Source organism: Panthera onca, chromosome E1, assembly GCF_046562875.1.
Source record: "Panthera onca isolate mPanOnc1 chromosome E1, mPanOnc1 haplotype 2, whole genome shotgun sequence".
NCBI classification, from domain to species: Eukaryota; Metazoa; Chordata; class Mammalia; order Carnivora; family Felidae; genus Panthera; species Panthera onca.
Genome location: NC_138352.1, coordinates 46,577,492 through 46,648,554, shown reverse-complemented (window position 1 = coordinate 46,648,554; position 71,063 = coordinate 46,577,492). Strand labels below are relative to the sequence as shown.

General features: G+C 44.9%; 2 protein-coding genes and 1 pseudogene across 3 annotated transcripts in view; 2 read left to right on the top strand and 1 right to left on the bottom strand.

Moving 5' to 3' along the window:
* COIL (coilin) overlaps positions 1–8,382 on the bottom strand; it is an 18,584-nt gene extending 10,202 nt beyond the window's left edge. For both annotated transcript variants that reach the window (XM_060646484.3, XM_060646485.3), the window contains exon 1: positions 8,102–8,382. In XM_060646484.3, coding sequence (XP_060502467.1) covers positions 8,102–8,346 — 245 coding nt within the window. In that variant the 5' untranslated portion in view covers positions 8,347–8,382. The remainder of the gene's footprint in view (positions 1–8,101) is intronic.
* Positions 8,383–18,025: 9,643 nt separating this feature from the next.
* Positions 18,026–50,181, top strand: SCPEP1 (serine carboxypeptidase 1). Its single transcript, XM_060646486.3, has 13 exons — positions 18,026–18,158; positions 21,452–21,600; positions 24,532–24,621; positions 28,274–28,429; positions 28,778–28,852; positions 33,784–33,856; positions 39,995–40,032; positions 40,792–40,920; positions 41,511–41,604; positions 42,320–42,433; positions 44,695–44,832; positions 45,766–45,929; positions 49,602–50,181. Exons 1-13 carry the CDS (start codon positions 18,092–18,094, stop codon positions 49,662–49,664), a joined length of 1,350 nt encoding a protein of 449 aa, XP_060502469.1. The 5' UTR covers positions 18,026–18,091; the 3' UTR covers positions 49,665–50,181.
* Positions 50,182–55,715: 5,534 nt separating this feature from the next.
* Positions 55,716–55,831, top strand: LOC132688690 (U2 spliceosomal RNA; annotated as a pseudogene).
* Positions 55,832–71,063: the final 15,232 nt, after the last annotated feature.

Sequence of the window (71,063 nt, the reverse complement as noted above, 5' to 3'; positions counted from 1 at the left end):
GTCGGACGTTTAACCAACTTAAATTGTATTAAAAATAAAAATTTTTATTTTTAAATGTGGGCTGCTTTTTCTTAAAATCAGACTTCATTTTCATTTTGTTGAAATTTAGGAAAACTTTCTAACAATTTATGTTCTCTGGGACAGTGACAGCCATCACAAAATTCCATGACATTCTGTGATTATTAATTTTATGTGTCACCTTGACTGGGCCATGACAGCCCAGATATTTGGTTAAACATCATTCTGGGTTTGTCTGTGAGGATATTTCTAGACGAGATTAATATTTGAATGGGTAGACTAATGCCTTGGTGGCTCAGTCAGTTAAGCACCTGACTTCCGCTCAGGTCATGATCTCACGGTTCATGGATTCAAGCCCCTCATTGGGCTCTGTGCTCTGGGCTCAGAGTCTGGAGCCTGCTGCGGATTCTGTGTGGCCCTCTCTGTCTGCCCCTCCCCCACTCATACTCCGTCTCTCTCTGTCTCAAAAATAAAAGAACATTAAAGAAAAAAATTTTTGAATGGGTACACTAAGTCCAGCAGATGGCCCACCCCAATGTGAGTGGGTCTGACCCAATCCATTGAAGGTCTGAACAGAATTCCTTCTCTCTGCCCAACTGTCTGAGCTGGGACCTCAGCCTGCTCCTGCCTTCAGACTCACACTAGAGCTGGAACTTACACCATCGGCTCCCCTGGATCTCAGGCCTTTGGACTTGGACTGGAACTTTATCATCGGTTCTCTTAGGTCTCTGGCTTGCCAATTGTGAATCTTGGGACCTCTCAGCCCCTCTAATCTCATGAGCCAATTCCTTATAACAGATTCATATCTCTATGTATTTATCATTTCCTATTGCTTCCAGTTCTCTGAAGAACCCTAACACACATTTCATCCAAAATGATTACAGTAAAGGAGCTCTGTTGCTCCATGGCCTGGCAACAGCTACCTCTAATATGTGCAGTCCAATGACAGAGAGCCCAGAGTGTCCCCAGTGTCAAGTTCATAGCGGGTGCTCAAAATCGTCTGCTAAAAACAGGCAATATACTTTTAATATGTTTATATCCAGCTATATATTTCATCAATTTTTTTTAGTAACCAGTGAAAGATGTATAATCATATTTGAAAATAAAGTATAATTGGTGAATAAGAATATATAAGCATTCTTTAAATTCTTTTAAGGGACTGTAATACCGGTGGATTTATCTCAATGTGGCAGGTGAAAAAATCCTCAATTATTCTTCAGAATACACAGATACACAGACACATAGAAAGCAAAGTCAAAGCTACTGATATCAGGATAAAGAGAGAAAAAAAAGTATGAACAATCAGAGATTTAGATTATAAAAATACATCATCCTGTATTCCCAGGATGGACTTCAGCATCTAGCAGCAAGGAAGTGATTCGTAAATGGGCAAAAACTAGCTGGAAATCCTGTGACTCTAAGAACAACTGGGGAACTTGTAAGAATAATGGATTGTCCCTTGACATTCTTGATTAATTTGTTTTACTTTGTAGCAATGCTATGATTCAAGTTTCAATTCTAAGGCAACCAATTAGGACTGAATTTTCCATCAAACTTTGAAAATGGTTGCAAGACTCTGTTCAGTCATTGCGGTTTATTAATTCACTGGAACCCGACACCTGCTGCCTTTCAGAGGAGCCTGCAAGACCCTCATGCTTACAAAAGCAGCCCTTGGCATCACCTTACCCATTCTGAAGACAGTGAATCTGTGGATTCTGATACGAAGGTATGACCTATGACTGCTGCCGCCTTATTCACTATCTGTGATTCCTGAGGAGAATCATTTCTGTTGGGAACATAATAAGATTGAAGAACAAAATACCATCCAGAGAGTAAGAAATGGTTCACCTGGGTCTGCCGAGTTACCAACCAATTCCTTTCAGGGTATGCACTTTCCCTGGCAATGTCCTTCATTTCTTTACTTGGATCACAGACAACAAACATAGCTGTCCTTGTACAAAGAGAAGTGAATTACCTATGTAATTAGCAGTGAAAGAGATTTAATTCCAAGAAATTTCTTTTTTTTTTTTTTTTTTTTTTTTTTTAAATTTTTGGGACAGAGAGAGACAGAGCATGAACGGGGGAGGGGCAGAGAGAGAGGGAGACACAGAATCGGAAACAGGCTCCAGGCTCCGAGCCATCAGCCCAGAGCCTGACGCCGGGCTCGAACTCACGGACCGCGAGATCGTGACCTGGCTGAAGTCGGACGCTTAACCGACTGCGCCACCCAGGCGCCCCAAGAAATTTCTAAAACAGACTCTCCAGTGTTCATGCAAACTCTGTAGGGCAAGCCAGGTGATATTATCAAAATGCAAGGTGATCCTTTTTTTTTTTTTTTAAAGATTTATTTATTTCAGTAATCGCTACACCCCCGGTGGGGCTTGAACTCAGACCCCGGGATCAAAAGTCACATGCTGTTTAGACTGAACCAGCCACGTGCCCACGTTAAAGGTGCTTCCTTTAAATGTGCAATTTATTGGGGCGCCTGGGTGGCTTGGTCGGTTAAGTGTCCGACTTCGGCTCAGGTCATGATCTCACAGTCTGTGAGTTCGAGCCCCACGTCGGGCTCTGTGCTGACAGCTCAGAGCCTGGAGCCTGTTGCAGATTCTGTGTCTCCCTCTCTCTCTGCCCCTCCCCTGTTCATGCTCTGTCTCTCTCTGTCTCAAAAATAAACGTTAAAAAAAAATTAAAAAAAAAATGTGCAATTTACTTTCTTTCTTTTAATGTTTTTTTATGTGGGGGGGGGGGGATGGACAGAGAGAGGGAGACAGAGTATCTGAAACTGGCTCTGTGCTGATAGCAGTGAGCCCGATGTGGTGCTCGAACTCACAAGCCACAAGATCATGACCTAAGCCGAAGTCGGACGCTCAATCGACTGAGCCACCCAGGCGCCCCTAAATGTGCAACTTCACTTCTAGGATTCGATCACACAGAAATACAGGCACGTCCAACTGCATAGCCTGACCCCCCCACCCACTGCGGGCCACCCACTTTTGGCCAAGGCCCAAGCGATTGGATTCAAATCCTTGTTCTGACACTTTAAATTTTTAAAATAGTAGCTCAACCTTTCTCATTTGTAAAAATGGGGATAGTGATAATAATTTTAATACTCAGATGAGCTATCATGTATATTTAGGGCAGTGCCAGACTCAGAGCAAGTACCATCCAAATGTTAACTCTAATTTTTGTTAATACAATAAATGTTGTTAGTCCTCCCAGGGCAGGAGTTAGTGGGCTTTAATGAATTTGTCCCATCAAACGGAGATGGAATTCAACAAGGAGAGTAAAAAGGTAGAGCTGGACTCTCTTTGGGTCCCCTCTGTTCCCTGCAGTCTCCCTCCCGTCTGGCTGTGGCATTATCACCTTCAGAGAGGTAAAGCTACTGGACCAAGGGAACACAACTGATGAGTCAAGATGCACACCCAGGGTTCTGACTCCCGACCTTGAATTCTTAATCACATTGCTGTCTTCCTTTTCACACAATACTGAAAAAAAAGTAACTCCTATATTGTTGGTATAAAGACAGACCTGTGCAACTTTTCTGGAGGCTAATTTGACAGTACTTACCAAATTTTAAAATTTGACCAACAAGTACCTCTTCTGGGAATGCATCCGGCTAAATCACTGCCCAAGCACATACAGACACGCAAGAATGCTCACTACAGCAATGTTTACCAGTGGAAACCAGAAAACAACTACCATGGGGAGTGCCTGGCTGACTCAATTGGTAGAACATGTGACTCTTGATCTCAGGGTTGTGAATTTGAGCCCCACGTAGAGATTACTTAAAAATAAAATCTTAAGAAACAAACAAAAACAAAACAAAAAAACTGCCATGGTCGAAATGTTGGTGTCCCCACAAAATCCATGTTGAAATCCTAACCACCAATGTGATGGAATTAGGAAGTGGGGACTTTGGAAGCTGCTTAGGCCATGAGCGTGGACCTCTCATGAATCAGATTAGTGCTCGTATCCAAGAGACCCTACGACACTCCCTAGTCCCGTCCACCACATGAGGACACAGTGAGAAGGTGCCATCTACGAACCAGAAAGCAAACCTCACTAGACACCAAATCTGCTGGCACCTTGATCTTGGACTCCCCAGTCTCTGAACTATAAGAAATTAATTTCCGTTGCTTTATTTTTCAATTTATTTTTAATTTTTTTTAACATTTATGATTTAGTTTTGAGACAGAGGGAGACAGAGTATGAACAGAGGAGGGTCCGAGAAAGAGGGAGACACAGAATCTGAAACAGGCTCCAGGCTCTGAGCTGTCAGCACAGAGCCCTACTCGGGGCTCAAACTCACAAACCTCAGGATCATGACCTGAGCTGAAGTCGGACATTTAGCTGACTGAGCCACCCGGGTGCCAATTTCTGTTGTTTATAAGCTACCCAGATTATGGTATTTTTATTATAACAGCCCAAATGAACTAAGATAACAACCTAAAATGTCCATTAGGAAGAAATTGGTTAAATAAATTTATGGCATGTAAAAGAATACTATGTGGCATTTAAGAAACATTGTTTTTACATTTATTTATTTTTGAGAGACAGAGTGTGAACAGGGGAGGGGCAGAAAGAGAAGGAGACACAGAATCCAAAGCAGGCTCCAGGCTCCGAGCTGTCAGCACAGAGCCCGACCCGGGGCTCAAACCCATGAACCGTGAGATCATGACCTGATCTGAAGTCAGACGCTCACCTGACTGAGCCACCCAGGCACCCCTACTATGTGGCATTTAAAAAGAAGCATGTAGGGGCACCTGAGTGGCTTATAGGGTTCAGCATCCAACTCTTGATTTTGGCTCAGGTCATGATCCCAGCGTCGTGGGACTGAGCCCTGCGTCAGGCTCCACACTGAGCATGGAACCTGCTTAATATTCTCTCTCTCTCTCTCTCTCTCTCTCTCTCTCTCTCTCTCTCTCTCCCCTTCTGCCCCTCTCCCCAGCTCATGCACTCTCTCTTTAAAACAAAAAAATAAAATAAATTTAAAAAAAGAATGATGTACATCACATACTATATACACTAAAATGAAAGATACCCAAGATATGTTAGGTAAAAAAGTGAGGTGCAGGGGTGCCTGGGTGGCTCAGTCAGTTGAGAGTCAGACTCTTAATTTTGGCTCAGGTCATGATCCTAGGGTCATGGGGTCAAGTCCTGCATCAAGATCTGCGCTCAGCACAGAACTTGCTTAAGATTCTCTCTCTCTCAGGGCGCCTGGGTGGCTCAGTCGGTTAAGCATCCAACTCTTGATTTCAGCTCAGGTCATGATCTCACGATTCATGAGTTCGAGCCCCTCAGGCTCCATGCTGGCAATGTGGAGCCTGCTCGGGATTCTCTCTCTCCCACTCTCTCTGCCTTTCCCCAGCTCTCTCTCTCTCTCTCTCTGCCCCTCTCCCCCAATGGCACTTGCTCTGTCTCTCTAAAAAAAAAAAAAAAAAAAAAGTCAGGTGCAGGACAATATGTATATTATAATGGCATGTGTATTTAAAAAGTATATGTTTGCGTGTGTATGAGAAAAAAAAATCTAGGAAGACAGACCCCAAACTTAACTGAGGATACTTCTAGAGAATGGGGTAATACCAGAAAGAGTATGTGAGAAGATAAATAAGGGACTCTTTACCTTGAGCCATTTTAAAGTATAAATCTTTTTTCGTCTGTCAAAGCAGAAAACGTCAGACTGTGGGCGCGTAAGAGGATGGGCCGTGAGGAAATGGCCGTGGCATACAAGTGAGGAGAAACCTCTCCAGCCTCACGGGATAGCCACCACCTGGCTCACCTTTCCCCATTAGACTTTTCAGTACTCCAGCAACCCCTACAGAATCCTTCTGTGGCCAGATGCATCTCTTCACCGAGTCAGGCTAGCTTTTGCCTCCACTAGTAATGGGCTACCCAACATTTCCATTTCCTACATGTCCTTCAAGGTGCTGCAAAATTCCCTGACCCCTTGTGTTTCACGAAGATCTCTCCCTTCTCCACTGTCTCCTGCGCTTAGCAACACAATCTAGTGTAATTATCCAGGCTGCCTGCCTGCATCACACAAGAAGGTAACATACAAAAACATGAAACTAGTTATCTTGGTCTACTCCAACAATATTAGGAACCTTTAAAAAAAAGAGACTAGGCTTTCTTCTGAAGCTCTGGAGAAAGGTGAATCTGTTGGGGGAAGACAGAAATGATGGAAAACAGGAAACCACAAAAACATACGAAATCTTTACAAATTGGGGCGCCTGGGTGGCTCAGTTGGTTGGGCGTCCGACTTCGGCTCAGGTCATGATCTCACAGTTCGTGGGTTCGAGCCCTGCGTCGGCCTCTGTGCTGATAGCTCAGAGCCTGGAGCCTGTTTAGGATTCTGTGTCTCCCTCTCTCTCTCTGCCCCTCCCCTGTTCACGCTCTGTCTCTGTCTCAAGAATAAATAAACATTAAAAAAAATTTTTTAAACAAAAATTTTTACAAATTCAATTTTTTTCCTAAGGTCTGCCCCATTAACCACCGAAGCCAGCTACAGAGATATTTCTTACCATACACAGTTATGCATTTTAAGTGTTTAGGAGGAATTCGGCCTGCCACCGTGCTATGTTTATTTCTTATAAAAGCCATCATCATTTGCTTTTGACATTGTTCACTTCATTATACAGAGTGCAATTCCCAGGTGATTCATTACTTGAGGTGTAACTGCACTGCAGTTAGTGAGCAGCAAGTTAGTAATTCATTAGGCAGGGGGTAGGTCAGAAAGTAAACTTCACAGGAGGGGATACAGTCCTTACAACCGTAACATTTAAGCAGTTCCTGAATTGCACAAATAATGGAAAGCTATTTCAGTGAATAAAAAGGAAAAAGAACTCTTTTTGAAATTTTAACTATTTCAAATTGTCTTTAGAAACGACTAAACATTAGTAAATCACAGCATTCCCATTTTTAAGAGAGACACACACACAAAGATGTAGTAATTGTTCCAAACTGAATTCCCTGATGTTCTGAAGAAATCTCATGAATCTGACATGCTCTGAGGAAAGAATATTCAACAAAGAGCAAGCAGAGGAAGCAGCCTGGTTCAAAACTCTAGAACTTTTTCATTGTACCTGAAGTTTTAAAAAGAAGCCCTGAATAAATTAGTCTAAGATAAGAATCCAAACTGAAATGATCCTGTCTTACCATTTTATTGAGACAAATCAACCACACATGGGCAATTCATACCACAATGGCTCCTCGATACCCACCTCTGTGTCATTTTTAAATTTTATTTATTTGTTTATTTGGAGAGAGAGAGAGCGAGCAGGGAAAGGGCAAAGACAGAGGGAGAGAGAGAATCCCAAGTAGACTTTGCACTCTCAGCCCAGAGCCCTACTCAGAGCTGGACCTCACGACTGTGAGATCATGACTTGAGCCAAGATCAAGAGTCTGAGCTCAACTGACTAAGCCGCCCAGGCGCCCCCTCTGTATCATTTTTTTTTTTTTTATTTCCAAAAGCATATTTAAAACTATTTTATTTTCCAATTCACAACCCAAAAGGTCCCAAACACCTACTTAAATGAACCATAAAATACCCAGGTGAGGCAAGAATGACACCGTAAGTCTCAGGAGATCTGGCAGGAGCTTACTAAGGCTGGACAAACTGCACGCTTGGAAGAGAACATGACTGTTCTATTTGCCTGGGCCCCCTGCACCTGACCTTGCCAGCCGCCAGGGGAAGGCCAGGTCTCATGCACATCCGCATCCGGCGCATGTAACACAGTGCCTGGGTAAGAACGCGCTTGCTAAATCAAGGTTGCAAGAAGCACGCGCCCGGCCCGGGCACCAGATCACAGTCTTCCCAGGCTTGTCCCAGTAACCACTTGCCCCCGGAGCACTCCGGGAAGGATGCTCCTCCCAGTGCAGATTCCTGAGCCCCATCCTGGCCTAGACCAATCAGCATCCCTCCGGTGCACGAATGAGCAGCTTGACAGCCCCACCCCACGCCCACCCCCACTCCACACCCCTCACCCACGCGCGGCCTCCAGAGGCCCGAGGCGCCCCGGGCGTGCGCAGGCGCGTCCCCGGCCCGCCGCCCACCCCGCCACCCCCAACCCCGCGCCTCGCCCACCTGAGGCAGTCGTTGTCTCGTACCAGGCGCGCGCTCTCGGCTGGGGGCAAAAGCCCCCCCTCCAAGTAGAGGCCCAGGATGGCCCCAGAACTGAAGCCGAAGCGCTGGCGGATGAGACTAATGAGATCCGTGACCACTCGGCATCTGTTCAAGTCGACGAGAAGCCAAAAGGCCGTGCAGTGAGGGGTAGCTGGAGGCGGATAATCAAATTGAAGCCGTAGCCTAACCGTCTCGGAGGCCGCCATCTTGCCCGTTGCTCAACGGAAGCCGAGAGACACCACAGGGCTACCGAGAGGCGTGCTCGGCGGCCCGCCCCCTGGGGCCTTTTAACGTGTGCCCTCTATTGGCTGCCAGTGGCTACTGCAGGCTCCCGTGACCCGCAAGAACGCGGAGCGGGGTTGATTCGATTCCATTTTGCTCATCGCTGGGCTAGGGAAGGGCATAAGTGAAATAAATGCCTTCATTCCTTTCCCGCTGAGCTCTATGCAGGGTCGAAATTTAGGCAACTTTCTGGATAAACAAGCACTTCTCAGTCGTTGTCTTCTAAGATATTTGCTTATATATGGAAAAGAATTTCAAAAAAGCAGTTACTCCCAATACATTTGACAATTTTTTCGTTGGTAAAGAGTTGGAAAAGATGCATTTCCCGGTATATTGTAAATATACGTTTAAAATAAAACCACTTGTCACTCCTTTACATGTGCCTAGTGGAATTGAAAGACCTTATCGGTGTAATACCTACCACCATCCATATTTTATTTTTATATTTTTAATGTTTATTTTTGAGAGACACAGAGCGCAAGTGGAGGAGGGGCAGAGAGAGAGGGAGACACAGAATCTGAAGCAGGCTTCAGGCTCTGAGCTGTCAGCACAGAGCCCAACTTGGGGCTCCAACTCATGAATCGCAAGATCATGACCTGAGCCTAAGTCAGATGCCCAACCGACTAAGCCACCCAGGTGCCCCATCCATATTTTAAAATATAAAAATAAGCCCCCTTATTAACCACTAGGTAAGTAAATCATAAAGTGTACATCATTCAAATTTCCATTCCATCCGTTCACATAGCATATTAATTCCTTTAGTTTTCATGACAAAGATATGAATTATGAACTATTACTATTCCCATTTTGAAGATTAAAAAAAAAAGGGTTTAGATTAAGTAACTAACCCAAGGTTACTGGACTAGTAAATGCGAATATTTTGTAGTCAGTGGACACATTGAAAGAAAATTTTTTGGGAAATTTTATTTTCCCGTAACCCTAATGCTATATATCTTCTGATTGAGTTATTATTACTGTTATGAATGGTACACAACTGATCAAAATAGCATAAAACATCACACATTTTGGTACAAAATTATTAAACAGGGAAAATAAAAGGGACATGGAAACATCTATTAACGAAATGGAGCTGCCTTTTTTTTTTTTTATTTATTAGGTCAAGTCTTTCTGGATGAATATTGCTAAATGAGACAGGGCTCCACATTGATTCTAGATCGATTTTTTTGTTTTTATAGATGTAAAGTCCTGAGAAAACTTGTTCATTTATATAAGTGGGTAAGACTAGAAGGGCTTGGCGCCTGGGTGGCTCAGTTGGCTGAACGTCTGACTTGGGCTCAGGTCATGATCTCACTGTTCTTGAGTTCAAGCCCTGCATAGGGCTCTCTGCTGTCAGCACAGAGCCTGCTTTGGATCCTCTCTCTGCCCCTCCCCGGCTCACACATGCATGCACTCTCTTTCCCCCCTCTCAGAAATAATAAATAAACATTAAAAAAAAAAAAAAGAATAGAAGGCCTTATGTCGTTGGCAATGTCAGCCAGTTGTTTAAACTCCTTCCACGTTACATGCTAAAGTTTCCTAGAGATCTTCCTTTAAAATTTTTTTTCATGGGTACCTGGGTGGCTCAAGCCATTAAATTAAGCATCCACCTTCGGCTCAGGTCATGATTTCGCGTTTGTGAGTTTCAGCCCCGCGTCAGGCTCTGTGCTGACAGCTTCTCAGAGCCTGGAGCCTGCTCCAGATTCTGTTGTCTCCCTCTCTCTTTGTCCTTCTCCCACTCAAAATCTCTCTCTCTCTCTCTTCCTGAAAAATAAAGAAAAACACTTAAAAAATTTATTTTCAGTACTCCATCAGCCAACAATTCAATTATGTTGCATAATGTTAAAAACAAAGAATTGGGAATCACCTGACATCCAAAAGGAGCGTTTGCCCAGTCGCTAGAGTCATTCACTTTCTCAATATTTGGGAAGCTCCATTGAGACTTAAGGGATGACTACACCACTTAATCTTACATTTAGAGGTGCTTGGTTTATGGAGCTAAATGAGATGAAATGGGCAAAAAATGAGAATTGTAATCAAAGACTTGAATATTCATGGGTAGAGACATAGTGGACGTTTGAACTGTTACAGATTTACTAGCAATTTAATTTGATAGTCGAAATCAATTAAGTTTATAAGCACTCATTTGACTGAATTGAAAGAGAGTATCAATATCTAAGAGAAAGGAGTTGATCCCAATAGAAAGAAGCCGTTTTCTCAAGGTCAGGGCATTACTAGATTTTATGTATCAGTGATTGCTGCCTTGTCCATTATTTACTGTAGAATGCACTACAGTTCTCCCTAAAGTTAATCTAAATTTAATAAACCTGGTACAAATAAATAACCAAGTATAGTAGGTGCCAGTAAGGCTACATAGATGGAGGCAGGAGAGAGAAAAAGATACTTTTACTTTGGAGAACAGAAACAGTGCCATCACATTCTCAGGCAATCAGCTTTAGGAAGAAGTTCAAGTGGGGGCGCCTGGGTGGCTCAGTCTGTTGAGTGTCCAACTCTTGATTTCAGCTCGGGTCATGACCTCACAGTTCTTGGGTTTGAGCCCCGTGTCAGGCTCTGTGGTGACAGTGCACAGCCAACTTGGGATCCTCTCTCTCTGTCCCTCCCTCTTTCTGTCTCCTACAAAATAAATAAATAAGTAAACATTAAAAAAAAAAAAAGATTCACAGATGAGAAAGAAAAGATTAGTGAACTTGAAGACACAGTAATAGGAGCTATCTTAAGTGAGACACAGAGGGGCACTTGTGGCTCAGGTCATGATCTCACAGCTTGTGGGTTCCATCCCCGTGTCAGGCTCTGTGCTGACAGCCCCAAGTTCAGAGCTTGTAACCTGGAGCCTGCTTTGCCTCTCCCCCGCTTTCACTCTGTCTCTCTCTCAAAAATAAATAAGCATCAACAACTTTTTTTTTTTTTTAATGCTGAAAGAAAAATACTGTGACCTTGAAACTCTTTACCCCGTGTAATTGTCTTTAAAAAATGAAAGTGAGTGGTGTCTGGGTGGTTCAGTGAGTTAAGCGTCTGACTTCAGCTCAGGTCAGGATCTCATGGTTCAGGAGCTTGAGCCCCACATCAAGCTGTCTGCTGGCACCACAGAGCCCACTTTGGTTGCTTTTTTTAAAAAAAATTTTTAATGTTTATTTATTTTTGAGAGAGACAGAGAGAGAGAAAGTGCAAGAGGTGGTGGGACAGACAGAGAGGGAGACACAGAATCCAAAGCAGGCTCCAGGCTCTGAGCTGTCAGCACAGAGCCCGACATGGGGCTCAAACTCACAAACTGTGAGATCATGACCTGAGCCAAAGTCGGACACTTAACCAGCTGAGCCACCCAGGTACCCCAGCACAGAGCCCACTTGGGATCCTCTGGCTCCCTCTTTCTCTGCCCCTCTCTGGCTTGTGCTCCCTCTCTCTCTCTCTCTTTCTCTCTCATAAATAAATAAATAAATAAATAAATAAATAAATAAATAAATATTTTAAAAAATGGAGAATCTCGGGGCGCCTGGGTGGCTCAGTTGGTTAATCGTCTGACTCTTGGTTTTGGCTCAGGCCATGATCTCACAGGTTACTGGAATCTAGCCCTGCATTAGGCTCTGCACTGACAGCCCAGAGTCTGCTTGGGATTCTCTCTTTCCCTTTCTCTCTGACCCTCCCCCTGTCTCATTCTCTCTCTCTCTCTCTCTCTCTCTCTCTCTCAAAAGAAATAAACTTAAAAAGAAAAAAAAAGGAAGAAGTTCAAGTGAAAAAAAGAGATGTATAATCTGATTCTCTTAAAACCACACAGTCCTGTTTCACCTTAGAAAGTGTTTGGGTAAAAAAAAAAAAGAAAAAAGAAAAAAAATCAGATATAAATCCAGAAGCCAGTTTTAAAAAAGAAAAGAAAGTGTTTGGGTACTCTTCAGCACTTACTTGCCCCCAGTCTGAAGACTGCTACTCCAAAAGTGAAAAGGTACTTAAGCAGCAGGTGGCTTTTAAGTCCTTGCATGACTATTCTTGTTTCCTTCCTGGAGATAGTCAAATGTCACCATTCCCTCTACTATGGGAACCAGGCGTGATGACAAAGGGTTGACACTACACTGTAATTCTAAGAGTCAGATCTAACCTTAGCTATAATCCAATTGAATCTAATGTAATCTAAGAGTCTGAAACAAAGTATTAAATTATTTTAATAAGGCTGGGTGGTAGGTAACCAATTCCGTGTGCTTATCTGTATTTTGCCATGTTCGTGACTACAAAAATTTATAGAAAGGACCTATTCTTTTTTCAAATTACCCTTTAGAAGTTTCTAAACACTTGTCTAAATTATAAATTCAGATACCCTTTGACCTGGCAATTCCACATCTAGGCATTTATCCTACAGATAGACTAACACTATGTGCAAAGGCTCCTGCGTCATGTTTGCTGAAACGTTGTAAAAACAAACAACAAGAAACAAATAGTCATCGACGGGGATTTAATTGAATAAAATTAGTGTACGTCCAATGGTTGTATAGAATTCCGCTGTATCAAAATGTATTCAGTTAAACCCCTATTGAGGTAGTTCCAAATACATTGCCATGGAAATGTGCCTAGGATATAATGAAAGGGCAAGGAGCAGAGAAGTATATATTTTATGTTTCTATTTGCTTTCCTTTTTCAAATTAAGTTTTTTTAGTATGAGATAATTATAGAGTCACATGCTGTTGTAGCAAATAGTACAGGGAGATCCATGTGACCTTTGCCTCAGTGATAACCAAGACATTGACATTGATACAATCAAAGTACAAAGCAATTCCATCATCACAATGATTTTTCCTGTTGCTCTGTTACAGCCACTGCAAGGCTTTCCATTTCCATGATTTTGTCATTTCAAGAATGCTAGGGGCCCCTGGGTGGCTCAGTTGGTTAAGCATCTGACTTCAGATCTCATGGTTCGTGAGTTCCAGCCCCGAGTCAGGCTCTGTGCTGACACCTTGAAGCCTGGAGCCTGCTTCAGATTCTGTGTCTCCCTCTCTCTGCACCTCCCCTGCTCGCATTCTGTCTCTCTTTCTCAAAAATAAATAAACATTGAAAAAGAAATTAAAGAATGTTATAGGAGAGGGGCGCCTGGGTGGCTCAGTAGGTTAAGTGTCTGACTTTGGCTCAGGTCACCATCTCAGGGCTTGGCTCCTGAGTCTCCCTCTCTCTCTGCCCTTCCCACACTAGCACATGGCATGTACTTTCTCTCTCTCTCTCTCAAAAATAAATAATACACATTTTTTGAAGAAGTATGTTATATGAGTGAAATCATAAAGTATGTAACCTTTTGGTGTTGGCTTCCATTCCCCCTCAGCAGAACTCTCTGGAGATTCATCCAGGTTGTTGTGTGTGTCCACAGTTTGTTCCCTATTATGGTTGAATAGCATTCCATGGCATGGACGAACCAGTTGGTTTAACCATTTGGGTTGAAGGCCTGTTGGCTCTGTTCAAGGTCATTTGGGTCGTTTCTAGTTTGGGGTTATTACAAATAAAGCTCCTATAAACATTTATTTACAGATTTTTTTTTTTTTTTTTTTTTTTTTTTTTTTTTTTTTAATGGGAGCATAAGTCTTTATTTCTCTGGGATAAATGCCCAGGACTACAATTGCTGGGTCATATGATAGTTGCATGGTTAGTTTTTTAAGAAATTGCCCAACTGTTTTTCAGAGTAGCTGAACTATTTTGTATTCCCACTTGCCATGTATGAAGTGATTCAATGTCTCCATACCCTGGCCACCCTTTGGCATTGTTGTGTTTTTCATTTCTACCTTTCTGATAGATATGTAGTGGTTTCTCATGGTTTTAATTTGCATTTCCCTAATGGCTAATCGTGTTAGACACATTTCCCTCTACTTATTTGCTATCTTCTTCTGTGAAATATCCCTTCAAGTCTCTTACCCATGTTCTGTGTGGATTGCTTGCTTTTTCTACTGTTGAATTTTGAGAGATCTTCATATATTCTAAATACTTCTACTACTATTCTGTTAGATGTGGTGTTTGCAAATATTTTCTCCCACTCTGTAGTTTGTCTCATCATTCTCTTAACAGGGCTTTCCATAAAGCAATAGTTTTCCAATTTAATGAGGTCCAGTTTCTCAGTTTTTCCTTTTGTGAGTCATGTTCTTGGTATCCTTTGATAACCTAGTAACTCTTTGCCTGGCACCATGTCCCAAATTTTCTCTTCTCCCCCGCCCCACAAACTCTTATATTGTGCATTGAAGTCTGTGGTCCATTTTGCGTTATTTTTTTGTATAAGATGTGAGACTTATATTGAGGTCCCTTTTCTTTGCCTCTGGATAGCCAATTGCTCTAACACCATTTGTTGAAAAGGCTACGTTTCCTCCATTGAATTGTTTTTGAACTGTTGACGCTGAGGACACAGGTCACCCCAAGATGGGCCACTTTGACATGAAGATTATTTTGAGTCAAAGGCAAATGAGACCCTATGGGGTCAAGAGAAAATTTGCCCCTCCCTTAACTACATAGAAGAATCTAAGTTGGGGGTGTTTTCCAGAATAAGGGTTATTAGCAGGGACCAACTTTATCTGAGGGACCCATCTGTATGGTGGGGCGCTGCCCCACCTAATTACCCCACCTAATTACCTTCTATCTGTTCTTCTTCTTATGGCTCTTATTCTTTCCTCTGAAGTGCCAGACCCTTACCCTTTTCTCCTCAGTTCAGGATGACATATGTACCTCATTTTGCTTGTCTCTGGAATTTCCATGTCTGTGTGGATTCCCCGTATGTGTGCTGTTACATTTGATTTTCTCCTGTTAATCTGCATGTATATCTAGCTGTATATCAGCTCGAAGGACCTTTGAAGGGGCAAGAATTCTCACTCCCCCAAAAAACCTTTGTCAAAAATCAGCTGGGGGGCAGCGCAGAGCCTCATGTGGGGCTTAAACCCACAAACCCATGAGACTGTGACCTAAGCCAAAATCAACAGTTGGACCTTTAACCAACTGAACCACCCAGGTGCCCCCTAAGGTTTTATTTTTAAGTATTCTCTACACCCTAGGTGGGACTCAAACCCACAACCCTGAGATGGAAGGTCACAAGCTCTACTGACTGAGCCAGCCAGGTACCCCAGGAATGTGATCTTTAATAGCCAAATTAGAATTTCCTGGTAAGCTCTAGTTAAGTAATCTATGTGATAACTCGCTTCCCCCACCCCAAGAAAAGCCTTGCCTGAAACAATCCTTTCTTTTCTTTTGTTCGTAGCTTCCTTGTCCAGAGGTTTCTGCCTACAAAAGCCTTCCATTTTGTATAGCTCCTTGGATCCCCTTTCTTTCTGCTAGACGGTATGCTACCAGATTCATGTATCATTGAATACAGCCAACAAGATCTTTAAAATTTCTTTCAGTTGAAGGATGCCTGGATGGCTCAGTTGGAGGAATGTGGGACCCTTGAACTTGGGGTCATGAGTTTGAGCTCCGTATGGGGTGTAGAGGTTACTTAAATAAATAAAACTTAAAAAAAAAAAAAAACTTACTCAGTTGAATTTTACTGGTTCAACACACCTATATACATTACCATTACTTCAGGAAATTACCTTATGTTCCTTCCCTGTCAATGTCTGAGGTTTTATCCCCCAGGGGGCAACCATAGTTTCTAGTTGATTTTACACCATTGTTTTATCAGGCAGTTGCCTGGCCCTTACCTGTATCTCCATACCATATAAGCCCATCCCGTGCTTAAAAGTTATATAATAATGTTTGTCGACTTTTATGCAATAGTTATCACTTCTATTTTATTTTAGAGAAATAATCCCAAATATGAAAAATACCATATGGAAAAATATATTTACTATAGCTTTATTTTTACAATGAAAACATGAAACCCTGTAATGGTTAAGAGTATTTAAAGCTCTGGTGACAGAGACCAACTTGGAAGCTTTATTATTTTTTTTAATGCTTTAAAAAATTTTTTTTCTTTAGAGAGAGAGAAAGCACCCATGAGCAGGGGAGAGGGGCAGAGAGAGAGAGAGAGAGAGAACCTTAAGCAGACCCCATGCTCAGTGAGGAGCCTGATATGGGGTTCAGTCTCATGAACCTCGAGATCATGACCTGAGCCAAAATCAAGAGTTGGATGCTCAACTGACTGAGCCACCCAAGCGTCCCCAATTTGGAAGCTTTAGATAAGGAAAAGCTTAAAATAATGTTTGTAACACAGTTATTTCTGTTTGACTAAGGGTGTAACTTGGATGTGTGTCTTTCTAACGTTCCTCTACGGGCTTATCCCCAATACCCTCATAATGGCATTTTACACATTCCCGGAGCACCCCTGAGAACCCAGTTGCCTAATTCTTTTCTCTGGCCCAAATCTCAGTGGACTTGCCCTTCACTGGCAGGACTGTCATTCCACAACGCTGCAGATAAAAACATCTGTCCACTTAAGACAGGCAGGGGGAGAGGGATGCAGAGGGGAGCAGGAAAAGGAGTTGTCACCTGGACTTTGTTTTTGTTTTGTTTTCTGTCAAGTGAACGTTTGAAATAGAATATATGGCAGCAGCCTTACTCTCATACTGTCCTTGTATTACCCTGTTTCCTAGCTCTACGAGGTGAGTTATTCAGTATACTCAGAGAAAAAAAACAAAAAAACAAAAAAACCTTTTCACACACACACACACACACACACACACACACACACACGAAACAATCCTACCATTCTTTTCCTCCTTTCCCCTTCCCAAACCTGTAATTCCCTCTCTTAAATGACTGTTGTGGGGTGCCCAGGGTTTCAGTCCACGAAGCAACCAACTTTTGATTTCCACTCAGGTCATGATGTCACAGTTTGTGAGTTCGAGCCCCACATCTGGCTCTGCACTGACCGCAGGGAGCCTGCTTGAGATTATCCCTCTCTCTCTGCCCCTCCTCCACTCTCACACTCTCTCTCTCAAAAATAAATAAACATTATAAATAAATAAACTTAAAAAAATAAAGTTGGCTTAAAAATTAGAAAAATAAAATGACTTGTGAAGACAATGTTAACACAGAATGATACTATTGACAAATTAGCAACACAGGAAAAAACAATAATTTTTTTTATTATTGCACTTAAAACGAAGACTAGAGAAAAATATATCCCAATGCCAACAATGGTTTGTTTCGTAGGATCTAATTTTTTTTTAATTTCCAAAATGTTCATAATATATGTAACTTTATAGTCAAAATAACTTTAAAGATAAGTCTATGAAAATGGAATCGCAGTTTTCAACGACCAGCGGGTTCAAGCATCATGTGTTCGGAGGTAGATGCACTAGCTTTTGAAATGTCAGCCCTGTTGCTGGGGAGGGAAGAGATGAGCGGGGCAGCAAGGACGGTTCTCGCCATTTCTTCGCAGCGTCTCAGTCCTGTCCCACGACCCAAGTCAAACAAATGTATTAAACGCCTCAACCCCTCTGATCCGTCCCCAAAACGGCAAAGGAGGTCGCGGTGGGGCAGACAGACAGAGCACCTAGACCGCCACTGCCTGGCTCGCGGTCGGGAGGCCCAGCAGAGTGCCGGCGGGACACTAGCAGCCGCGAGCCGCTCAGGCCCCGCCCACGTCCCGCCCACGCCTCAGGGCCCGCCCAGGCCCCGGTCGGAGCCAGGTCCCACCCACTGCCGTCACGTGGTGGGGCTCAGGGTTCAGCCTCGGGCTGGTGTCGCCGCGCCGTATTCGCCATGGAGCTGGTGCCGAGGACCTCTCCCGTGGTGCTGCTGCTGCTCTTGCTGCTGGGCCTGAGTACCGGTAGGTTCGGGAAGAAAGTGCACCAGAGGCCGGTGCATCCTTCTCCAGGGATGAGAGTCTGTTAGTGGGTTTGTGCTTTTTAGAGCAAATGCCTTTCCCCGTTTCTACCTTCCGTGATCAAACTGCTTTAGGACCTAGCTCTTTTTTTCTTTAAGATAAAATACTAAGTGCTTTTAATACCCCTTCCTGGCTCTGAATAGTCTGGTGCTCCTCTCTTCCCTACGCCTAGGTAGGAGCAATTGTGCAAATTACTTGAGTTGGGGAAACTGCTGGTGGGTGAGGTTACCACGATCCTAAATCCACCTCCCTTTTCCTGCCGTGATTGGCTGCTAAGTGGGATTATGGGGACTTTTTCTTTTGAGCTGAAACATGCGGTCCAAAGGACTCTGAAAAGTCCTACCTCGAATGGGACGTTTCATTGAGGTAAGGGCTTTTTCTCTCTACTTGATCCGTACAGACAGGATAAGATCTCCCTTCACTGCGATTCTTTTTGACAAAAACAAATTCGTGTTTAACAGGATGACTTGGAAATTGATTTTCAGTCTTTCAGCAAAATGTCTTGTGGTCTGAATCCGGATCTGGGAACTGGAACTGGCCGCAAACTTGCCTTGTGACTCGAGGCGGGTTGCTCCACATTCCTCCTCTTCCCTTGTGTAACTGGGGATACTCTGGCCCTTCAGCTTGGGTCTGGAAAATGTTGTCAAATAGGTTGTCCATCCCCTCCCCCCCCCCCCCCCCCCAAATTTTAACAGTGTTCACTGCCAAGGAAGGGAGGAGTGCCAGCCATTAAGTCAAAAGGGACCCAGGCCGTATCTGTTACTTTCCAGGAGGTAGTGTGATCTTCTGTCACCTGTACCTCAAATCTTACAGCCACATCTATGATCTAGCCATTCTGTTCTGCCCCTCAAGCCACTTTCTGGTTTTCTTAATCAGTTACAAAACCCCTTTGTCTCCTCATCTACTCCCTTCTTTTCTTTTTGAGACCAGTTTTTGTTGTTTTCCTTGTCACAGGGGCTTCGAATTTAAGAAAAGAGGAAGTGGAAGGCAGGAAACGCCCATCATCGAGGGTCGCCTCTCATCATCTTTGCACATTATTGGCCTTTTTTTTTTTTCTCCACCCTCAGAGGGTATTTGAGAAAAACAACTGTAACTTGAGAGTTGTTACTTTAGCAAAGGTGACATAGAAAATGTGCATAACTTACTCTTTTCTGATACCTATTTTGCAGATGCTACAAAGATAACTAAGGAAAATTGGAGCTGCGGGATTAAAGGATGTACATGTATATATATGGCTTTTAATCTATGGAATATCTTTCTTTTGCTATTTGGAAAGCCAGACTGCCTTCCCGAAAAGTGATGCTGTGTGCACTCTGGCCAACAGTGCTGAGGGCCGGTCTCCAGTCTCCTTGTGGACATTGAGCACCCGCCATTATTTTGTTGTCTATCAAATAAGCGAAGATTTTTTTAGTGACCTCATATTGCTTTACTTTTCATGTATGAATATTAGTGATGTTAACCCTTTTTAAGTTTATTTATTTTGAGAGAGAGGTGGGGTGGGTGCAGGGAAGGGGTAGGGTAGAGAGAGAGGGAGAGAGAGAGGATCCCAAGCAAGCTCCAAGCTGTCAGTGTAGAGCCTGACTCCGGGCCCAAACCCGCTAACCATGAGGTGGAGCTGAAATCAAGTCAGAGGCTTAACCAGCTGAACTACCCAGGCGCCCCAGGATCTTCCTGTTTTCAATTTATCTACGCAACGGGGCGCCTGGGTGGCTCAGTCAGTTAAGCGTTTGTCTGTCTCTGCTTCTCAAAAAATAAAAATGTTAAAAAAAGTAAAAAAAAAAAATTGATCTACACAAGTAAAGAAAATTGCTGTTGTGCATATTTGTCACAGATCTGTCTTTGTTTGCCTTTTAATTTAATTTTATTATTCTTTTTTTTAATATTTATTTTCTTTTTGGGAGACAGACAGAGTGCAAGCAAGGGAGGGGTAGAGAGAGAGACAGATACAGAATCTGAAGCAGGCTCCAGGCTCTGAGCTGTCAGCACACAGCCCCACATGGGGCTCGAACCCACCAAGCACGGGATCGTGACCTGGGCCGAAGTCGGACACCCAACCGACTGAGCCACCCAGGCGCCCCGATTTTATTTTTGATGTACATAAATTTTATTGTACAGAAAATGTAACAAGTTCCTGTCCTCAACTCTGTTGATAGTTTTCTTTATATCTGTGGGGTATGCCTACATCATTTCCCCATCCAGAGATCAGAAAAACATTCAATTATATTTTCATATTATTTTTAATATCGAAATTTTAGAATTGAAATACTTTATCCACTTGAAATTTATTTTGGTTTAGAGTGTTAAGTAAGGACCTACATTTGTGGGGGCACCTGGGTGGCTCAGTCAGTTAAACGTCCGACTCTTGGTTTCACTTCGGGTCATGATCTCACAGTTCTTGAATTCCAGTGCCTTGACTGGCTCTGCATGGACAGCACTGGGCCTGCTTGGGATTTTCTCTCTCCCTCTCTCTTTCTCTGCCCCTCCCCAGCTTGCTCTCTCTGTCTGTCTCTCTCTCAAAAAGTAAATAAACATAAAATTTTTTTTTAAAAAGGACTTAGATTTTTTTTTTTTCCTTCACAAAAGCTAACAGTTGCCCCAATATAATATAGTGACTCTTGGTCTCTCTAATTTGGGATACCTCTTTAATAATACATTAAAAGAGATACAAAAGCTAGCATCTTGCATTTTGAGATTTTTTCCTTTTTTCCCCAAAATGTAAATCTCTCTCTTTTTAAAACAGAATTGTGGGGGTGCCTGGGTGGCTCAGTTGGTGAAGTGACTTGGGCTCAGGTCATGATCTCGAGGTTCATGAGTTCAAGCCCCGCATCGGGCTCTTCGCTATCAGTGCAGAGCCTGCTTGGGATTTTCTCTCTCTCTTCCCCTACCCCACTTGTGTTCTCTCTGTCTCTATCTTAAAATAAATAAAATAAAGTTAAAAAAAAATAAGAAAAAACAGAATTGTAAAAGTGTTCATGCCTACTGTTAAAAATTCAAATATTACAGACGGTGCAGAGGAAAAAGTGAAAGCCCCCAATCTCCTCTGCCACTATTAAGTTTGGTTTCTTTTTTTCACAACTGAAGTGTCTTTTCCTTATCTCCCCACTATATTAGAGTGAGTACCTTGCCAAAAATATAAACCACATCATCTCTAGCTTAGCATGGCCATCTCTACAGCCTTGGAATTTACCTGGATGGTTGACCTTCTTCAGGAAAATCACGTTGTGCTTCTGTTTTAGGAGCAGTCATTGACTGGCCCGCAGAGGAAGGAAAGGAAGTGTGGGATTATGTGACTGTCCGCAAGGATGCCCACATGTTCTGGTGGCTCTATTATGCAACTAACCCCTGCAAGAACTTCTCAGAACTCCCTCTGGTCATGTGGCTTCAGGTAAAAGTGGCCTGGCTGCCTGGCCCGGTTTTCCCCTCTTACCACTTTGCCAGCTCGTAAAAGCTCAGGGGGGAAGGACTGATCTGGGGTGGGGGGGGGGTCCTGGCTGGGGGCGGGGATTTGGTGTCCTCCTGAGGCAGGCAAAGACAATGGTATGCTAAGAGGCCAAATCAGAGAGTGAGGGGTGCTAGCCTTTGCAGAGGTCTTTTTATATTGAGCCCAGTCAAGGGACGCCTGGGTGGCTCAGTCAGTTAAGTGTCCGACTTCAGCTCAGGTCATGATCTCACGGTTCGTGAGTTCGTGCCCCATGTCGGGCTCTGTGCTGACAGCTCGGAGCCTGGAGCCTGAATTCTGTCTCCCTCTCTCTCTGCCCCTCCCCCACTCATATTCTGTCTCTCCCTCTCTCTCTCAAAAATAAATAAACATTATATTGAGTCCAGTCAGTGGTAGGATGCCTTAGCAGAAGCTCCTGTAGACCCCTGTGACTAAATGCTGACAGGTGTTCGGAAAGGTTCCCGAGCAGCCCTTTCTCTCTGTCTCTTCTCCCAGTCCTTCCTAGACCCTAACTCCTTGCCCCCAGAAAAGCCCCCTTTTGAAAGGACTCAGCCTTTTGTATCTTAGAATTCAATGTTGGGTCCTATCCTTCCTGAGTGTGTTTGGGTTTTAATCTTGAGCTCTGATTGTAGGATGGAAGGCTGGGAACCGGTTGGAGGCAGCTTTGGGGGGCAGGCAGAGGATCCTCTCTTGCATTCCTAAAATATTTGCCTAGAGGTGGCCCACACCCACCTGGAAGACCAGCCTTTAGGGAGGGGTTGACGAACACAGTTTTGCTTCAGCTTCTGGAAACTGGCGGTATGGCCCAGATTGGGTTCCAGGTTGCGCACCAGTAAATAGGGTGTCAGGGTACTCCTCTCCATGGGATGCACGTGTCACTTCCTCCCAAAATGTCAGTATTCACGAGCACCCTGCTGGTGCCCTGGGCTTGGCCTCCTCACCTAGCCCTGGTGGACTCTCCTGATGAGACAGAGTGCAGGTGAGCCCTGTGCGGGGAAGGGGGCGTTATCACAACTGTCTCCTTTGAGTGCTGGAGGTGAGGCCTGGCCCGAGGGTGCAGATGTAAAAGTGTCTGAGAAGAAGATGCCACGGGTGTATCCCAGGGCCCTTCTGTCCACCCAGGGCTGCGGTAGGTAGAGATGCTGCAGGGTTCCGTTTTCTGGGCTTTGGTTTTTGTTTGTTTGTTTGTTTATTATTATTTTTAATTTAAAAAAATTATTTATTTTTGAGAGAGAGAGAGACAGGCAGACAGAGTGTGAGCGTGTGAGGGGCAGAGAGAGAGGGAGACTTAGAACCAGAAGCTCCAGACCCCAAGCTGTCAGCACACAGCCTGACACTGGGCTCGAACCCATTAACTGCGAGATCATGACCTGAGCCTAAGTCAGGTGCCCCACCATTAGAGCCATCCAGGCGCCCCTGGGCTTTGTTTTTTAATCTGAGGGATTTTTAAGGTTTTTCAACTTTTTCTTCATCAGCAGGACTCTTACCACTGTCAAGTGAAAGCTTCTATACGGAGCCCAAGTGGAAAGCAGAAGGGCTGGAGTGTAGGCCGGGTCCTACCCTGGCCGCCTTCCCTTTGTCACATGCTCGCCCCTCAAGCACCTTCTGGGCTCTCAGGAATTTAAAAACCATTGAATTTCAGAAGTTGCAAAACCTTCCTATTGTTTTATCTGGATTAGTTGCCAACATTTTATTTTATTTTATTATTTTTTTAATGTATGTTTGTTTGTTTATTTATTTATTTTTAAGTATTTATTTTTGGGAGAGAGAGTGCAAACAGGGAGGGACAGAGAGAGGGGGAGACACAGAATCTGAAGCAGGCTCCAGGCTCTGAGCTGTCAGCACAGAGCCCGATGCGGGGCTCAAACTCACGAACCGTGAGATCATGACCTCAGCTGAAGTCAGCCACTTAACTGACTGAGTCATCCAGGCACCCCGATGTTTATTTATTTTTGAGAGAGAGAGAGAGAGAGGGAGCATGAGTGGGGAAAGGGCAAAGAGAGAGGGAGACACAGAATCCGAAGCAGGCTCCAGGTTCCGAGCTGTCAATGCAGACCCCAAGGCGGGGCTAGAACTCATAAGCTGTGAGATCATGACCTGAGCTGAAGTCGGATGCTCAACTGACAATGCCCCGGCACTGAGCTCTGCTCACAGTCCTGCCCTGCCATTGGCCCTGGATGCACACAGTATTGAGTCCTTCCTGCCCTGGGACTTCTACATTTACTAAATTATATCCCAGGATCCACATGATCAAACTGCCCTTCAGTCTGCATCCCTTGTTGGTCTGCAGGGACAGAGGAGAGGTGGTGGGGTGAGGAGTCACAGGGCCCCAGGTCCAGTCTTGGCAAAATGGACCCCAAATTGCCATGTCCCTTACCTGGGCCTTACTGCTCATCTTGGAGATGAGAGGGGTTGGCCAAGGTGTTTTGAAGGTCAGTGCCCAGCATGCCCCATGGCGGGTCAGGAGTCAATCTCAGAGGATCAGAGGTAGGAAAATTCCTTTTGGGGCTCGTAAGCCAGGTGTTTTCTTTCATTCATTTATTTATTTATTTATTTATTTATTTATTTATAAGCAATCTTTACACCCAACATGGGGCTTGAACTCACAACCCCAAGGTCAAGAGTCGTATGCTCTATTGACTGAGCCAGACAGGTGTCCCTGAGTCTTTTCCCTTTAGAAAGACTTCAGCAGTTACCAGGGGCTCTGTCGGTACAGACCCCCTGGTTCACCAGGTCAGTTGTGTCTTTCGTAGAATGTTGACTGAGCCAGCACTAAATCATAAATCATTTAGAGTGAATGTGGTCATTGTTATAATGACCAAGATTTGACTAATGTTTTCTCTGGGCTTATTTTGTTGTTTATTTTCTCTTCCACAGGGTGGTCCGGGCGGTTCCAGCACTGGATTTGGAAACTTTGAGGAAATTGGGCCCCTTGACAGTGATCTCAAACCACGAAGAACTACCTGGGTACAGTGAGCACAGCCTAACTGAAACTGCCCTGTGGCCTCTCCAAGGCTGAGCCCCACCTGGCCCTACCCCATTCTGGGTGGGGTCACAGATTAAGCAATCCCGCTCCATCCTCTTCCCCAGGGGTCCTGGGCCTTGTGCACTTGTCCCTAGGCTTCCGCTCTAGCCAGCTTCTTCCATTTCTGGGGGCAGCTTGTCCGTCCCCTGGCTCTCTTCCCTTCCCACGTCGGTGACCTTTCCATCCACTTGACGGCCAAAGCCTATTCCAGCAGACACCCTGGACCTTGTCATTTCCTATTTGGCCATCTCTGCAATCTGACCGCAGGATCCCACCCTCTGGTCACGACGTCCAATCCTGTCCCCTCTCCACTCTCCTACCCTGCTTCTTGACTTCATCAAGACTTCAGAGCCTTTGTCCTCTACCTTTTTGGTGTCTCTCTTGTTCTGTCTCCACCCCCTCCCTCGTTCTTGGTTTCACGTCTCGCCCTAACCCCTCTCTGCTCAACCCCTGGCTCCTTCATCCTTTTCCCCGAAGAGCCAAGCCACCCCCAACCTTGGATCAGTCGCACTGTGCACCTGCTTGGCCCCTGCTTCTGGGTGCCAGACACTGGCGGACAAAACCACAACCTGGTTGTGGGCTTTGCCTGAGCTCGTGGCCGCCCTCTGCTGTGTGCTGCTGCTCTGCTCCCTCCCTGTCTGCCCTGTCTCCCTGCCTCACCGAGAGGACAGAGTCATTGCCTGTGACCGGCTTTCCCCTGTCCTCTCTACCCCTTCCTGCCCCTTACTATCCTCCTGCCCATCTCAAAATAACACAAGGCCCCTCTCTGCTGGGGTCCCTTTCTCAAAGATTCCACTTGGACAGTTAGTACCTTTCTACATCCTTATGCTGTCTGTAGGCTCTCTGTTCCCTGGGCTACAGACATGCACAGGTTTTTCCCAACCTACTACCAAGCGCCTCCAGCTACCACCTTTTCTTGAAAGAATTCTTTATACAGGCATACCTTGGAGACGTTGCGGGTTTGGTTTCCAGACCTACAGTAAAGCGGGTCAAATGAATTTTTCGATTTCCCAGGGCATAGAAAAGTAACCCTTACACTATACCATGGTCTGTTACATGTAAAACTATGTATGTGAAATTAAAAATAACTTTATTGCTAAAAACAGCTAACCATCATCTGAACTTTCAGTGAGTCCTAATCACTGGTTACAGAGCACTGTAACAAGCACAGTAATAACGAAACAGTTTGAAATATTGCAAGAATTACCAAAATGTGACACACAGACACGAAGCAAGCAGATGCTGTTGGGAAAATGGCGTCTATAGACTTGCTCAACACAGGGCTGCCTACAGACCTTTAATTTGTTAAAGAAAAAATGCAGTAAAACAAGGTGTGCCTGTATTTACTGCTGTCTAGTCTTTACCTCCTATTTTTTAAAAAAAAAATTTTAATGTTTATTTTTGAGAGAGAGAGAGAGAGAGAGAGACAGAGCACAAGCAGGGGAGGGGCAGAGAGCGACAGAGACACAGAATCCAAAGCAAGCTCCAGGCTCTAAGCTGTCAGCACAGAGCCCTGTGTGGGCCTCGAACCCACAGACCGCGAGATCATGACCTGAGCTGAAGTCGAATGTTTAACCGACTGAGTCACCCAGTGGCCCCTGGTCTTTACCTCCTATTTATGCCTTAGCCCAGAGCTTTCTCACCTGGGGGCTTGGTGCTGGGGGCAGGAGAGAGTACTTACTAGGGAACCCAGTGCACATTAGCTCTAGGATGCAGTACACTTATCTCTGTGGCCGTGACAAGGTTGGGAAGCACCGGCCTGACCCGCTGTAGTCTCTCCCCAGAGCTGTTGTCCCCAAGGGTGTGCTGGCTTCCCAGTTCCAAAGTCCCGTTAGATCCTTCATGGGATTCTTTTCATTGGATTTCTTTGCCACACTGTTGGCCATTCCCATGTCTTAGATATTGTTGTTTCCTGTACCCTGTCCTAGGTAACATTCTCTTCTATGTGTTCTTTGGGCGGCCTTGTCCTCTCAAACTGCTTTAATGACACATAGAAGGTGATGCCCCTAAGTCAGTATCTCTGGCTCAGAACTTTTTGCCCAAGAACTATTTCTCCATTTGCCTCTGAGATGCCTCCTTGTGGATGTCTCTCATACGTGCCCAGTTCGACATATCCCAGGCCATATTCATTATTACACAAGACCCTCTATCCATCCACAAAACCAGCCAACTCTCATGTGTCCCTTGTGGTAAATGGTACCACCATCCAATCATGCCTGAGGCAGAAACCAGAGAGCCATCTCATCTTCCCCTGCCCCTCCCTCTCCCACCCTCCCCCTCATCCAATCAGTTTTACCTAAAAATGAATTTTTTAAAGTATAGCTTTATTGAAATACAACTCACATACGATATAATTCACCCATTTAAAGTATACAATTCAATGGCTTTCGTATATTCAGAGTTTTACAACCATTACCACACTCAATTTCAGACCATTTTCACTAGCCTCCCATCCCAGAAAACCTCATACCCCTTAGCTGTTAACCACCCATCTCTCCTTAGGCAACTTGCCACAAATCAACTTTGTCTCTGTAGACTCGCCTGCATTAGCCGTTTTGTAACAATGGCGTCATACAGAATGTGGCCTTGGGCGTGTGGCTTCTTTCACTTAGCATAACATTTACAAGGTTCATCCATGTAGGATATACCACTACTTCCCTTTTTGAAGGCTGAATACTAGTCCACCGTATGGATATACCACATTCTGTTTGTTCATCTGGTGACGGACACTTGGGTTGTTTCTACCTGTTAGCGCTCGTGAACAGTGCAGGGAACACTGGTGTACAAACATTTGTTTTGAGTTCCTGTTTTCAGTTTCCGAGTGGAATTGCTGGGTCACGTGGTGACTCTGTGTTGAATACCCGAGTGCTGTTAATATCCTTCATCCCTTTTCCATCCTCTCTAGGGGCTGCTTTCAGAGTGCCTCTCCAATGCAAATCACTCCTTAGTTTAATGTCTTTCAGTTCCCAGAAGACCAGATCCAGATTCCTGGGCATGACCTGGTCTCTGCCCACCTCCTGCCACATTTCCAACATCCGAGCAAGTACACTTTACCGTCAGGCCCCGGCCCGGGCAGTTTCTTGATTTGGACTTCATTCCTTTGGCCACTCATTCACACCTAGCTTACCATACTCACATCGAGATTCTGTAACTCTGAGCCTCTTTGGAAGAGGTATTAGGATAGATTCCGTACTTGTAGTGCACCGGGAGGCCAGGCCGGTGTGGAAATTGGATTCACCTTAAAGAAAACTGATATGTGGTATTCAGACCTTGGACGTACCCTGCCTGCTTCCAGCTGTTGCTTGGACCGCGTGGTTCTACCAGAGCTAACGTATTACATTTAGGACCCCGTATTGTGTGAAAACTGACCGCTTATGTGTTTTGATCCCCGTGTATGTTAACCTTTCCTTCTTGCCTCTCCTTTTCTTCGCCTTAGTAGCCTATGTTTATAATTTTTTGAAATCCCTTTTAGCGGTAGGCTTGTAAGCACACTGATATCCTCGCGTGTGGGTTTTGTTGAGCTCATAGAAGAGAGTGGAAAGACAGTTGGTGACTGACCGATGGTGCCACTTGACTTTCCCGTGTGACGTGTAGCTCCAGTCGGCCAGTCTCCTATTTGTGGATAACCCTGTGGGCACTGGGTTCAGTTACGTGAACAAGAGTGACGCGTATGCCAAAGACCTCGCCATGGTGGTGTCAGACATGATGATTCTCCTAAAGACCTTCTTCGATTGCCACAAAGAATTCCAGGTAAGCTGTAACTCGGGGTCAGCTAAGCAAAGCGCTCACAGTCCCACTGTTACATCCATCCTAATAAACTTAAATTCCCCCAAGAGTTCAATGTCCAGCTGTTATCAGAGACAACCCTTCTGCACCCGAGATCAGGTTGTGGCCTTCTGTTTCTGTCATCTCTCAAGGTGGTTTTAAGCTTGAAAGAATGACCTTGGAGCCTGGTACTCTAACCAGATAAGGGGGGGAAAGACCAATAAAAGCAGATTTTTGTCTGGCCGTTACATGCAATAGAAATCTGAAATTAATTTATGTAAAAAAAAATGCACTCAGGATATTTAATTCTGTGTAAATTCCTTTTCTTGCTAGACGATTCCGTTCTACATTTTCTCGGAGTCCTATGGAGGCAAAATGGCCGCTGGCATTGGTCTAGAACTTTATAAGGTAACAGGAAAGATGTCTTTCTTGTTTTCGTTTCAGATAAACTGATTCTGTTCCTTTTTATATCAGCTGATATTGAATATACTATGAATAGGACCTTGTGGTACCTTGTACATGCAGAGTAAGGTTAAATCTCTAATAATAACCATGAAAAGTTTCAAAGAACACAGTGAAGGTTGCCCTAACGGATATGAAATGAGTTATAAGAAAGCTATAGTGGGTAAAACAGTAAAACAGTGTGGTACTAGCTTAGCAGCAGACTTCAAAGCAGCAGGGTGAAGAACCTGGAAACAGATTTTACATATACTTCTGTGTGCATGTAAGTAACATGTATGTGTCATGGATATGATCATGTGGCAGAATCATACCAAATGATAACATGGCATTTCAAATCATTGGGCAACAGACAATATTCAATGAATGGCACAGAAACGAATGGCTCTCACTTTGAAAACCAGTAACATTGAATTTCTTCTTCCATAAAACGTCAGTTGTAGATAGATTAAAAAATCAAAACATAAAGAAATCTAGGGGCACCTGGATGGCTCACTTGGTTAAGCATCTGACGCTTAGTGGGCTCAGGTCTGTGATCTTGTGGTTCACAGTATCAAGCCCCACATCAGGCTCTGCGCTAACTGTGGAGCCTGCTTGGGATTCTCTCTCTCTCTCTCTCTCTCTCTCTCTCTCTCTCTCTCTCTCCCTCCCTCCCTCCCTCCCTCCCTCTCCCTCTCTGTCTCTCTCCCTCTCTCCCTTTCTCCCTCTCTCCCTCCCTCACTCCCTCTCTCCCTCTCCCTCTCTCTTCCCCTCCCTCCCTCTCTCTCCTTCTGCCCCTCTCCCCTGTGCACACTCTCTTTCTGTCTCAAAAAAAAATCTATGTATATAATAGGAAAGGTATTCTTATTGATACTCCATAAAAAAAGAGAATATTCTAAGAAAGACAATATTCTTTGCGAATTGGCAAAGAATACAAACAAGCAATTTATAGAAGAAATGCAAACAGCCTGTGAACATATGGAAAATGCTCAACTTTTATTAGTAGCTGAATCTGTGGGATTTACAAATATTTAAAAGATTGGTGATACCCAGTTTTGGTTAAGAAGTCAGGGAAATGAATAAAACATTTTAAAATGGTAAATCATTTTATTTATTTATTTATTTTTTTTTTATTAAGAAAAAATTTTTTTAATGTTTTTTTTATTTTTGAGAGAAAGAGACAGAGTGTGAGCAGGGGAGGGGCAGAGAGAGGGAGACAGAATCCGAAGCAGGCTCGAGGCTCTGAGCTCTAAGCTGTCAGCACAGATTCTGATGCGGGGCTCGAACCCATGAGCCGTGAGATTATGACCTGAACCGAAGTTGGATGCCCATCTGACTGAGGCACCCAGACTCCCCAGTGGTAAATCATTGGCAGTATCTGTCAACTTTTAAAGTCTATATGCCCTTTGACCAGTAATTTCAGTTCCGGGAATCTGTCCTGTGGGAATTCTTAACACATGTTTGTGTGTTGAGAATGTTTAATACACTATTGCTTACAATGTCTGTCAACTGAAAACAAAGTCAGTGGCTATCTGTAGAGGATTACTTAAACAAAATAGATGTATCCTTCCGTGATGGGGCAACCATCATAAGGAATGCATGCATCTCTATATACGTGTGTGTGTGTGTGTGTGTGTGTGTGTGTGTGTGTGTGTGTGTAAAAGCTCGTGAAAGCAAAGAAAGGGCTGAGAAGCATATGTAACATCTTAACTGTGGTGAACTGGTGAGCGGAGGGGGTGCATGTGGGACAGAGGGGAAAGTTTTTCCACATTTTCTCTTGTCTCCTGTGGTGTTTAAGTTTGTTTACAGTGAGCTTGTATGAGCTTCTTTTTTTTTTTTTTTAACGTTTATTTATTTTTTGAGAAAGAGAGCACACGCATGCATGCACAAGTTGGGAAGGAGCAGAGAGACGGGGACATAAGATTTGAAGCAGGCTCTGCACTCACAGCAGAGAGCCCAATGCAGGGCTCAAACTCACGAACCAAGAGATCATGACCTGAGCCAAAGTCGGGCGCTCAACCGACTGAGCCACCCAGGCCCTGCCACCACCTGATTTTATATGACCTGTGAGCTAAGAAGGGCTTTTACATTTTCAAGTGGTGGTGGTGCAACGGCAGGGTTTAAAAGCAAAGTAATATTTCATGATGCGTGAAAAGTACATAAAACTCAAATTTCAATGCCCACAAATAAAGTTTTATTAGAATTGTTCATTTGTTTACATATTACCTGTAGCTGCTCTAGTGTTAACAATGGTAGAACTGAGTAATTGCAACACAGGCTGTTTAGTCTACAAACCCTATAATATTTTAAATTCTGGCCCTTTCTAGAAAAAATTGCCACTCTCTGATATACGTGATGTGTACTTCACTTTTAAAAAATATTTTATTTATTTACTTATTTATTTATTTGAGAGACATAGCGTGAGTGGGTGAAGGACAGAGGGAGAGGGAGAGAGAAAATCTTAAGCAGGCTCCATGCTCAGCACAGAGCCCCCTGCAGGGCTCAATCCCATGACCCTGGGATCGTGACCTGAGTTGAAATTAAGAGTCGGATGCTTCTCCCCCTCTCTCTGCCTCTCCCCTGCTCATGTTCTGTCTCTCTTTCTCTGTCAAAAATAAATAAACATTAAAAAAAATTTAAGTAAACAAAAAAGGGGGGCACCTGGGTGGCTCAGTCATTTGAGTGACCAACTTCGGCTCAGGTCATGATCTCACAGTCTGAGTTCGAGCCCCGCGTCAGGCTCTGTGGTGACAGCTCAGAGCCTGGAGCCTGTTTTGGATTCTGTGTCTCCCTCTCTCTCTGCCTCTCCCCTGCTCATGTTCTGTCTCTCTCTCTCTCTGTCAAAAATAAATACACATTAAAAAAAATTTTATTTTTAAATAAAAAAAAAAAAAGTCTGATGCTTAACCAACTGAGCCACCCAAGCACCCCTGTGCACCTCATTTTGCTTCAACTCAGAAAGGACATAATATCTAGATCTAGTCTGATTTTGCCACTGGACTCTTTCACCTTCCGCCTGCATAGAAAGTTACCTGAGTGGTGTTATCTTCACACTATATGGATGTCTAATTCTTCATCCATCTTTCACCTAATAATTTTACATCAATTTTTGATTCTCATGTGAGTCAGTAATATCGTTAGGAGTTACAAAATGATGGTTTTCTCCTCCTGTCTTTTTGTTCACATCCATTAGCTGGTATTCTATAAACTGGAACTTTCCCCCATCACCTGGGCTATTTAGGTGACTTATGAAGTAAATTCCTTATGGAAAACCAGATAAATGCATAATTCTTTCTCTGTAATTACTAACATTCAAAGTCAGGATGGTCACTGTGTTCTTATTTTAGATCTCTGAATAGTTTGTGCATGCACATAATTCAAAATTCAAAACATGTAAAAGATACTGGAAAAAATCTCACCCTTGCCTCCCCCTCTCCCCTAAAGCAGCCTCTGTTATTAGTAGCTTCTGTAGCTTTCCAGAGGTATTCTGTGCCTACGTAAGCTAATTCACATACAGTTAACCCTGAACAACATGGGGGTCAGGAGCCATCACCTGCTCATTCAAAAATCCACATACAACTTTGTTTGCTTGTTTGTTTTTCACATATACCTTTTTATTTTTTTTAATTAAAAAATTTTTTAGTGTTTATTTATTTTTGGGGGGGGCAGGCAGAGAGAGAGGGAGACACAGTCTGAAGCAGGCTCCAGGCTCTGAGTTGTCAGCACAGAGCCCGATGTGGGGCTTGAACCCACAAACTGTGAGATCATGACCTGTGTCAAAGTAAGATGCTTAACTGGTTGAGCCACCCAGGCGCCCCCGCATACAACTTTTTTAAGCAAAAAAAGTTTTTTTGTTTGAGACAATGTTATATTAGTTTCAGATGTGCAACATAGTGATTCAGTTTCTCTATAGAAGTAAGTCATGCAATGGAAAATCCACATATAACTTTTGGCTGTCTCAAAACTTAACTACCCACAGCCTACTATTGACCACAAGCCTGACTGAAAACCTCAACAGTTGATTCACATCGTTCATATATTACGTGTATTCTATACTATATTCTTACAATAAAGTAAGCTAGGAAAGAAACTGCTACTAAGAAATCGTAAGGAGAAAATACATTTATAGTACTTTATTGTAGTTGTTGGGAAAAACCTGCATATGAGTGGACCGGTGCAGTTCAAACCTATTATCAAGAGTCCACTGTATATTCTTTTTTCTCATTTTTATACAAATGATAGTATAGTCCTGAGGCATCCATCCCACCCTCAAGGATCTCCTGAGGAGGCCTGCCACCCCCGCAGTGACTACCCTGTGGTCAGTGATTGTTGTCCCCAAGCCTCCTACCCCTCCCCTCCCAGCACCTTGTGAGGAATCACAGACCTTGGGGGAAAGGGTGCTAGTGACCATCTGAAAGAAAAGGGCTGTACCAGACCCCACGCACATCCTGCCAACATTCTTTCAACAACAGTAGAGGGAGGCGCCTGGGTGGCTCAGTCGGTGGGACATCCAACTCTAGATTCCGGCTCAGGTCATGATCTCACGGTTCGTGGGTTCGAGCCTCACATAGGGCTCTGCACTGACAGTGTGGGGCCTGCTTGTGCTCTCTCAAAAATAAATAAATACATATTAAGAAAAAAATCTTAAAAAAAAAACAACAACCAGTAGAGAGATGCCCAAACAGTTCTTCCTCACTTTGCATATGGCAGCAGGAAAGAGTCACCCTCGCTCTCTAGTGGGTATCTGAGGTCTTTGGATACCCAAGGGATCTTGGAAAGGATGGGCAAAAGTTTTCTGTGCTTGGCAAAGGTGGTGCATAAAGGCTTGGCCCCCTCCTACTGAGGAAGGGATGGAGGTCATTGGGTTCCCTTGGCAAGGATGTTGACTTCTCTTCTTTCAGGCTGTTCAGCAAGGGACCATCCAGTGCAACTTTGCTGGCGTTGCTTTGGGTGACTCATGGATCTCCCCTATAAGTAAGTACGGAATTTTCATTTCTTCTTTCCCATTCTCTATTCTTCCCTGGGACTTTGGGCCGTGTTGTGCAGATCAGGGAACAAGGCAACAGAATTTTCTGGGTCATTAGAGATGTCAACCCAGAAAGTATTTGCTCCAGGAGTGTCTGAGAAGTTTGAGGATGAGAACTCATTTACGGAGCTCCTACCATGGACCTCTGCCGGCCAGACTGAATTCTCTTATTTGACTCTTACAACAAAAGAATCAAATTTTACAGCTGAAGACCTTCTAAACACTCAGGGAGGAGGTGGAATTTGCTCTCTGACACACAGCGTGAGTGGCCTGATTGGGATGCACAGCCAGTTCTGTTGGTCATTTGTTCCCCACCACTAGCATGAGGGTTTGGGGTGAAATTCCTGTGTGTTGCTCATATTGGTGGTGAGACAGAGTTTCCATCAGGTCCTGTAGCTCAGGTATGTAGTTTAATAACCTGAGTGTCCTCTTCGGGAGTACAGATAAGAGTTGTTTATGCTGCAGACATCTGGGGTGTGGCTTCCGACATCTGAAATAGTCACCTTTGTGGGGTTCACTCTAACACAGGATTTCTAAATCTCAGGGCTACTGACATTTTAAGCCACGTGTTTCTTTGTTGTGGGGGCTGTCCTGTGCATTGTTGGATGTTAGCATCTCTACCTGTTAGATGCCAGTCTACCCACCCCAGTGTGATGCACAAAAACACCTCCAGATGTCCCTGGTTGAGAACTACTCTAACCTAACAAAAGGTAACTTCACAGGCAAGACCAAACCACAAAGTTAGAAATTAGAAGAGAAGTTACCCTCTGGAGGAGGGAAGGGAATAAGCTGGAAAGGGACACTAAGGAACTTTCTAGGCTGCCTGTGTTCTATGTCTTCACTGCGGTGGTTGTTACATGGGTGTTTGCATTTACCAAAATTTCTGGGTTTTGTTTTAAGTAGGCTCCACACTCAGCATGGAACCCAGTGTGGAGCTTGAACCGATGACCCTGAGCTCAAGAACTGAGCTGAGATCAAGAGTCTGACGCTTACCCAAATGAGTCACCCAGGTGTCCCACGTTTATCAAAACTTCTAAATTTACATTTATGGTTTCTGATGTGTGATTATGCCTCAGTTTTTAAAAATAGTAATTTGTATGGGGACCTGGGTGGCTCAGTCAGCTAAGCGTCCAACTTCGGCTCGGTTCATGATCTCATGGTTCCTGAGTTCGAGCCCTGCGTCGGGCTCTGTGCTGACAGCTCAGAGCCTGGAGCCTGCTTCAGATTCTGTCTCCCTCGCTCTGTGTCCATCCTCCGCTCGTGCTCTGTCTCTCCAAATAAATAAATAAACGTTAAAAAAAAAATAGTAATTTATAAAAAGTAACATTTTTTTCCCTGAAAGGTAGGGATGTGGTTTGTCACAGAGCTGTGTCCCTAATGGATTCGAGATATTCTGATACCACTTGGAATGGTATTTTTTGCCTTTATTCTTGGCATTACCTAGGACTGAAATGGAGCTCTTGAGTTAGCATCAGGAGAAGGGCTGCTATTTGTTTTTCCTTCCTGGGTGGACCTTGTAGGACATCATGAAACTGCAGAAGCCTTGATCAGAGACATGAAGCTCACCATCTCACTTAGAATCACACGCTGCTTTCTGCGGTCTCATCATTTTCCTAACAGCGCTCAACACTTGAATGTGTTATGCAAACACATACGACAGCTCCATGGATGGATGCTGTTATTATCACAGTTTTGGAGATGATGAAACTGAGATTCAGAGAGGTTAAGCAATTTTTGTAAAGTCACACAGCTAGAGTCAGTATTCACCTCTAGGCAGCAGGCTCCAGAATCTATGCACTCACCTATTTACACAAGACCAGGAAGTTTAGTCTCATGGCTTCGCAAGTGCTATTCATCCTATCCACAATCTACCTTTTTTCACCTTGCTGTGACCAGCTTCCCCTTAGAAATCTTCTTGCCAGGGACTCCTGGGTAGCTTAGTCAGTTAAGTGTCTGACTTAGGCTCAGGTCATGATCTCACAATTTGTGAGCTCGAGCCTAGCATCGAGCTCTCTGTGCTCAGCACAGAGCCCGCTTTGGATCCTCTGTCTCCCTCTCTCTCTACCCCTTCCCCACTGGTTCTTTCTCTCTCTCTCAAAATAAGAAAGAAAAAAAAAAAGTAAAGAAAGAAAGAAAGGAGGGAGGGAGGGAAGGAAGGAAGGAAGAAACCTTCCTGCCCAGATCCCTCCTTTCAGACTTTCAGATCCACTTAAGTTCCACCCTTCCATCCCAGAAGTACTCCTTTTTTTTTAAACAATGTTTATTTATTTATTTGGAGAGAGAGAGGAAAACAGAATCCCAAGCAAGTTCTGCACTGTCTGCGCAGAGCTGGACATAGGGGCTCAATCTCACGAACCCTGAGATTATGACCTGAGCCGAAATTAAGAGTCAGACATTTAGCTGAGTGAGCCATCCAGGTGCCCCAGACGTTACTCCTTTTTTGAGAGAAAAATACTGTTAATTTGCATGCACAGTTATGAACTCTTTGCTAGGTAGTAGGTGCAAAGTTTTAGGAAAGATGCACAGACGTGTTCTGTGTCTTCAAGACCTACACAGTTCAAGATGGTAGCCATAGCCGTGTGCAACTAAATTTAAATTAATTAAAGTACAATAAAAATTTTAATCTTTCAGTTGCACCATCCACATTTCAAGTGTTCCAGTCGCCACACGTGGCTATTGACTTGTTTGGGACCACATAGATACGGAATATTTCCATCATTGCAGAAAGTCCTGTTGGACATCAGAGGTTGGCAAACTACAGCCTACAAGTTGAGTCTGTCCTGCCACCCATAAGTTTTTTATTGGGACACGGTCACGCCCGTTGATTGACATGTTGTCTGTGGCTGCTCGGAGGATGCCACAACAGAGTGGAGTGGTTGCAACAGAGGTCAGCTGGCCTGCAGAGCAAAAAAAATGTTTACTGGTTGTTCCTTTACAGAAAAATTTTGTCAGTCCCTGGACTAGATCAAGCAGGGAATGGGACACGTTGGAGAATTGCAGGCGATTCTGTATGTGAGGAAACTTAAGGCACACGCTTGATAGTTAAGCAGGGGAGGTGGATGACGGCTAGGTCCCGGAGGGCCTGGTGTGCCCGCGTTTCCCAGGGTGTGCTCTGAAGGATACGAGTCCTATGAGGTATCACCGTGAGGTGCCAACACGGAGGGCTCCAGAGTCAAATAAGTTTTGGAGGTGCTAAATACTGACTCCACCTCTTCAAGGTTTCATAGGCATGTTAGAGACTCTGAGAAGTCCCGCAGGGAAAAAAAATATTTTTTTCTGTTTTGCATAGCCTTAAAGATACTTAACTGAAGAACCACTTTTTCTTCTCTAATACCTAGAGTAAAATCCTGCAGAACTGAGGTTACTTGAAGCATACTTTGAGATGCTTAGCCTTAGGAACTATTGAAGGTTCTTAAGCAAAGGAATGACACATTCAAATGTGCAAGTTGTGGTCCTTGGTACTTTGTTGGCACATGTCAGTGGTACAAGCGTTACCTATAGTTCTGGGAATTGGGAATCATCCAAACTAAGCCCAACTGTCCTCTTTGAGGGCAGGCGTTGTTTTACTCATTTGTTGTTGTTTTTTAATTATTTTATTTTATTTTATTTTATTTTATTTATTTATTTACTTTTCTTTTGTGGGGGGGCAAATGAGTGAGGGGCAGAGAGAGAAGCGGGGCTCACCTGGGGCTCGTGTTTTTACCCAAAGTGGGTCTGGAGCTCTCCCAAAGCGGGGCTCATGCACATCCAACGTGGGGCTCAAACTCACCAACTGTGAGATCATGACCTGAGCCGAAGTCAGATGCTTAATGACTGAGCCATCCAGGCACCCTTTTATTTTATTTTATTTTATTTTATTTTATTTTATTTTATTATTTTATTTTAAATTTATTGTTTACATCCAAGTTAGTTAGCATATGGTGCAACAATGATTTCAGGAGTAGATTTCTTAAGCCCCTTACCCATTTAGCCCATCCCCCTTCTGCAACCCTTCTAGCAACCCTCTGTTTGTTTTTTATATTTAAGAGTCTCCTATGTTTTGTCCCTCTCCCTGTTTTTGTATTATTTTTGTTTCCCTTCCCTTACGTTCATCTGTTTTGCATCTTAAATTCCTCATATGAGTGAAGTCATATGATATTTCGCTTAGCATAATACCCTCCAGTTCCTTCCACGTAGTTGCAAATGGCAAGATTTCATTCTTTTGGCTTGCCAAGTAATACTTCATTGTATACATATATATGTATGTATATGTGTGTGTATATTATATGTGTGTCTGTATATAGACACACATATAATATACACACACATATACATACACCACATCTTCTTTATCCATTCATCAGTCGATGGACATTTGGGCTCTTTCTATATTTTTGCTATTGTCGCTAGCGCTGCTATAAGCATTGGGGTGCATGTGCCCCTTCGAAACAGCACACCTGTATCCCTTGGATAAATACCTAGTAGTGCAATTGCTGGGTCATAGGGTAGTTCTATTTTTAGTTTTTTGAGGAACCTCTATACTGTTTTCCAGAGTGGCTGCGCCAGTTTTCATTCCCACCAGCAGTACAAAAGAGATCCTCTTTCTCCGCATCCTCACCAACCTCTGTTGTTGCCTGAGTTGTTAATATTAGCCATTCTGACAGGTGTGAGGTGGTATCTCATTGTGGTTTTAATTTGTATTTCCCTGATGATGAGTGATGTGGAGCATTTTTTCATGTGTCAGTTGGCCATCTGAATGTCTTCTTTGGAGAAGTGTCTATTCATGTCTTTTGCCCATTTCTTCACCGGATTATTTGTTTTTTGGGTGTTGACTTTAATAAGTTCTCTAGATTTTAGACACTAACCCTTTATCTGATATGTCATTTGCAAATATCTTCTCCCATTCCATTGTTTGCCTTTTAGTTTTGCTGATCGTTTCCTTCACTGTGCAGAAGCTTTTTATTTTGATGAGGTCCCAATAGTTCATTTTTGCTCTTGTTTCCCTTGCCTCTGTAGACGTGTGGAGTAAGGAGATGCTGCAGCCGAGGTCAAAGAGGTTTTTGCCTGCTTTCTCCTCGAGGATTTTGATGGCTTCCTGTCTTATATTGAGGTCTTTCATCCATTTTGAGTTTATTTTTGTGAATGGTGTAAGAAAGTGGTCCAGGTTCATTCTTCTGCATGTTGCTGTCCAGTTTTCCCAGCACCGTTTGCTGAAGAGACTGTCTTTATTCCATTGGATATTCTTTCCTACTTTGTCAAACATTAGTTGGCCATAGGTTTGTGGGTCCATTTCTGGGTTCTCTATTCTGTTCCATTGATATGAGTGTCTCTTTTTTGTGCCAGCTTTTTTTATTTTAGAGAGAGAGTGTGTGTGAGCAAGGAAGAGAGAGAGAGAGAGAGAGAGAGAGAGAGAGAGAGAGAATCCCAAGCAGGCTCCGTGGTCAGCACAGCGCCTGATGTGGGGCTGGATCCCATGACCCTAGGATGATGACCTGAGCTGAAATCAGGAGTCAGATGCTCAACCGACTGAGCCACCCAGGCTCAGTATCTTTTAAAACTCCTTGCTGGCTTTAGACCCTTAGTAAATTCTCAATATGTTTGTGGAATAGAAAAGAATTGGTTGGCAGTATAGTCATAGACATTGAATTACAAAATCCTTAGTCTTCTTCCTTAATTAGCTCCTTGGCAGAAGCTAGTGTCCCCAAACTGGAGGAGCAAATACAGAGCAGAAATGTGAGGGCGGGGGACATATTTTAAGCTGTCAACATACCTAGAGGTCTAGCAGAGAGGAACCTGCACGCACACACACACACACACACACACACACACACACAGCCTACCTGTAGGGATGCCATCGCTGGCTATCACTCACTTGCTGGGCCAGTATCACGTCAAATTAACATGTCATTAGTCCTGAGTCAACAGAAAGGCTTCCACATCATCCCACCTCCCAACTCCTGAGACATCAGCCCTGCACGGAGCCTTGAGACCCAAAGCCACCAGGTTTCTTGCATCTGTCTCTGCTTTGGGAGGGAAGCTAGTACGGTTTTTCTTTGGGAGGACAGAACCACGACAAACTTACTTTGTACATATGTGGTTTCCTTTAGATTCGGTGCTCTCCTGGGGACCTTACCTGTACAGCGTGGTGAGTAGATGCATCCCCAACCCTGCACCCACCCTGGTCAGCAGCCCAGCTGGCCTCTTCTGGCTCTGTCTCCAGGAAGAACAGGCTAGCTGAGTTTGCCTGTGAGGTTGACACTGCTCCTTGGGGGCAAATTTTAAAGAAACATCAGCATAGTTACCCATTTTTCCAGGTACCAGAAACACAATTTTTTAAAAATCCCCCCAACTTTTAATTTTTTTATTATAAAAAAATTTATATATTTTTAATATATATTTTATTATAATTTGTAATACATTTGTAATAAAATATATCTTTTTATTACAAACATTTTCAAATATGCAGAAAAGTGGAAAGATCACTGTGAACACCCAAGTACCCACCATCTAGACTCTTAACATTTTGCCGTATTTTTTTCATCAATGACTACGTGACTTAAAACAATACACTTTTTTTGTTGTTGTTAATGTTTATTTTTTAGAGAGAGAGAGACAGAGTGTGAGCAGGGGAGGGGCGGAGACAGAGGGAGATGCAGAATCTGAGCCAGGCTCTGAGCTGACAGCAGAGAGCCTGACACGGGGCTCAAACTCACGGACCATGAGATCATGACCTGAGTTGAAGTCGGATGCTTAACCAACTGAGCCACCCAGGCGACCCAACAATTCACTTTCATATGTGGTCCCCTTTCTCCCTCCCAGTCTGTCGGCCATCCCTAGCTGTACGTGATGCCAGGTTTGTGTCTCTGAGCAACATGGGCCTTTTCGTTCTCGGTTTGCGTTCTAGTCTCTTCTTGATGACCAAGGTCTGGCAGAGGTGTCTCAGGTTGCAGAGCAAGTCCTGGATGCCGTGAATAAGGAGCACTATGTAGAGGCCACCCAGCTGTGGGGGAAAGCAGAAATGCTCATTGAACAGGTAACAGGACACCCTTGGAGGCAGCCCACTTGCCTTGTTCCCATGGAGGAAGGGCTCCTGGTTGGTGTCGTTGGGATTCGGGTCTTATCCCGAGACTCCCCACAAATCTGAAAGTGATCGCATGCTAAGAGATAAAGCTGATGAGTCTGAGCAGTGAGGAGGTCAGAAAGCCACCCAGGCCTGTAAGACCTGCTCGTCCTCGGCTGAGCGTATGGACTGTGTAAGAAGTGATGTGTCTTGCCGACATGAACGTTTGGATCCTTGTCAAGCATCGAAGCATCCCAGAAGGGAAGGATGCCGGGCTGAGGACTTGAGTGTGTAGGGCCCTCCGCGGCTCTGTACTCCCTATAAGCTAACACACGGGCCCTTGTTTTCTCCAGCAACTGAGCTCCCCTCGGACGAGCCACTCACTACCCCCAGGAGACTCAGCTGACAGCTGGTCTCAGCCCTCGGAGCCGCTGCTCTGATCCAAGCACATTTACAAAGTTAAAGCTGTCCTTGGATAAGATGGAGAGCCAGTTGTCTTTCTGTTTTGCAGCCTCGATCATGGACAAATCAAACAAACAGCCGCATATAATTCTCTGTTTCAGAACACGGATGGGGTGAACTTCTATAACATCTTAACTAAAAGCGCTCCCATGGCTGCGATGGAGTCGAGCCTGGAGTTCACCCAGAGCCACCTAGGTAAGTGGACCTGGAAGTTGCTAGACCCTGTCTGTCTGTCTCTGTACAAGAGGAAATCAATTTATTTATTTTTTTTAGCTTTATTGACATAATTTACATACCGTAAATTGCACCCATGTTAAGTGTATGATTCAGTGGTTTTAGTGCATCCACCGGGCTGCACTGTCATAACCACCATCCGGTTCTACCAGCATCCACTAATCTACGTCTCCACATATGCCTTCCTGGGGCACTTCATATAAAGGGAACCGTGCAGTGGGTGGTCTCTTGCACCTGGGTTCTTTCATTTAGCATAGTGTCTTGGAACCCAACTTCTGCCCATCAGATTACAACGTCAGTCCCCCTGAAGGCTGGATCGAGTTGTCTTTCAGCTGACCCAGGCTCACTGGATGCCCATATCTGGCATCCTCCCTCCGGGAGAGGCCTATAACGGCTGCAGGAACCCCTCGATTCCACTTGTTAGCCGATTTCCATTGGCCGTGGAGAAAATCAATGGCCCCAAAGTACATAAAATGCAGCGATCAAAGTTAATAAGCATCTCCACTTTCAACGTGTTTCTGGCCTTCTTCCTCCATCTGGGGTGAATTAAGGCGACACTTTTCATTTTCCAGCTGAAAGCCTCCCTCTTAGACACTGTGTCCCAGCAGCTTGGGAAAGACATCGTCTTGGTCTTATTTCCAGTCCTTTGAACTCACCGTGTACCAGTTTGTTTTAGTTCATCTTTACCAACGCCACGTGAGACACCTACAACAGGATACCTTAAGTCAGCTCATGAACGGTCCCATCAGGAAGAAGCTCAAAATTATTCCTGAGGATTGCTCCTGGGGAGGTACTTGCGTGACCTAATTAAGTGCCGTTGGTAGGGTTGGGGGGCAATAGAGGTGAATTCAGACGTCTTAATTTGAAGAATGGGTTTTGTTGATGGGTTGACATGTTGAAGCAGAACAGCTTTACTATCCATGTTTTATAGATGAGCAAAAAAAATAGAGAGACAGTAAATAATGCGCCAAAATTGGTTGAGAATAAGAGATTAGTAGGGAAGTGGGGAGATGGGGGAAGGAATGAAATGATGGGTTAGGTGTTGATAACTGATAAACTAGATTGTGGATTGATAAGCCAGATTGTGGGCACCTGAGAATCTTCCCGCTGGTTTTACTTTTGTATCACTTTGAAGTTTCCCGTAATAAACAAAATTGAGATTAAAAAAAAAAAAAAAAAAAAAAAGCCATGCCCAAAGCCACAGTTGGTTGTGGGTATGACTTCTAGACCAAGGTCTTTGGGGCAGGTTTTGACCACCTCCCTGGCAGGCCTCCCTGGGTCCTGACGCTGGATGTGGTCTGGGGTCTACCACCTTCAGTTCTGGGGGCCATCTCTGGGGGAAATATTTGGGGTTCTCATAGACCAGGACCAGGTAGGAATCTTGGATAAGTTCCCGCTCGGTCCTATAGGGGGGCCGTGAGCGAGCGGGACTCCCAGATTCCTGGAGGAGAAACACTCAAGCTGAAGAGGGTTTCCTTTATGTCTGAGTTACCCCAGGGCTATGTCTTTCTAACAGCCCCTTGATGGCTACTGAGCCGCTAAGACTCGACCCTGGCCCTTGCTTCCTCCGGGGACGTGGGCCACCCTCCCAACCTAAAGTTAGAGGATTCATCGTAGCCCTGGTGTTTTCATTTCTGCCTCACCCCTTAGAGTTTTCTAGAAATGAGGGGGTGAGTACATTATTTTTAACATTTATTCATTTTTGAGAGAGAGAGACAGCACGAGTGGGGTAGGGACATGGGGCAGAGAGACAGGGAGACACAGAATCGGAAGCAGGCTCCAGGCTCTGAGCTGTCAGCACAGAGCCCAAGGCAGGCTTGAACTCACAAACCGTGAGATCGTGACCTGAGCCAAAGTCAGATGTGTAACCGACTGAGCCACCCAGGCACCAAGGGGTGAGTTAATTAGATCAAATAATAAGAATCTGGTGTCAGAGCATGGGGAAGTACAAGCACGGGGAGCCGTTGAGGACTGAGAATAGAGGTGTGAGCCATCACAGGAGGCCAGCTTAAAGGTCGAGCCTGCAAGAGCACCTTTCCAGCTCAGCCCCTTCAGTTTATCTTTGTGATGACAGCGTTTTCCATCCAGCTTCTCTAGCGACAGAGACTCTCACTCCCTGCCCATGCGGCTGGACGGGCAAGGGGACAACATTTTTGCGGACGTTGACTGATAGAAAAAACTCCTTTTTGGCTCCAGCTGTATCTGTGTATGGTCTGGAAAGGACAAACTCTCTGGAAGTACCCACACCCAGGGTCTTGAGCTCTGGTTTGCAGTGAAGCCCACATGCTTTGGAGTCAGCCAGGCCTGAGCCCAGCCTGCCACTGACTAGCTGTTTCCCCCTGAGCATGTCTCTGAGCCTCGTGTTCATTAACTCCTGTGCTAGGTTAAGACTCCTCATCTCCTAGGGCTGATGAAGAGGAACTGGGTTGTTGTTTGTAAAGTGCTTGCTGAAAGCAGCGACTAGCAAATAAAAAATAGTAGCAGCTGTCGTCATTACTTTTGCATTCGATGTTATGGTGACAACGGTCAGGAATCCGGTCGCACTGTGGTACCGACCACCTGTTCTCTTGCCAGGGGCTGGTCCTCCTTGCAGCCTTACTGAGGGCTCGCTCGGCATTGGTTTAGGTCTGATTTGGCCCCACTTGTTCAGAACTTAGAACTTGGCCCCAGTGTTAGTCAGCAAAGGAGGAAAACTATCACTTGCCCAAAAGCAGAGTTTGTTCCTTGAGAGGACAGCGTTTTCTGAAGCTCCCTGTTTGCTCGGGCATGAAGCCCTCTCTGGGTTTCAGTTCCTCCTGAAAAATGATGTCAGCTGTCAGCACGTGCACTGGAGTGAACAGAGCACATTTGCCTGACAGGCTTCATTTTAGGTGACTGGCTCACGGCAGGGGTTTCTGGGCCGGCTGGTGAAGCATTTGTGTTTTCAGCCTCTGTTATGTGGAACGCGGTGGTGCCTTGTGGGTGCCGGAGCCCAGGATGCTCTGGACTAAAAGGTGCCTCTTGTTCTGGCAGGTTGCAAGCTGTTCCCTCTTTCTGCTTCCTCATGTGCAGGCCAGTCTGCCAGTGTCTTCCAGAACATGGAGGGGGACTTCATGAAGCCGGTCATCAGCATTGTGGATGAGTTGCTGGAAGCCGGGGTCAATGTGACCGTGTATAACGGACAGCTCGATCTCATCGTGGACACCATGGGTAGGAACACAGTCCGTGGGGCACGTGGAGGCAGTTAGTTCCATGGGTTGAGCTGGAAGGGAGCCAGCCTCGGACGTGTCGGTCTTGAGGCTGGCGATGTAGAAATGCCAGGAGGAAGGCCACTTCCTGTTATGCCCATGTGCCCTGACCTTGACTTCTTTAAAGAGGACAGAGCTGTGGACCCTTAGAGAAGCCTGGGCCTGGCAGATTTTTGAGGCCCTTACATATGATGAAAGAAAAGGAGATATTCTCCTGGTCATGGGATAAATGCACCGTGGAACCGAGGGAAAACCCCGTCTCCGTGCCCCGTCACAGTAGGTGGTAAGCCCTGCAAGCCGAATTGAAACTAAACCCTACTGACTGTAAACCCAGGGGAAACGGGTCCTGTGTGGTTCTGGCTGCAGTAAGACCAGGTGAAGTTCTCAGAACCGGCAGGCAAACCGAGGCACGCAGTCTGACAAGTGTGATGCCTTCACAAGGTCGGCAGGATTGAATATTTCTGCCACTTGTACACCAAGGGCGCTAAGGACACTTTGAAAAGGTTCTGTGTTTCTTCCATGAGCTGCTCGGGTGAGCCACGTTAGCATCTACTGACCCTCAGACTTCTCAGTCCTCTGGAGAGTCCTGCCACCTGCACAGGCCCCCAGTTTCCTTCCTTCAGAGCATACAGTGATGGGAGAGTCAGGGGCAAACGTAGCCGGACCTCAGAGCTTCTAAGTGCCTCCCCGTTGTCTTGGGTATCACTGGGGGTTTGCTAGAAATGCAGTCTCAGTCCTCACCCAGCCCCACTGACTCAGAATCTGCATTGTAACGAATCTCGGGATGAGCCTTATGCACATTACAGTTTGGGAAATGTGAAATTATGGGCCCTGGATTTTTGTTTCTACCCCACCCAACTGTTGATGCCAGACCCTTCTTTGTCCCTCCCACCAGGTCAGGAGGCCTGGATGCGGAAATTGAAGTGGGCCGAACTGCCCAAATTCAATCAGCTGAAGTGGAAGGCCCTGTACAGCGACCCTCAGTCTTCTGAAACGTCTGCTTTTGTCAAGTCCTACAAGAATCTGGCTTTCTACTGGATTCTCAGAGCTGGGCACATGGTGAGAGAGAGTCCGGCAGCCTTTGTTGTGGGCTCTCAGCTGTTCTGAGAACAAAGCCACGGGCAGTTGATTATGCGTGGATGCACTACCTGTTTCGGCCTTAGAAGAAGTGCTTTGGGCTTGGGAGTATTTTGAAGTCTCTGATTAATTTTTGCTATTAGTGCTTCATTCCTTTGAGTCTAGAAATTCTCATTTATTTATTTATTATTATTTTTAAGATTTAAAAAATTTTTTAAGTAACCTCTACATCCAATGTGGGGCTCGAACTCCCAACCCTGAGGTCAAGAGTCGTACGCTCTACCAACGAAGCCAGGCGGGCGACCCTTGAAATTCTCATTTAAAAAAGCAAATCCTTCTGAGAGCGTTAAGCTAGGCTCTCTATCCTTTATTCCTTAGTTTAAATGAATTTAGTGTGACTTTCCTTTTCGTTCATCCTGGGGGAAGAAGGGAGAAGTTGTCTTTCCCTGACATTTTCAGGGAGCAAAACCCAAAGTTCAGTGGTCTGGAAAGCAGAGTCCCAGTGCGTGGTACAAGGTAGGGGGCAGTGTTTTCGAGCAGCGGTAGCTCCAGAATTTCAGTTTGGAAGAGGCTTTCTGTGCAAAGACGAGGCCGCTTCGCTCCTGCATTTCTGAGCGAACACACTATTTCCCCTTAGGTTGTATGTTGACTGAGTGGCTTTCCGTGGGCCGGGGGAGATTATAAAGGGATAAATCCACTGTATACACACACGTGTGCATGCCTGTGCACGAACAGACACCTATGCAGGTACCAGAGGAGAAGGCGCCCTGTGGGTTATGCTTTGGTTTGGCTACTTAAATACAGGGTTTCTCTTCTTCCCAGGATGGTGGTTTCCTGGAGAAGATTCATTGGGAGGGATGGTAAGGTGCCCTCTGGCCTGCCCTGCCCACTTGGCTCACTTGTGCTTAGGACACACTCCATAGAGAATGAGCTGAGGGGCAGTAGTCTGCTTAGAAAGTGGGTCTAGGGGAGCGCCTGGGTGGCTCAGTTGGTTAAGCGTCTGACTCGTGGATTCGGTTCAGGTCACGATCTCACGGTTCGTGAGATGAGCCTTGCGTCGGGCTCTGCGCTAACAGTTCGGAGCCTGCTTGGGATTCTCTCTCTCCTTCTCTCTCTCTCCCTCCCCCACTCTCTCTATCTCTGTCAAAATAAATAAATAAACTTAAAAAAAAGCGGGCCTGGGAAACTGGTCTTTAAGCTCGGTTTGTACATGAAGCACATAGTTTGTACATTAAACATACACAGTGTGTTTATTTGGATGGCTGGGGAGGTGATGAGAGAGATTTTGGCAGGGACCTAAGTGCCCCCTCCACGAACCACTCCTCAGGGCTATCAGCTAGGCAGAGAGGAGGTGTAGGAGCAAGGAGAACAGGATGTGCAGGTCCAGAGGAACCTTCAGACCATCGAGGCCGCAGGCACTGGGGAGAGATACCGAGTTAGGTATCTCCCTGTCCTGAAAGCAACAGTCGGGCTGTTGAGGGTCCTAAAGCAAAGGAGCGAAAGTACCAGATTTGTCTAAGAAATAACATTCTAGCAGCAAAGGGCCTGGGACAAGACTGGGGCAAAGAGCCGAGCCGATCAAAGATGCTTTTATAGGGGCGCCTGGGTGGCTGTCGGTTAAGCATCCGACTTGGGCTCAGGTCACGATCTCGTGGTCCGTGAGTTCGCACCCCATGTCGGGCTCTGTGCTGACAGCTCTGAGCCTGGAGCCTGCTTCGGATTCTGTGTCTCCTTCTCTCTCTGTCCCTCCCCCACTCACGGTCTGTCTGTCTCTCGCTCTCTCAAAAATCTATAAACATTAAGATGTTTTCATAGTGATCCAGAAGGGAGAGAAGTGAGGAATTTGATACAGGAGAATGGTAACTGCCTGTAGAACAGCCAAGTGGGATGCCCATAAGACAACTGAATATATATGCTGTGTTTCTATGACCTGGAGGCCAATTTTTGTTGTGGGAGAGAGAGATTTGGGAGTGGAATATGAAAAAGGCCTGGGACAGGGCCCTGGGAGCACCAGGGTGTAAGAGGCAGGAGGTGAAAGAAGGACATACAAATTGAGACTTGAGAAGGGGCAGCCGGGAAAGTAGGAGAGAGGCCGGGGACTCGGGCATCCGCCAAGTAGAGGGGCCAGTGGTGCCGCAAGCCGCCACGAACTCAGGTAAAGGAGTGACGTGCGGGCTCCCTGGTATCCATAGTGGTCGTGGCAGGCGGGCTCCCTGGTATCCATAGTGGTCGTGGCAGGCGCTCTCAGAGCAATGGAAAGGACGGAGCAGGTGGATGAGCAGTTTTCCTCCAGAAACCGGAAGGAAGTAGAGCCTGCCCTTTGAAGACACTTGATCTGAAGGGACCATGAACAAGGCCGCAGGACTTGGGGTTAGGACGGCATTTTTGTTAGGGCTTTGAGTATGCTGAGTCCCCTCAATATCAACTAGGAGAAAGCCGGTAGGATGTCTTAGGACACAGAGCTGTGACTGTAGGCCGCATAGGCAGGTGGGAGGGGAAGCAGGAAGGGACGGGCTGCATGCTGTCAGTGGTGTGTTGGAGTTCAGGCCCGTTTCCTCTGGTTTGTCACCTAGGGAACAAGAGATCACTTGGGGCAGGTTTAAAATAGTTCTTGGAAACTGTTATTAAGTTCTCCCCAACCACTTCCCCTTTAGTTGATGAAACGTCATTCTGCTATACCCCACTGTGCCTGTGCTTCCTGGAGACCGGGCTGGGAGAGAGGGTCGGGGACAGCAGTGTGCCACAGAGAATCAGGGAGCCATGGAGTTTCAGAACTCGGTGCCATCAACTCGACCTCGATCATTGTGGAGGAGAAACTGAGGCCTCCGCCCCTCCCCTTTTTTGATGGTGTGTGGGTAGGAGGTTTATAAAGGAATTACTCGAAAAATCTAAGGGAGAAAGAAAGTTGAATGTAACAATACAAAAATGGGGTGCCACCCCAAAACAAAGCATCTTGTTTGTTTGTTATCTGTTGACAGATTTCCTACTAGCTTCCCTCTTGGCTATTTCGTACTCCATTTCCAGTCTGAGATCCTTCCTGCACAGAGCATCCTTTAAAATGTCTAGCACCTTCCCTCTTCCTTGAATAGGCTAGGTGCTGGTAACGTAAGCATGGGTCTTATAAAGAAACCAACCGGGGCGCCTGGGTGGCTCAGTTGGTTAAGCATCCGACTTTGGCTCAGGTCATGATCTCACGGTTTGTGAGTTCGAGCCCCACATCGGGCTCTCTACTGTCAGCGCAGAGTTCACTTTGGATCCTCTGCCTCCCTCTCTCTCCCCCTCCCCCGCTTGTTCTCTCTCCCTCCCTCCCTCCCTCTCTCTCTCTCTCTCTCTCTCTCTCTCAAATAAGTAAAAACATTAAAAAAGGGGGGAAAAAGGAAAAAAAATCAACAGATCAGCCCCAAATGGAGTGGAAGGTTCTTTCCTAAATGCTGACTTCTTTAGATCCCTGTAATCTGACAAGCTTTTGTCCCGTGCAGGGGTCATTTCGCAGACGGGACCCTCCCTTACAGGGCACACTCAGGTGCAGCTGGCCTCTCAGGCTGCTGTCCCAGAGCTGTACTTCCCGTGGGAGCAGGGTCTCAGGATGTCGCCCCTGACCCCAGAACCAGGGACAGAACCAGGAGGGCTAACTCGGATCCTGTTCGGCTCTAGGTTCCTTCTGACCAAGGAGACATGGCTCTGAAGATGATGAGGATGGTGACTCAGCAGGAATAGGATGGACCGGAGGTGAGTTGCTTGGCCTTGGGGCATAGGGGCTGAAGCGAGCACCCTGCAGCTGTAGGAGGCACTGCTCTCCCTTGAACCCACTCGCCTGTGCGCGTGAAGTTTCCTGCCCGCTTCTCCAGAGAACAGAATCGCTGCCTCCGTGGCAACTTGGAAATCAGTTCTGCTTCCGAACAAACCTAAGTTGTTTTCTTCTCTAATGGATTTGTTTTCATCAAGATGAAAGGTTGAAATAAGTTAACATGTTTGTATTATGAAAGTAAATTATGTGGTTTATGGGGGAAAAAAAGAGAAAGACAGGTAAACAACAAAATAAACACCCTTTTACTCCCTTCCCTGGGATAAGTTCGGCTGTCAGTTTAGTGTCTGTCTTTGGAAGTCTTTTTTTGCTATATATGTGTGTATATTTTTTACAAGAATGGAATCATTACTGTATGTTGTTTTACTACCTTGTTCACATATTCGTTTGTCCTAAACACCTCTTCATGTCAGTAAAGTTTCTTCTGTAGCATTTTTTTTAATGCTTATTTATTTTTGAAGGAAGAGAGAGACAGAGCGTGAGTGGGGGAGGGGCAGAGAGAGAGGGAGACACAGAATCCGAAGCAGGCTCCAGGCTCTGAGCTGTTAGTACAGAGCCTGATGCGGGGCTCGAACTCATGAGCCATGAGATCATGACCCGAGTCGAAACCAGATGCTCAACTGACTAAGCCATCCAGGCACCCCTTTCTATAACACTTTTAATAGCTGCTGAAGCATTCCATTTTGTGGATGCACCATCATTTATGTACCAAATGCACAACTGTTTCACGTAAGCAATGTCTCCTTTGTCGCTGCTATAAACAGTGCTCTGGTGATTCATCCTGACAGTTATATTTTTATACACATCCTCATTATTTTCTTGCAATAAATTCCTAAAAGCATAACTGTGAAGTCAAAGAATTGGAGCTTTTCTTTAAAATCAAAATGAGGGGCACCTGGATGGCTCAGTTGGTTGAGCATTCAACTCTTAATTTTGGCCCGAGTCATGATCTCACCGTTTGTGAGTTTGAGCCCCGCGTCGGGCTCTGGGCTGACAGCACAGAGTCTGCTTGGGATTCTGTCTCGTCTCTGCCCTCCCCTATGCATGCTCACTTTCTCCCTCTCTCTCTCTCTCTCTCTCTCTCTCTCTCATAATAAATAAATAAAACTTAAAAATTTTCTAAAATTTTTTTTTGAAGTTTATTTATCTTGAGAGAGAGAGAGGAGCAGAGAGAGAAGGAGAGAGAAAATCCCAAGCAGGCTCCACACTGACAGCACAGAGCCTGACGTGGGGCTCGAACTCACCAACCGTGAGATCATGACCTGAGCTGAAATCAAGAGTTGGACGCTTAACCTACTGAGCTACCCAGGTGCCTCAAGGTCTTTAATTTTTAAATCCAGGCTTTTAAGTTTTAGTGTGTGGCTCACGATCTGCAGAAGGGATGTGATAGCCTCTATGCTGATCCTGAAAAGAACACTATTGCCTGTGGTTGCAGGGCTGAGATATTGAAAACCAAACCCAAAGTCTTCCTGCAGCACATAAGGAGAGAGTTATCAGCGGGTTATGCCTGCATGACCAGCCCTTTTGGACCTGAGATTAAAACAGGGACACCCCACACTTACCCACGGTTCGCTGTTGGAGGGCAAGCGCTCCTGCGTGCCGTGGACAAGGAAGACAGGCTTGTCTGTCAGTTTTGATCCCTCTGGACTCCACCAGTGTATGTTCTCCTGCGGCTTCTGCTGCATATCCTTTGCTGGAAAAAAATTTAGCTATGAGTATAACTAGTCACCGAGTGTTGTGAGTCCTGGTATTGAATTACAACACAAATTGAATCCCCAACCTCACAGGAAACCTCTGTTTCATTAGTCGTTAGGGGACTAGGGGCGCCTGGCTGGCTCAGTCAGTAGAGTGTGTGACTCTTGATCTCAAGGTCATGAATTCAAGCCCCCCGTTGGGCACGGGGCCTGCTTTAAAAAAATGAAATAGAAGCTAGGGTATTAGTTGGGAAGGAATGTGAATTTGACCATTAGGAAGGGCCATGTAGACAGATTCCAGTGAAGCTAGGTCCAGCGAACCTTTTTTGCCACTTGAAGCAACCTTCTATCCCTGCCTGAGGAAGTTAACGTTCTCCTGCCCTGAGATCCGGTAACCAATCCCAAGATGCCCAAAGCCGTCTTCTTGCGACATTATATTCTCTCTCAACCCACACCCATGGCTTCATGGAAATTCCCTATGATCAGCTCCCTGGGGAGGAAGTCTCGGGCTTGGTTTATAGATAGCTCCACGTGGTGGGCATGCGTCCCCTGAGAATGGACAGCTGTAGCACGAAAGCCCTTCTCCGAAACAGCCCTGAAACATGGTCGGGGAAATCCTCCTAGTGGACAGAACTGGGGACACTGTACCTGTTTGTTCACTTTGCCTGGAAAGAGAAGTGGTCAGAAGAAAGGGTCTGCACCCAAATCATCATTTGGCTGGGTAGTTGCACTTGGAAGGAACACAACTGAAAAATCAAAAGGTCTGAGGAAGAGGTATGAGCATGGACCTCCGAGTGGCAGAATAGGAGGATAGCTTGTGTTCCGTGTGAATGCTCACCAAAGCAGAGAGGAAGATTTTAACGATCAGGTGGTTAGGATGACCCATTCCGTAGACATCAGACAGTCTCCTTCCCCAGCAACCTCTGTGAACTCAATACCAATTGAAGTGGCCACTGTGACAGCGATGGAGATTATACATTTGCTACTGAAACATGGAGTTGTGCTCACCAAGACTGATCTGGCTATAGCTGCTGCTGAGTGCCTAATCTGCCAACAGAAGGAACTGCACTGAGTCCCTGATACGGCACCATTGCCTGAAGGCGTCAGCCAGCTACCTGGTGTTAAGTTGATTACATTGGACCACTTTCATTATGAAAGAGGCAGCAAGTTGTTCTTATTGGAATTGACGCTTGCTCTGGACTTGGATTTGCCTTCCCTGCCTGCAGTGTTTCTGCCAAAACTACCATCTGTGGCCTTATAGAATGTGTCGTCCGCCATCATGCTATTCACAACAAATGAAGCGCAGAAGTGGTTCATGCTCTTGGAATTCACTGATCTTAACCATGTTCCCCATTATCTTAAAGGGACTGCCTTAACACATGGTTGAATGGCTTTTTGAAGATTCAGGTACAGTACCAGCTAGGTGGTGACACCTTGCGGGGCTGGGGCAACGTCCTTCAGTATGCGGTGTATGCTCTAAATCGGCATCCCACACTTCTCCCATGCTCTGGATTCAGGAGTCCAGGAATCAAGGGATACAAATGAAAGGAACTCCTCACTATCGGCCCAGTAGTCAAATTTTTGCTTGCCATTCCTGCAACTTTAGCCTCTGCTGGTGTAGAAGTCTTAGTTACAAAGGCAGACACGCTTTCATCAGGAGACACAGCAAAGATTGCATTGAACTGGAGCTTGAAGCTGCCATCTGGCGTCTTTGGGCACTGGATAAACAGGCAAAGTCCAGGCTGGGGTGATTGATCCTGACTATCAAGGGGGAACTGGGTTGCTACTACACAGGATTAAGGAGGGAGAATGCAAGAGATCTTTTGGGGTACCTTGTAGTACACCCATAGCCTCTGGTTAAAGTCAATGGAAAATGATAATAACCCAATTTAGACTGGTAGTGGCCCAGACCTCGCACAAAGGTTTGGGTCATTCTACCAGTCAAGGAATTATGACCAACTAAGGTGCTCGCCGAAGGCAGAAGAAATATGGAATCAATAGTGAATGATGCTAGTTATTAATACTTGCTGTGACCTCATGACCTGTTGTAGAACAAAGACTGTAACAGTTATAAGTATTTCTTCCTTATTTTGATGTGAATATATTATAAATATTAACCAAAATCTTGTAATCTCTTCTCTCAACCCTTTATCGTCTAATTTAAGATGTGCTCATAATAGATAACTTTATATGTAAGTATCTAAGTTATAAGATGTCAAAAAGGGAGTATGAATGAATCAGCTAGGAAAAGAATGTACGTTATCCAAAGACAAAAAAGGGACTCTGGTGTTGTTCTGGGGGAGAAAGTCAGCGTGGCTTGGGCCGTGTGGGGGATATTGCGTGGTGTTCCGCAGAAGCGTGATTTTGTTGCTGTCTTTATTTGGAGATTAAGCATAGTTTAAGGCATTGTGTACGGGTGCCAAGTCGAAAATGGATGGACTGTGGGGTCTTTGTAATGTTTCTACTTGCCCAGGCCAAATTATATTTCCCAGAATTACCTCTCCTGTTTGTTTCTGATTAGAATGGCCCACAAGACTGGAGATTCTCGTGGAGATTTAGAGGATAGAAATGAGGCAGCAGCCAATGTTAGCTCAAATGTGCTGTCATTTATCTGCCGGCTCAGCTCATGAGCAGCTGGGCTTACAACAGTCTGCCTTCCCTTGGACCCTCCTGGAGCTTCTCTGCCTCTTGGGCCAGAGATGAGTGTGCTTAGGTCTGTGATGAAGACCGAACTGGCATGAGTTTTGTTCCATGAACTGTCCTCATGGACTCCAGCTCTCGTTCCTCTTATTTTTGAGAGAGAGCGCGAGCAGGGGAGGGGCAGAGAGAGGAGGAAAGGGGATCCGAAGTGGGCTCTGCACCGACAGCAGAGAGCCTGACGGCGGGGCTCAAACTCATGAACCACGAGCTCGTGACCCAAACTGAAGTCAGATGCTTAACCGACTGAGCCACCCAGGCGCCCCAGGTTGCTGTTGTTCTTTCTCTAGTTAGAGAAAGAACTTTATGTCCATTGTCCCTTCCTGACCGCTTGCCCTGTGGACTTCAGTCCCCAGCATCACATTTTGAAGGCACCAGCCTCAGGAAGACTGCCTACCCAGCTCCCACGCTGCAGTGTGTAGTCGAATCCCTACACACACACACACACACACACACACACACACACACGCGCGCACATGCACACACACATGCGCACACACGCACACACATGTACACACGTGCACATGCATGCACACACATGTGCGTGCGCACAGTTCCGCTTCTCTGATTGAACCTGACTGATACCATAAATTAGATTCAATTATTTCTTAATGGATTCAAAGTAGCCCCACAACTGGAACCTGAATATTTGATAAAGGCTCTCTGTTCTGTACAACTTAATCAGCTGCAGAACCCTTGGGTCACATCTTTCCTTCATTGTTGGTATCAGCTGCTGCTGAGAAATTTGAAGCCACCTTGACTTTGTATTTTTTACCTTTATAAACAGGTAATTTTATACCTGGATGCTGGACACTTGTTTAATCTTACAAAATGGTAACTTCAGATGGTACACTGATGTGTATAGTCTTGAATTAATTTTGCCTGATATTTAGTGAGCTTTTTGGTTCGTAGGTTTAGATCACCAGTTGAGCAATGTTTTCCACTGCATATTTGAATATTGTTTCAAGCTCTTTTTCCCACTTTTCTGTGCTTGTTTTTATTCCAGGGACTTTGTTTTTTTCTTTAAAAAAATTTTTTTTATGTTTTATTTTTGAAAGAAAGACAGAGTGCAGATGGGGGTGGGGCAGAGAGGGAGGGAGACACAGGATCCAGAGCAGGCTCCAGGCTCTGAGCTGTCAGCACAGAGCCACCTAGTCGCCCCATAGGTGCTTTTAATCAAGACTGCCATCAGCAGGTGGTAGCCAATGCTATGGCAGTAATCATTTTGCAACTTACAAATGTATTAAATCAATACATTGTACACCTGAAACTCACACAATCTGTCAGTGATAGCTCAAAAAAAGCTGGGAAAATCAAGGCTGCATCAACATCAGTACTTCGGTTTTCGGTAAAATTTGGTCAATTTTCGACGTTTCTGAAGCACTTTTATTTTCTGTAATTATCTTTCTCCTTATTTCCCCCATTATGCCAGCTGCTGTTTCCCCTTCTTACTGATGTCTTCTCGTCTGCTTCTTCATTTCCTGTTTCGTGGATTTGTGTCTGCTCTAATGTCCTTGAGAGGGAGCAGTGCGCAAACCTCTTCTAGTACAAACCTTCCAAAGAATGTTCCTGATTGCTTCTCGGCCTTTTGGCTGAGATCAAGTGTAGTATCTGTTCTAATCAGTTTAATATCTTACACGTCCTGTATCCAAAGAAGGTTCCTCATCTGTCTGTCTTTTGTATCTCATGTTAATTTCCTCCATTTTAGTTGACGTTCGGTTTTTCATGTTTGTGTGTTTGCTTTTTGTTTATGTGTACATATCTCTGAATGAGGATAGTTATGGGAATCCTCCATTCCTGATCCAGTTCATCTGGTTATTTTTTAGATTGTTCACTTAGTTCTCGTTCCAGAATATTTGGCGTTGTGGATGCACATGGTCTATTTAGTGTTCCAGTGCCTGAGGGAGGTGGAGCTGGGATGTTAGGCAGTAATTATTGGGAACATCTTCCCTGTGGCCAACTAATGGCAGAAAGCACTCGGATTTTGTTGTGTTTCCTGCTTTAGGACAGACCAACCATTTTGCTAAGAAGTAAAGTCAAGAGAGAGCTAGGGACTTATTTGATGGGCATTTTAGTTATCTATTGCTACATAATAAATTACCCATAAACTCTGTGACTTAGGACATTTATTATCTGATAGTTTGTGGGGGTCAAGAACCTGGGCATGGCTTACTGGGTCCTCTACGTGAGGGTCCCTCACTAGACTGCCATGAAGGTGTTGGCTAGGGCTGCAGTGGGTGGTCTCGGGGCTCCAGTGGGGAAGGACCAGCTTCCAAGCTCACTCATGAGGTTGCCGGTGAGATTCAGTTCCTCACAGGACTGAGGGCGTCCCACAGCTACTTGCCATGTGAACCTCTCCACAGAGCAGCTCACCTTGTGGCAGCCTGCGTCATCAGAGCAAGCAAGAGAAGAGTCAGAGTTCAGGCAAGATCAAGGTCACCGTCTTATAACTAATTTCAGAAGTGCTGTCTTATCTCCTTGACCTATTCTGTTCTTTAGGAGCAAGTCAATAACCCAGCCCACGCTCAAGCAGAGGAGATTATGCAAGGGCGTGAATGCCAGGAGGTGGACCATCATTGGAACCATTTAGAAGCCAGCTACCATGGTGGTAGCTGTCTTTCCTCACTTCACATCTCTTCTCATCAGGGGCAGGGTCTGTGGAGAAGGCATGGTGACGTGTGGCCTTTTGGGCTCTCCTCACTCCCCACACATAGGGGAAGAATAGGCTCACCAGGGTGTTTCACGTCTCTCCTGGCACCTGCCCGACTTGTAGTCCTTCTTACAAGTGCGAGGAGTGTTAGTGCGACCCTGAAGAATTGCATCCACCCACTTTGCACCATGTTTCATTCCTGCCTTGAAAGGGGGAGCTTAGGTGCCTGGGTGGCTCAGTCGGTTAAGCGTCTGACTTCGGCTCAGGTCATGATCTCACAGCTCGTGAGTTCAAGCCCCGCGTTGGGCTCTATGCTGACAGCTCAGGGCCTGGAGCCTGCTCTTCAGATTCTGTGTCTCCCTCTCTCCTGCCCCTCCTCTGATCCCACTCTGTCTGTCTCTCTCTCTCTCTCTCTCAAAAATAACTAAACATTTAAAAAAATAAAAAAATTAAAAAAAAGAAAAGGCGAGCTTGTCTCAAACCTCATCCTCTGGCAATTTGGTCCAGATTTGCAGCATATCACATTTACCACATATCATAGTCGTTGAGCGTTTATTATATACAAGATGCTTTGTATGGATTTGTACATCTTAATCCCCCAGGCTTCTGGAGTACAGTAATTGTTGCCATTTTAAAGAACAGAAGTGGAAGGCTTGGCGAGATCGCATAACTTGGCCACGGTCCCACAGCTATGAGCGGCAAATCCGGGGTGTTAAGGGTGTAACCAGCATATAAAGTTTCAGAGACTGTCAAGCAAACTCATTGTTTGGGGTTTGGTTTCACAGAGAGGGTTCTTTAAGTTCATCCAAATTCATTTTGCGTACTTGATTCATTAGTGATTACAATGTTGGATTCAGATTCCCCCCTTTCCTGCCAAGCACTATCCTAGGCAGTTTTCCCCTTTCTGTTCTCCTGAGATAAAGATTTAATTATGTCCAGTTTACAGATGAAGAAACTGAGACCCAGAGGTCACACAGCCCATGAGGGGCAGAGTCAGGAAACCAACTCCTTGTACTTCCCGCAATCGTTTTCTCCTTGTTTGGCTCTTTTGTCCATTTAATGCCTTTTCTCACTTTGGGCTCATCACTCAAACATGATCCTCTGATGGCTTTCCCACAGCCTTATGTTCAAATCCACAGGCCTTTTTTAAGTGTATTTATTTTGAAAGAGAGAGAATGTGTGTGACATGTGCACACAAGCAGGGAGGGACAGAGAGAGAGAGAGAGAGAGAGAGAGAGAGAGAGAGAGATTCCAAGCAGGCTCCACACTGACAGCACAGAGCCTGACTCGGGGTTCGAGCCCATGAACCGTGAGATCATGACCTGAGCCAAAATCGAGAGTTGGACACAACCAACGGAGCCACCCAGGTGCCCTTCTTGGGCTTTATTATTTAAGTTTTTCCTTTTCTTTTCTTCATCGAGATGTAATCGAAACCTAACATCGTGTACGTTTCAGGTGCACAGCATGCTGCTTTGCTACATTTGTCTATTGCGCTATGCCTATCGGCACAATGTTAGCTAACACCCACGTCACATTATTATAATTTGTGTGTGTGTGGTGAAAACAGTTAAGATCTAGTTTCTTAGCAACTTTGAACTTTTTAATACGGTTGATTATCATCAGTGTGCAGTGCATTAGATCCCCCAAACCTGTTTACCCCACTCTTATGTTTTAACTTCACCAATAGAGTGAACCCAGGAAATGCTAGGCCCTCACCCTCAACCCAAAAAAGGCAGGACCCCAGGTCTGCAGAGCTCTGTCTTTATCCCTGACCTCGGTGTGGCTCTCAGGCTGCTGTGAACCCTCCAGGGCTTGTGACTAAGAAGCCTTGTTTTGTTAAAGTTCCCTGATGGCTGTTGTGAGGGGAATCTTGCAGTCTGGCAGCAAGGTTGGCCCCAGTGCGGGGACAGGAGGCTCATGGCAGTAAGAGGGGCCCAGGCGAGCGCCCCAAGGCCTTCCTCGCTGGTAGCATCGCAGGCTGAGACCGACACAAAAACAGATACCCATCAAATGACTCACCCTTCCTTACTGGGGGGATGAAGGGAGGGCAAGAGGCCAAGAGTCTTAAGGGAAGACTTAAAACCAAAAACAAGGAAGAGACATTTCTCTCCACCCCAACATCCAACACTGGGCTGGTCCTGTGCCCTTCTTGCCAGAATAGCTCCGCCACCCCTCCCCCCCACCCCCCAACCTGGCTAATTTCTTACTTTTCAGGTCTCAGCATAAACAGGACACCCTCCCAGAACCTTCTGTGATCCCCCAGACTAAGTTAGGAGCCCCCTCCCTCGCTCTCCTAGCACTCTGCCTGTCCTCTTGTGATTATGTCCTTGTGTCCCTGGCATGGAGCAGGCCTTTAGCACTCTGCATGTCCGGCTGACTGGCCTTCCAGGCGGGGAACGGAGGAAGAGTACGACGGACCCCCTCTGGATTGTGGGGTGTCCCGAGCTGCATTCTTGGCCGACTGGAGCTTGCTCTATTACAGCTTCCTACCTGCCTCATTTGCTTTGGCTGGAATTTCAACATTCAGTGGTGACACCCACTTTTTGCCTCATCTGTTCATGAAAATTTGCCACCTTTCCTCCTTCCACAAAGTCGGTCTCCTTATTTGTGCCGCTGCCTTTCCAACTCTGTGGGCAGATGAAGTTCACTGCAGCAGAGTCCTTGAGAACAGTATCTTCAAGGACAGCAAGAAGGAGGGCATTTCTCACAAGGCACTGTGCTGTCATCTTAGGGCTCACTGTTGCAAGGCTGGACTTCATGGACGTTGTATCTATGCAGTGGTGTAGATAATCCAGCTTGTTGTAGGTTGAGTGTGCCAGAACTAAGAGCCTTTTCTATCTTAAAATGGGTTTGTCTTATATCTTAGAGCACTTAAACTACCTGGATGGGTCCTCTCTGACTTCACCTTCACGTCCCATTTTATTTACGAGGAAATCAGTTTAAAAAGAGTAAGCATGAGGGGCGCCTGGGTGGCTCAGTAAGTTAAGCATCTGACTTCAGCTCAGGTCATGATCTCACGGTTCAAGGGTTCAAGCCCTGCATCGGGCTCTGTGCTGACAGCTCAGAGCCTGGAGCCTGCTTCGGATTCTGTGTCTCCTCTCTCTGCCCCTCCCCTGTCTCTCAAAAATGAATAAATGTTAAAAAAATTTTTTTTTTAAAGAAAAATTAAGTATGAGCTCTTCCAATTTTGATCCCTATGGAAATTTAATTTTGATATGTTTTAAACATTATGTGTTTATATTTTATGCCCTACCCTTTTTCATTTAATAGTATTGCACAGAAGCCTTTCCAGGTACTGGGGCTTCCAGATTGGTGAACAGACACAGGTGCTGGGAGGGTGACAGACTCAGAGAAGACATGAAAGTTCCATGCCCCTCCCCCCACACCCTCCCCTCCCCCCATACCCTTCCATTTGGCTGTGGAGTTATATCCTTCACAATAAACCAGTAATAGTAAATAGAACAACCACAACCATTTTCCAGTTTTTGTGTGATTTTTATAGTTCACATTTTCTTGGCTCCTAGTAATTGATTTATAATGGTCTGTGTCATTCATCCATTGTTAGCTTCTCTTTACATTTAACTGCCACAAGCATTCTTTACGGCAAGCTAATATTTTGAAATATTAATCCCTGTGATTTTCTTCTCTGTCTTACTGAGTGTACAATCCCTCACCGAATCATCCACGGAGATCTAAAATGCCTGGAGAGGAGCACCTGAGTGGCTCAATCCATTAAGCGTCTGACTCTTGATCTTGGCTCAGGTCATGATGTCAAGGTTTGTGGGATCGAGCCCCACGTTGGGATTCTCTCTCCCTCACTCTCTGCCCCTCCCTCACCTGCTTGCTCTCTCTCTCTCTCAAAATAAATAAACTTAAAAAAAAAAATACAATGCCTGGAGGAGGATCAGAGCCATTAAAACAGAATGCAAATGGGGCACCTGGCTGGCTCAATAGGTAGAGCATGCAAGGCTTCATCTCAGGGTCTTGAGCTTGAGCCCCATGTTGGCTAGAGAGGTTACTTTAAAAAAAAGAAAAAGATAAAAAAGAAACATTGAGAAGCAATAGCTTTTGATTTGCAAGAGAAAAGAAAGGGTATTTGAGAATCAAAAAGATCCTGCAAGGAAAGGGCAGAGAACTTACGCCTTAATAACAGATGGTGTCAACATTCAAAAAAGCTGAACCCTAATTAGAGGATAGATCTAGAATGGTAACTGAGGACAGTAATGTCATAGCAATAGGGAACTGAATTCAAATTCGGTTTGTGTAGAGGTCTGAAATAGAATTATAAATCTGGGGTCGGTGGTGTATAAATGGCCTGTATAAATTTATACAATTTGTCCAATATCGATTCTCTTGTCGTCTAATTGAGACACAATGGATGTAACAGTGTGTAAGTTTAAGTTTATGCAACATGTTGGCTTGCTACATTTATACATTTGCAATATGATGACTGTAGTAGCATTAGCTAACACCTCTATCACGTCCCATAATTCTTTCTTTCTTGTGGTTAGAGCAATTAAGATCTAGTCGCTTAGCAACTTTGAAGCTTGTAATTCAGTATTGCTGACTGTAATCACTATGCGGTGCGTTGAATCTCCAGAACTTACTTATTTACTAGTGGTGCCCCTGGTAACTACCATTCTACTCTCCGTTTTGATGAGTTCAGCTTTTTAAAATTCCACATACAAGCGGTATCATACGGTATTTCTCTTTCTCTGTCTGCCTTACCTCACTTACCGTGATTGCCCTCAAAGTCCATCCGTGTTGCTGCAAATGGGCTGGATTTCCTTCTTTCCCGTGGCTGAATAATATTCCATTGTAGACATATATAAATTCTCTTCGTTCTATCAGAGTCTTAAATTGGTTCAGAGTGCAATGGGCCTAGTTAAAGATACTTTCCCTGACTTTCTGGCTGCTAGGATTGGCCAGCCCTGCCCGATGACAGGTAAGCAGAAGTGGGTGGATAGACTTCCGGGAAACCATACAAAGGGATAGATGAGATTCGGGTGCACGTTGGTCTTCCCCCATCTGCGTGTAATGTAAACTTGCCAGAGGCAGAGCATCCGTCTTGTTATAGAAGGCAAAGAGAGCATGCACATGCAAGCTACCTGTGAGGATGGTGAAGGACAGAAGAGGGTCCCTGGAACAACGATGGCACGGGAGAGCTGCCTGCCAGTCCTAGATCACGTACTTTCAGTCTTACTAGAAAAAGAAGCCCCCATTTGGTTAAACTAGTATAGTCCCTTCTTCTGTTACACGGACTCCAGTGCCACCCTGATGTTGATGGCAGCTGAGCCCAAGAGCCTTCATGAGATTGCCGGGGAGAGTCTAGACTGTGAGGCGAGAGGGGTCCTGGGAAGAATCCCGTGGGAACTTGTAACACTCAACAGCCAGGCAGAGGAGGCCGACTTGCAGGAGGAGTTGGAGAAGTAGAAACCTGAAACCAGCGTTTGGGAAGCAGTGCTCAGAACCTAAGTGTTGGCAAGACCAGGAAGCAGAAAGGTTAAAGGAACCGTCTCATAGCCAGATTACCTGAATTCAGCCCGGGCTCAGGTCACTGCTATCCAGGTGGCCTGTGCCTCAACCTCCTCATTTGTAAAATGGGGATAATAATAAGGTTATTGGGGCACCTGGCCGCCTCAGTCAGTGGAGGATGCGACTCTTGATCTTGGAGTTGTGAGTTCGAGCCCCGTGGCTGGTGCAGAGATTACTTAAAAAAAATAAAATCTTTAAAAATAACAATAATCAGGTTAATCATTCTGCAGAAGCAGGAAGGTGTTTTTGTTTGCTTTTTTTTTGTTTTGTTTTTTGTTTTTGTTTTTTTTGTAAAGGCCAAACCCTTGGGAAACCTGCAAATGGTGTTATCCTCTGTGGAATTATCAGACATTAGTCATCAGACAGGCCTAATGAAAGACAGTTTCCTCTAGGGTGTTGCAAAGGGTCCCTCCTCTGAGTCTGGCTGGCTCATCCTGTAGTTAGTGCACTGACCAAGAGTTTTCCATTCAAACAAGCATTTAGAAGCATTCGTTGGACCCCTTCCGTGTGCACGGACTGTGTCGGACGAGGGTGGGATACAAAGATGAATACAGTATGGTGGGTGCGTGGGTGGGGAGATCTCTCTGGGGCACCAACAGCAGCTGCTACCTTTTTTCTGCTGGGCTTGAACCAGGACGGATGTGACCCTGAAGAGACATCTCAGGACACCTGAAGACGAAGCTAACTTGGCACAAGGCAGAGCCAAGAGATGGAGAGAAATGCAGTCACAAGGCAATGACGTGTCGGAGCCCCGAATCAAATAACACCCGAAGGGAGAAGTATTCTCCAACTTTTCATTTATGGAATCCAATGAACTGCTTAAGCCATTTGAGTTAGCTTTCCCTTCACTTGCAAGTGAAGCAGCTCTAAACGCTGCAAGTGATGTCTAATTAATATTTGCCTCCTGCCTTAAAATTCACTGCTTTATTCACAGTTGTGAATGCTTAATTAAGCGAACTGTTGACATTGCATAGCTAGCTGGGTTCAGAAACTGGGGCGAATCTTGCATACCATTTTTGTTTTTGTTTTTGTTTTTTTACAAAACTATGTTATGGAAAATTTCAAATAAATACAGAAGCAGAGACAATCGTATAATGAACCACCGTGTCCCCATCGCTCTGTTCGGACAATGATCAACTCATGAGCAAACTTATTTTACCTATTCTACCTTCCACCCCCCAAAATGGATTATTTTTAAAGCATATCCCATGCTTCATTTTATCTGATCAGTGTGCTCAGGTCACAGGACTGCATTATATCTGCCAAGGAGCAGACAGCAGAGACCTAGCCCCTTTGGGGGGCTTTAGCAGTCCTTTAGCAGAGGACTCCCCTTGACGCTGGTGGGTCAAGGTGGTGACTTTCCATCACAAGTGGTCTTAACAGTGATGCAGAAGACAGACAGAGGGACGAGGGAAAGCTTTGGGACAGGAAGGAGTAAATTGAGCCCTAAGATGGCCAGAATATAGGTACCTAGAGAGACTAGATTTATTTTATTCCTAATAAAACAATAAGCGTAATAGTAAGAAAAATTAGAAAATAAGGAAATGTGGGAAAAGTAGTCATTCAAAGTCTCAACCAAAAAAGGCATTGGGCTTGGTTTCCAGTTTTTGGTGGGTTTTGTTTCTTTTTTCCTCTCTCTCCATAGGTTAGTTGTAACTGTGCTGCAAATCTACATCCCTGTATTTTTATTAAACAGGATAAGCAGTTTTCTTTGTTACTGTGGACTCTTTGTAAACATAATTTTTAACAGATGCATAAGAGTTCATTAAGAACATATTCCATAGTTTATATGATCAATCCCCCACACTTTGGCATTCTAATTCCATTTTTTTGTGTATGTAATTATAAATAACCATATGATGAATATTGTTTTGCTTAAAACTTAGATTTATTTCATTATTACTATGGACTACCCAAAGCAAAATTACTGGTAAAAGAGTATGACTATTGGGGCGCCTGGGTGGCTCAGTCAATTAAGCACCTGACTCTTGGTTTCAGCTCAGGTGATGATCTCAAGGTTCATGAGTTCCAAAACCACAGAGCCTGCCTGAGATTCTCTCTCTCTCTCTCTCTCTCTCTCTGCCCCTCCCCTGCTCATGCTCGCTCTCTCTCTCTCAAAATAAATAAACTTAAAAAGGAGTGTGACTATTATGAAGAGTGGGGCATTTCTTTATTTTTTAATTTTTTAAAGTTTATTTATTTTTGAGAGAAGGGGGAGGGGCAGAAAAAGAGGGAGAGAGAGAATCCCAAAAAGACTCTGTGCTGTTAGCATGGAACCTGATGCAGAGCTCAAACTCACAAACCCGTAAGCTCGTGACCAGAGCTGAAGCCAAGAGTCAGACACTTAACCAGCCGAGCCACCCAGGCACCCCAAGAGTGAGGCATTTCTTTTTTTTTTTTTTTTTTAACGTTTTATTTATTTTTGAGACAGAGAGAGACAGAGCATGAACGGGGGAGGGGCAGAGAGAGAGGGAGTCTCAGAATCGGAAGCAGGCTCCAGGCTCTGAGCCATCAGCCCAGAGCCCGATGCGGGGCTCGAACTCACGGACCGCGAGATCGTGACCTGAGCCAAAGTCGGACGCCCAACCGACTGAGCCACCCAGGCACCCCAAGAGTGAGGCATTTCTAATACTGATTTTACATCATCTTGTATTGTTATACAGTAACCTCAAGAGGTGTTTCAATTTTTTCAAGATAAATTGATAGAAACTGATGAATTTTAAGAATATAAGCCCTAGAGTATATGACAGAAATAGGATTTATAACTGGGCACACGACCTTCTAGAATAAAGGACTACATTTCCCACTGTTCCTTGTAGCTCAGTGTGATCATGTGACTAAGTTTTAGCCAATGGGCTATAAGCAGAAGCGTTCCCCACCCCTGATAGTGGCTGGAAACCTTCCTCATTATGTTTCTTTTGCCCGTGTTTTTCCCTATCTTTCTTTCATTTACTAGAAAGTGGATGCCACCATTTGGGGTAATAGGCACAAGGACCAAAGCACAGGCATGGTGGGGAGAGAAACTGGAAGAAGCCAGGGTTCCTGAGAACTCTGAATAGAGTCACCATTCCACTTTTCCACACTTCCCTCTCTTCGTGGGAAAGAAAGTTCTATCTTAAGCCCCTGGTGGTTTGGGTTTTCTACCTCGGGTAGCCAAACCTAATTCTAGGACAGTGTAGTTTTAGAAACTAGGAATGGCATTGCCACACTCTTTTTCGTAAGCCCAGAGAAGTTGAGAATTACTGCCATGGGAAGCATTTCAGATGTATTTTGAGATCATATCATTAGGCTCAGCTTCTTAAGTATTCCTGATCCTACCACGAAAGAAAATCTAGCGTCAGCAGCAGGTAATTCCAAGTTAAACTGTAAGATTCATGACATCCAACTTCTCATATGTATGGTTGCCTCAAGTGTAAAGGAAAAGAAAGGACTTGGGGCAGGGTAATCTCCCAGTTTATCTTGTTTCCAGAGATTGCCATCCGCACTCCAAGAACTATTAAAAGGCCCCAACCAAAAATAAAGGAGCATTTGGCATCTCTGTGGGAACACATTTAAGTCTGCTCCTAGAAGAATAACCTGTTTTAATTTGCTAAAAACCTCAAGGCAAGCCGTGTTTTCATCTGGGCTGGGAAAAGGAAACCACTGAGAAAATAGTTTAGAATAAAAAGACCAATCTAAAAAAGAAGCAAGATGCCAAGTCCAAAGAAGGTTGTGTTAGAATGTACTTTGGTTACAGTAAATCAAGTCTGGTGAAAACACACACACTATGGGACTCCAATCTACAATACGTTAGGATTGAGGAATCAGGGGTTTTGTTCCTCAAAAAAGGTGATTATTGGGGTGTCTGGCTGGCTCGGTCAGTAGAGCATCTGACTCTTGATCTCGGGGTCGTGAATTCGAGCCCCACGTTGAGGGTAGAGATTACTTTTTTAAAAAGTTATCTGTGGGCATGGCGAAGGGAGTGCAATATTTTCTGTGATGTTTAGAGCAATCCTCATGATTGCTCTTTTCTGCCAAAGTTAGAATTGGTCGGCAGTGAAAATCAGGGTCAGACTCAACGGCAAAGAGCTGCATCCAGGTGATTCTCTCCAGGATTAAGTAGTAACATCGGGTTAGCTTAATTTGATGTCCTCTGGCATACAGAATTCTCTTTTCCAGTCTCCCTGCTCACTGTCCCCCCTATACCAAGCCATGTGCGATTGGTCGGGCCGGTTTCTGCAAGGTTCCCTCTTCCCACCCTAACTCGCTATGGACCGAAACTTCAGGTATGTGCACAGTCATCTCTCGAGCCAAAGAGAGGCCATGCAGTCTGTGATTTGCACATGGCAGCGTGTGAACCTCACCAGCCATCCCCCTGCCCGTCTGCACACCTCTGGACTACTCCAATCTGTTGCCGCTCATCTGGGGAGAGCAAACAAAGTTAAGTGTTATTTTAGGCAAAGCCTAACAGAGGCAGCAAATCTCTCTCAAAAGAAATCATGCAGCACATCTCAAAGTCAATATGATTAAAAAGAAACATGCAACCCCCTCGGCCATTCTCTTGTAATGATAAGACCCCTGCCTTCAGCAGGTCAAATTATCCATTTATGTATGGACTTTAGGAGGTTTCCGATATTATAACTCTTTTCCAGACTAGATATTTCACCTCTAGGATAAAGGAGAACCTGGCAATGAAATCTATGCTCTCTTGGGGGGAGGGGGAGGGTGTGGAATACCCACATTTAATCAGTGATGGGTTTTAACATTATATTCCAGTGTGTTCCACCAGGGTAACAGCTCATTGTTACCTTGTGCTTTTTATTTTATTTTATTTATTATTTATTTTTAGTTATTTATTTATTTTTGCACTCAGTCGTTTTATTGTTCACATCTACAAACTTGAAGGGAAAAAAAGGTCCAGTTTCATTTAAAAATGTCCTGATGAAGCAGTAAAAATTACTAATTTTTGTTAAGCATCAGCCCTGAATTATACATATTTTTCACATACTGTGTGAAGACATAATATATAAAGAACATCTTCTGCATACTAAATTATAACGGCTTGCTTGACAAAAGGCACTTGTGTAGTTATTTTAATTGCAACCTCAACTAGCCACTCTTTTTCTTGAACGTGCTTTATTGTAGTGGAAAAAAAATGATTGACAAATTATGATGATTCAGACTTGGGTACTCGGTAGACATTTTCTTAAAGTGAACCAAAATGAGCCTGCTGCTCAAGAAACACAACTTCCAGTGTTTGTTGCCAGGGATAACATTTTAGATTTCAAGAGAAAATTGGAATTTTAGGAAACTTACAGAGATCACCATAAACTTGAAAAGTTCCTAATACACACAGAAAAGATGAACTGTGTCAGCATTGAGGAAATGTGCATAATGTGCTAACCAACATTTTTCAAATGTTAATGTGAGTTACAAAATCATGCATGGGTAATAGAACCATTCCTAGTGAAATATAAACCAATGGGGCTTTGCAACTGACAATGAAGAAAAATTACTTGTCAAGTTTTGGTGTAATAGCAAAGGAGAACATTATATGAAAAGATGTTTAAATATACCTTCTTTTGCCAACGGCATATCTTTGGAAGGCTGGATTGTTTTTTTTTTCCTGTGTGCCTTGACTGAGACAACATATTGTAATAAATTAAATCCAGAAACAGGTATGAAAGTCTAGCTGCCTTTGATTAAGCCAGATATTAATAAAATTTACAATAATGTAAAATCATGCCAATCTTCACACTATTTGTTTTGGAAAATATAGTTGTTTTTCACAAAGCAAGTCACCTATTCTAATGTAATAAGTTTGTTGTAGTTATTTTTTAGCTGGACTGAATAAAATTTTTAAATAGTTACTAGTTTTTGTTTTAAAATAATATATAGCTATAAATGTAACCCCTCCAAAACAAAAGCTTTACAGGTTAATCAGTAACTTTTCAGAATGTAAAGGATCCTGAGACCAAAAACTTTGGGGACCACTGAGTGATATATGTAAATTTGGGGGTCATTGGCTTGGAGGTTTCATTTGACATTGTAGAAGTGGTATTATGTTTTGAGCGAGATAATATGGAACAAAAACTGGGGCTTCAAAAAGGAAAACTGGCCTAGGATTTCGAGGAATGAGTGAAAGAAGAAAAAAGTCAGCCATAGAGGATGTAAGGAAATCAATGCCATCAGTTTTAGGGGCTGAAGTACCCAAGAGAGTGTGAGCCTTGGAAGGAAGCCGCTGCATTTGGTTAGGGTCTATGAAGACCTCGAGCCATTTCAGTGGACCGGTACAGCCTTTAACTTGAACCATTCCGTTATCTCTCTCTGCCCGCCTGAATCTTCCTCTACTCCCTGATGGAATTTACAGACCATCACCAGCAAAAATCCCTCTATCCTCAACCTTCATCTCTGAGTGGAACTTGACATTCTTGTTCTCACTAAACCTTAGTACATCTTCCCTTACAGTCTCTGCAGATACAGATTGTGGTTTTGGAGAGTTGGAGGTGAAGGGCAAGAGTGTTGTTTTGTGTTTTTTTTTAATTTGTTTTATTTTTAATTTTTTTAAATTTACATCCAAATTAGTTAGCATATAGTGCAACAGTGGTTTCAGGAGTAGAGTCCTCAGTGCCCCTTACCCCTTTAGCCCATCCCCCCTCCCACCTTGTGCTTTTTAAAAGCCACCTGCCTGTTGCCACAGCACCAGAAAGGTTGCCTTTGTTCCTTGCTCACTTTCCCTTTAAGAGTTGTTAGCATTTCAGCTGGTAAAGTTCCAAGTGCCCTCTGGACTAATTGGCACGACGTGAGAATTTTCCAATTTGAAAGAGAAAGGGCCTGTTCTCCAGGGAAGGCTCTTCAAGGTAATTGCTCTCTGAGAGATTCCTGCCACCACCTTTGGCAGCCTTCACCAGAGACAAATCCCTCTTGCTGTTAGGGGGAGCTGGAAACCCACAGATGGAAAAACAGGCGCTCAGGACAAACTTGCCGAGACCTTTGAAACCAGTGACCTTTCAAAAGGAAGGAAGTGGGGAAGAGGCCAGTGCAGGCAAAGGCGGACGAGCCCCCCTCCCCCCCTCCCAACACAGGCACAGCAGCTCAGGCTAGACTGCCCTTGTCCTTCTTTTTCTAAAGTGCTTCAGCGAGGGCAGGGGGCTGTAGGGGGACCTCATGGACTAACCAGGACTCCAAGCAGGGAGAGAACAACACTTACTTGGAACAAATACTTTCACAAACCACAGGGGCTGGAGGGAGGACCCAAAGGAGGTACTGTATGAGAAAAGATAGTGGTTGAGGCCCCTGTCTGGCTCGGTCTGGTAGAGCATGTGACTTTTGATCTTGGGGTCCTGAGTTCGAGCCCCGCACTGGGTGCAGAGCTTAATAAAACAAACAAACAAACAAACAAACAAATAATAAATAAAGATAGTGGCCAACCCAAACAAGGCTCCAAGAAGAATGTGTGTGTGTGTGTCCGGGGGGTCAGTGGGGAAAGTGAGAAGAAAAGACAGAGCTACGATCTGCCACCCCAGAGGGCAAGGGGAATGTGTGGGGAAAAGGCCGAGAGGGGGATGACTGTTTTGGGTGGTAAACAATAACAGTGTTGGACACAGAGGTAGGAAAGCCCCGGCTGGGGCCGCGGCACTTTTGTTTCACTGCGTGTTCACATCACAATCTTGGGAAATGGCAGAAAGGAGATAACAGTCGAGGGTATCGGGAGGGGTGGAGAAGTGGAGTCTCGAAGCCGAGCTAAGGGGCACCCCCAAGGTGAGATCGCCAGCTAGATGTGGATTCAGCACTGCCTGACTCCAAAGCTCCTGTCTTAATTGTCTGGATGGCCGTGTCCCTCCTCCTGGACGGGGCTTTGGAGCTGTTGAAGCTAGTGCCTAAAAGCTGCTGGCCTCTGTTTCTGTAGAAAGAGTGTAGCATGGGCCATATACAGGTGTGTTTTGGAGCCAGATTCTCTGGGTTTGACTTCTAGCACAGGTATTTTCCAGACCTTGGACAAGTTATTCTGATTCTCTGTACTTCCATCTCCTCATCTGCAAAAGCAAGAAAATAATGGTGCCTTCTTTATCGGGCTATCATGGGGAGGAAATGAGATTATGCACATAAACATTTTAGCACAATGCAATAAATATCAGTTGTTATTTTCATTACTTTCTAACAACACGGGACCATGCCATGAATAGCCCTGAAGCTCAGCAATGCTGATGCTATCTTTTTTTTTAATATTAAAAAAAAATTTTTATATTAAAAAAAAATTTTTTTTAATTTTAAATCGGGTCCGTGCTCGATGTGGGGCTCAAACTCATGACCCTGAGATCAAGAGTCCCATGCTCTACTGACTGAGCCAGCCAGGCGCCCCCTGATGCTATCCTTTTATCTTTCTGATCCACAGAAAGAATTCACGTTCTGGAGTCAAACAGATTTGGTTCGAATCCCAGCTCTGCCCCTCCAGCCGGGTCACTCTGGTCACCTGACTTAACCTTCCGGCAAAAGAGGTGAAAAACACCTCCCCTGCCCTGCAGGGTTTTTGGGAGAATGAACTACCGTGGAAAGTGCCTGGCCGCGTCCTGTGCGCATCTGGTCCGATGGCGGAATGGTCCAGCGGTTCCCCGGCCCCACGCTGCTTTACTACACACATATTCTGAACAGCTCCGGGGTCCCCTGGACTTTTCCGACTTTTCCCACGTTTGGTTAAGTTTGGCTGGAGTTACGCTCACTTGGTCGTAATTGTTCCCTCTGCGTTGTCTGGGCAC

What these genes read in the sequence shown, in the direction of transcription:
- SCPEP1 (XM_060646486.3), top strand. Translation starts at nt 18,092, where the DNA reads ATGGAGCTGGTGCCGAGGACCTCTCCCGTGGTGCTGCTGCTGCTCTTG. An exon ending in AACCACGAAGAACTACCTGG is followed by an intron (nt 24,622 to 28,273) that starts GTACAGTGAGCA and finishes TGTGACGTGTAG; the next exon opens with CTCCAGTCGGCCAGTCTCCT. An exon ending in TGAGGATTGCTCCTGGGGAG is followed by an intron (nt 42,434 to 44,694) that starts GTACTTGCGTGA and finishes CCTCATGTGCAG; the next exon opens with GCCAGTCTGCCAGTGTCTTC.